Source organism: Petromyzon marinus, chromosome 49 (assembly GCF_048934315.1).
Source record: "Petromyzon marinus isolate PM22_M1 ecotype Great Lakes invasive population chromosome 49, UKy_Petmar_22M1.pri1.0, whole genome shotgun sequence".
NCBI lineage: Eukaryota > Metazoa > Chordata > Hyperoartia > Petromyzontiformes > Petromyzontidae > Petromyzon > Petromyzon marinus.
Genome location: NC_133715.1, coordinates 13,433,382 through 13,505,470, shown reverse-complemented (window position 1 = coordinate 13,505,470; position 72,089 = coordinate 13,433,382).

Genomic DNA, 72,089 nt, shown 5'->3' with positions numbered 1-72,089 from the left:
CTGTGGAAGTCTCACTGATTAACACTGAACCCTATGGGAGTCTGACTGATTAACACTGAACCCTAAGGGAGTCTCACTGATTAACACCGAACCCTATGGGAGTCTCACTGATTAACACTGAACCCTATGGGAGTCTCATTGATTAACACCGAACCCTATGGGAGTCTCACTGATTAACACTGGGCCCTGTGGGAGTCTCAATGATTAACACTGAACCCTGTGGGAGTCTCACTGATTAACACTGGACCCTGTTGGAGTCTTACTGATTAACACTGAACCCTGTGGGAGTCTCACTGATTAACACTGAACCCTATGGGAGTCTCACTGATTAACACTGAACCCTATGGGAGTCTCACTGATAAACACTGAACCCTGTGGGAGTCTCACTGATTAACACTGAACCCTATGGGAGTCTCACTGATTAACACATGAACCCTGTGGGAGTCTCACTGATTACCCCTGAACCCTATGGGAGTCTCACTGATTAACACTGAACCCTGTGGGAGTCTCACTGATTAACACTGAACCCTATGGGAGTCTCACTGATTAACACTGCACCCTATGGGAGTCTCACTGATTAACATCGAACCCTATGGGAGTCTCACTGATTAACACTGAACCCTATGGGATTCTCACTGATTAACAACGAACCCTATGGGAGTCCCACTGATTAACACTGAACTCTATGGGAGTCTCACCGATTAATACTGAACCCTGTGGGAGTCTCATTGATTAAAACTGAACCCTGTGGGAGTCTCACTGATTAACACTGAACCCTGTGGGAGTCTCACTGATTAACACTGAACCCTATGGCAGTCTCACTGATTAACACTGAACCCTATGGGAGTCTCATTGATTAACACTGAACCCTGTGGGAGTCTCACTGATTAACATTGAACCCTGTGGGAGTCTCACTGATTAACACTGAACCCTGTGGGAGTCTCACTGATTAACACTGAACCCTGAGGGAGTCTCACTGATTAACACATGAACCCTGTGGGAGTCTCACTGATTAACACTGAACCCTATGGGAGTCTCACTGATTAACACTGAACCCTATGGGAGTCTCACTGATTAACACCGAACCCTATGGGAGTCTCATTGATTAACACTGAACCCTATGGGAGTCTCACTGATTAACACCGAACCCTATGGGAGTCTCACTGATTAACACTGAACCCTATCGGAGTTGTCATTGATTAACTCCGAACCCTATGGGAGTCTCACTGATTAACACTGGGCCCTGTGGGAGTCTCACTGATTAACAGTGAACCCTGTGGGAGTCTCACTGATTAACACTGGACCCTGTGGGAGTCTCACTGTTTAACACTGAACCCTGTGGGATTCTCACTGATTAACACTGAACCCTATGGGAGTCTCACTGATAAACACTGAACCCTGTGGGAGTCTCACTGATTAACACTGAACCCTATGGGAGTCTCACTGATTAACACTGAACCCTGTGGGAGTCTCACTGATTAACACTGAACCCTGTGGGAATTTCACTGATTAACACTGAACCCTGTGGTAGTCTCACTGATTAACACTGAACCCTATGGGAGTCTCACTGATTAACACTGAACCCTATTGGAGTCTCACCGATTAATACTGACCCAATGGGAGTCTCACTGATTAACACTGAACCCTGTGGGAGTCTCACTGATTAACACTGAACCCTATGGGAATCTCGCTGATTAACACTGAACCCTGTGGGAGTTTCACTGATTAACACTGAACCCTATGGGAATCTCACTGATTAACACTGAACCCTGTGAGAGTCTCACTGATTAAACTGGACCCTATGGGAGTCTCACTGATTAACACTGAACCCTGTGGGAGTCTCACTGATTAACAGTGAACCCTATGGGAGTCTCACTGATTAACACAGAACCCTGTGGGTGTCTCACTGATTAACAGTGAACCCTGTGGGAGTCTCACTGATTAACACTGAACCCTATGGGAGTCTCACTGATTAACACTGAACCCTATGGGAGTCTCACTGATTAAAACTGAACCCTATGGGAGTCTCAATGATTAAAACTGAACCCTATGGGAGTCTCACTGATTAACACTGAACCCTATGGGAGTCTCACTGATTAACACCGAACCCTATGGGAGTCTCATTGATTAACACTGAACCCTATGGGAGTCTCACTGATTAACACCGAACCCTATGGGAGTCTCACTGATTAACACTGAACCCTATCGGAGTCGTCATTGATTAACTCCGAACCCTATGGGAGTCTCACTGATTAACACTGGGCCCTGTGGGAGTCTCACTGATTAACACTGTACCCTGTGGGAGTCTCACTGATTAACACTGGACCCTGTGGGAGTCTCACTGATTAACACTGAACCCTGTGGGATTCTCACTGATTAACACTGAACCCTATGGGAGTCTCACTGATAAACACTGAACCCTGTGGGAGTCTCACTGATTAACACTGAACCCTATGGGAGTCTCACTGATTAACACTGAACCCTGTGGGAGTCTCACTGATTAACACTGAACCCTGTGGGAATTTCACTGATTAACACTGAACCCTGTGGTAGTCTCACTGATTAACACTGAACCCTATGGGAGTCTCACTGATTAACACTGAACCCTATTGGAGTCTCACCGATTAATACTGACCCAATGGGAGTCTCACTGATTAACACTGAACCCTGTGGGAGTCTCACTGATTAACACTGAACCCTATGGGAATCTCGCTGATTAACACTGAACCCTGTGGGAGTTTCACTGATTAACACTGAACCCTATGGGAATCTCACTGATTAACACTGAACCCTGTGAAAGTCTCACTGATTAAACTGGACCCTATGGGAGTCTCACTGATAAACACTGAACCCTGTGGGAGTCTCACTGATTAACACTGAACCCTATGGGAGTCTCACTGATTAACACATGAACCCTGTGGGAGTCTCACTGATTACCCCTGAACCCTATGGGAGTCTCACTGATTAACACTGAACCCTGTGGGAGTCTCACTGATTAACACTGAACCCTATGGGAGTCTCACTGATTAACACTGCACCCTATGGGAGTCTCACTGATTAACATCGAACCCTATGGGAGTCTCACTGATTAACACTGAACCCTATGGGATTCTCACTGATTAACAACGAACCCTATGGGAGTCCCACTGATTAACACTGAACTCTATGGGAGTCTCACCGATTAATACTGAACCCTGTGGGAGTCTCATTGATTAAAACTGAACCCTGTGGGAGTCTCACTGATTAACACTGAACCCTGTGGGAGTCTCACTGATTAACACTGAACCCTATGGCAGTCTCACTGATTAACACTGAACCCTATGGGAGTCTCATTGATTAACACTGAACCCTGTGGGAGTCTCACTGATTAACATTGAACCCTGTGGGAGTCTCACTGATTAACACTGAACCCTGTGGGAGTCTCACTGATTAACACTGAACCCTGAGGGAGTCTCACTGATTAACACATGAACCCTGTGGGAGTCTCACTGATTAACACTGAACCCTATGGGAGTCTCACTGATTAACACTGAACCCTATGGGAGTCTCACTGATTAACACCGAACCCTATGGGAGTCTCATTGATTAACACTGAACCCTATGGGAGTCTCACTGATTAACACCGAACCCTATGGGAGTCTCACTGATTAACACTGAACCCTATCGGAGTTGTCATTGATTAACTCCGAACCCTATGGGAGTCTCACTGATTAACACTGGGCCCTGTGGGAGTCTCACTGATTAACAGTGAACCCTGTGGGAGTCTCACTGATTAACACTGGACCCTGTGGGAGTCTCACTGTTTAACACTGAACCCTGTGGGATTCTCACTGATTAACACTGAACCCTATGGGAGTCTCACTGATAAACACTGAACCCTGTGGGAGTCTCACTGATTAACACTGAACCCTATGGGAGTCTCACTGATTAACACTGAACCCTGTGGGAGTCTCACTGATTAACACTGAACCCTGTGGGAATTTCACTGATTAACACTGAACCCTGTGGTAGTCTCACTGATTAACACTGAACCCTATGGGAGTCTCACTGATTAACACTGAACCCTATTGGAGTCTCACCGATTAATACTGACCCAATGGGAGTCTCACTGATTAACACTGAACCCTGTGGGAGTCTCACTGATTAACACTGAACCCTATGGGAATCTCGCTGATTAACACTGAACCCTGTGGGAGTTTCACTGATTAACACTGAACCCTATGGGAATCTCACTGATTAACACTGAACCCTGTGAGAGTCTCACTGATTAAACTGGACCCTATGGGAGTCTCACTGATTAACACTGAACCCTGTGGGAGTCTCACTGATTAACAGTGAACCCTATGGGAGTCTCACTGATTAACACAGAACCCTGTGGGTGTCTCACTGATTAACAGTGAACCCTGTGGGAGTCTCACTGATTAACACTGAACCCTATGGGAGTCTCACTGATTAACACTGAACCCTATGGGAGTCTCACTGATTAAAACTGAACCCTATGGGAGTCTCAATGATTAAAACTGAACCCTATGGGAGTCTCACTGATTAACACTGAACCCTATGGGAGTCTCACTGATTAACACCGAACCCTATGGGAGTCTCATTGATTAACACTGAACCCTATGGGAGTCTCACTGATTAACACCGAACCCTATGGGAGTCTCACTGATTAACACTGAACCCTATCGGAGTCGTCATTGATTAACTCCGAACCCTATGGGAGTCTCACTGATTAACACTGGGCCCTGTGGGAGTCTCACTGATTAACACTGTACCCTGTGGGAGTCTCACTGATTAACACTGGACCCTGTGGGAGTCTCACTGATTAACACTGAACCCTGTGGGATTCTCACTGATTAACACTGAACCCTATGGGAGTCTCACTGATAAACACTGAACCCTGTGGGAGTCTCACTGATTAACACTGAACCCTATGGGAGTCTCACTGATTAACACTGAACCCTGTGGGAGTCTCACTGATTAACACTGAACCCTGTGGGAATTTCACTGATTAACACTGAACCCTGTGGTAGTCTCACTGATTAACACTGAACCCTATGGGAGTCTCACTGATTAACACTGAACCCTATTGGAGTCTCACCGATTAATACTGACCCAATGGGAGTCTCACTGATTAACACTGAACCCTGTGGGAGTCTCACTGATTAACACTGAACCCTATGGGAATCTCGCTGATTAACACTGAACCCTGTGGGAGTTTCACTGATTAACACTGAACCCTATGGGAATCTCACTGATTAACACTGAACCCTGTGAGAGTCTCACTGATTAAACTGGACCCTATGGGAGTCTCACTGATTAATACTGAACCCTATTGGAGTCTCACCGATTAATACTGACCCAATGGGAGTCTCACTGATTAACACTGAACCCTGTGGGAGTCTCACTGATTAACACTGAACCCTATGGGAATCTCGCTGATTAACACTGAACCCTGTGGGAGTTTCACTGATTAACACTGAACCCTATGGGAATCTCACTGATTAACACTGAACCCTGTGAGAGTCTCACTGATTAAACTGGACCCTATGGGAGTCTCACTGATTAACACTGAACCCTGTGGGAGTCTCACTGATTAACAGTGAACCCTATGGGAGTCTCACTGATTAACACAGAACCCTGTGGGTGTCTCACTGATTAACAGTGAACCCTGTGGGAGTCTCACTGATTAACACTGAACCCTATGGGAGTCTCACTGATTAACACTGAACCCTATGGAAGTCTCACTGATTAAAACTGAACCCTATGGGAGTCTCAATGATTAAAACTGAACCCTATGGGAGTCTCACTGATTAACACTGAACCCTATGGGAGTCTCACTGATTAACACCGAACCCTATGGGAGTCTCATTGATTAACACTGAACCCTATGGGAGTCTCACTGATTAACACCGAACCCTATGGGAGTCTCACTGATTAACACTGAACCCTATCGGAGTCGTCATTGATTAACTCCGAACCCTATGGGAGTCTCACTGATTAACACTGGGCCCTGTGGGAGTCTCACTGATTAACACTGTACCCTGTGGGAGTCTCACTGATTAACACTGGACCCTGTGGGAGTCTCACTGATTAACACTGAACCCTGTGGGATTCTCACTGATTAACACTGAACCCTATGGGAGTCTCACTGATAAACACTGAACCCTGTGGGAGTCTCACTGATTAACACTGAACCCTATGGGAGTCTCACTGATTAACACTGAACCCTGTGGGAGTCTCACTGATTAACACTGAACCCTGTGGGAATTTCACTGATTAACACTGAACCCTGTGGTAGTCTCACTGATTAACACTGAACCCTATGGGAGTCTCACTGATTAACACTGAACCCTATTGGAGTCTCACCGATTAATACTGACCCAATGCGAGTCTCACTGATTAACACTGAACCCTGTGGGAGTCTCACTGATTAACACTGAACCCTATGGGAATCTCGCTGATTAACACTGAACCCTGTGGGAGTTTCACTGATTAACACTGAACCCTATGGGAATCTCACTGATTAACACTGTACCCTGTGAGAGTCTCACTGATTAAACTGGACCCTATGGGAGTCTCACTGATTAACACTGAACCCTGTGGGAGTCTCACTGATTAACAGTGAACCCTATGGGAGTCTCACTGATTAACACAGAACTCTGTGGGTGTCTCACTGATTAACAGTGAACCCTGTGGGAGTCTCACTGATTAACACTGAACCCTATGGGAGTCTCACTGATTAACACTGAACCCTATGGGAGTCTCACTGATTAAAACTGAACCCTATGGGAGTCTCAATGATTAAAACTGAACCCTATGGGAGTCTCACTGATTAACACAGAACCCTGTGGGTGTCTCACTGATTAACACTGAACCCTATGGGAGTCTCACTGATTAACACCGAACCCTATGGGAGTCTCACTGATTAACACTGAACCCTATCGGAGTCGTCATTGATTAACTCCGAACCCTATGGGAGTCTCACTGATTAACACTGGGCCCTGTGGGAGTCTCACTGATTAACACTGAACCCTGTGGGAGTCTCACTGATTAACACTGGACCCTGTGGGAGTCTCACTGATTAACACTGAACCCTGTGGGATTCTCACTGATTAACACTGAACCCTATGGGAGTCTCACTGATAAACACTGAACCCTGTGGGAGTCTCACTGATTAACACTGAACCCTATGGGAGTCTCACTGATTAACACTGAACCCTATGGGAGTCTCACCGATTAATACTGAACCCTATGGGAGTCTCACTGATTAACACTGAACCCTGTGGGAATCTCACTGATTAACACTGAACCCTATGGGAATCTCGCTGATTAACACTGAACCCTGTGGGAGCCCCACTGATTAACACTGAACCCTGTGGGAGTCTCACTGATTAACACTGAACCTTATGGGAGCCTCAGTGATTAACACTGAACCCTATGGGAGTCTCACTGATTAACACTGAACCCTATGGAAGTCTCACTGATTACCACTGAACCCTGTGGGAGTCTCACTGATTAACACTGAACCCAGTGGGAGTCTCACTGATTAACAATGAACCCTATGGGAGTCTCACTGATTAACAGTGAACCCTGTGGGAGCCCCACTGATTAACACTGAACCCTATGGGAGTCTCACTGATTAACACTGAACCCTATGGGAGTCTCACTGATTAACACTGAACCCTATGGGAGTCTCACTGATAAACACTGAACCCTGTGGGAGTCTCACTGATTAACACTGAACCCTATGGGAGTCTCACTGATTAACACTGAACCCTATGGGAGTCTCACTGATTAACACTGAACCCTATGGGAGTCTCACCGATTAATACTGACCCAATGGGAGTCTCACTGATTAACACTGAACCCTGTGGGAGTCTCACTGATTAACACTGAACCCTATGGGAATCTCGCTGATTAACACTGAACCCTGTGGGAGTCTCACTGATTAACACTGAACCCTATGGGAGTCTCACTGATTAACACTGAACCCTGTGAGGGTCTCACTGATTAACACTGGACCCTATGGGAGTCTCTCTGATTAACACTGAACCCTGTGGGAGTCTCACTGATTAACACTGAACCCTATGGGTGTCTCACTGATTAACACAGAACCCTGTGGGTGTCTCACTGATTAACACTGAACCCTGTGGGAGCCTCACTGATTAACACTGAACCCTATGGGAGTCTCACTGATTAACACTGAACCCTATGGGAGTCTCACTGATTAACACTGAACCCTATAGGAGTCTCACTGATTAACACTGAACCCTATGGGAGTCTCACTGATTAAAACTGAACCCTATGGGAGTCTCACTGATTAAAACTGAACCCTATGGGAGTCTCACTGATTAACACCGAACCCAATGGGAGTCTCGGTCATTTACACTGAACACTATGGGAGTCTCACTGATTAACACTGAACCCTGTGGGAATCTCACTGATTAACACTGAACGCTGTTGGAGTCTCACTGATTAACACTGAACCCTGTTAGAGTCTCACTGATTAACACTGAACCCTATGGGAGTCTCATTGATTAACACTGAACCCTATGGGAGTCTCACTGATTAACACATGAACCCTGTGGGAGTCTCACTGATTAACACTGAACCCTATGGGAGTCTCACTGATTAACACTGAACCCTATGGGAGTCTCACTGATTAACACCGAACCCTATGGGAGTCTCACTGATTAACACTGAACCCTATGGGAGTCTCACTGAATAACACCGAACCCTATGGGAGTCTCACTGATTAACACTGAACCCTATGGGAGTCTCACCGATTAATACTGAACCCTGTGGGAGTCTCATTGATTAAAACTGAACCCTGTGGGAGTCTCACTGATTAACACTGAACCCTATGGGAGTCTCACTGATTAACAATGAACCCTTTGCGAGTCTCATTGATTAACACTGAACCCTGTGGGAGTCTCACTGATTAACACTGAACCCTATGGGAGTCTCACTGATTAACACTGAACCCTGTGGGAGTCTCACTGATTAACACTGAACCCTGTGGGAATTTCACTGATTAACACTGAACCCTGTGGTAGTCTCACTGATTAACACTGAACCCTATGGGAGTCTCACTGATTAACACTGAACCCTGTGGGAGTCTCACTGATTAACACTGAACCCTATGGGAATCTCGCTGATTAACACTGAACCCTGTGGGAGTTTTACTGATTAACACTGAACCCTATGGGAATCTCACTGATTAACACTGAACCCTGTGAGAGTCTCACTGATTAACACTGGACCCTATGGGAGTCTCACTGATTAACACTGAACCCTGTGGGAGTCTCACTGATTAACAGTGAACCCTATGGGAGTCTCACTGATTAACACAGAACCCTGTGGGTGTCTCACTGATTAACAGTGAACCCTGTGGGAGTCTCACTGATTAACACTGAACCCTATGGGAGTCTCACTGATTAACACTGAACCCTATGGGAGTCTCACTGATTAAAACTGAACCCTATGGGAGTCTCAATGATTAAAACTGAACCCTATGGGAGTCTCACTGATTAACACTGAACCCTATGGGAGTCTCACTGATTAACACCGAACCCTATGGGAGTCTCATTGATTAACACTGAACCCTATGGGAGTCTCACTGATTAACACCGAACCCTATGGGAGTCTCACTGATTAACACTGAACCCTATCGGAGTCGTCATTGATTAACTCCGAACCCTATGGGAGTCTCACTGATTAACACTGGGCCCTGTGGGAGTCTCACTGATTAACACTGAACCCTGTGGGAGTCTCACTGATTAACACTGGACCCTGTGGGAGTCTCACTGATTAACACTGAACCCTGTGGGATTCTCACTGATTAACACTGAACCCTATGGGAGTCTCACTGATAAACACTGAACCCTGTGGGAGTCTCACTGATTAACACTGAACCCTATGGGAGTCTCACTGATTAACACTGAACCCTATGGGAGTCTCACCGATTAATACTGAACCCTATGGGAGTCTCACTGATTAACACTGAACCCTGTGGGAATCTCACTGATTAACACTGAACCCTATGGGAATCTCGCTGATTAACACTGAACCCTGTGGGAGCCCCACTGATTAACACTGAACCCTGTGGGAGTCTCACTGATTAACACTGAACCTTATGGGAGTCTCAGTGATTAACACTGAACCCTATGGGAGTCTCACTGATTAACACTGAACCCTATGGAAGTCTCACTGATTACCACTGAACCCTGTGGGAGTCTCACTGATTAACACTGAACCCTGTGGGAGTCTCACTGATTAACAATGAACCCTATGGGAGTCTCACTGATTAACAGTGAACCCTGTGGGAGCCCCACTGATTAACACTGAACCCTATGGGAGTCTCACTGATTAACACTGAACCCTATGGGAGTCTCACTGATTAACACTGAACCCTATGGGAGTCTCACTGATAAACACTGAACCCTGTGGGAGTCTCACTGATTAACACTGAACCCTATGGGAGTCTCACTGATTAACACTGAACCCTATGGGAGTCTCACTGATTAACACTGAACCCTATGGGAGTCTCACCGATTAATACTGACCCAATGGGAGTCTCACTGATTAACACTGAACCCTGTGGGAGTCTCACTGATTAACACTGAACCCTATGGGAATCTCGCTGATTAACACTGAACCCTGTGGGAGTCTCACTGATTAACACTGAACCCTATGGGAGTCTCACTGATTAACACTGAACCCTGTGAGGGTCTCACTGATTAACACTGGACCCTATGGGAGTCTCACTGATTAACACTGAACCCTGTGGGAGTCTCACTGATTAACACTGAACCCTATGGGTGTCTCACTGATTAACACAGAACCCTGTGGGTGTCTCACTGATTAACACTGAACCCTGTGGGAGTCTCACTGATTAACACTGAACCCTATGGGAGTCTCACTGATTAACACTGAACCCTATGGGAGTCTCACTGATTAACACTGAACCCTATGGGAGTCTCACTGATTAACACTGAACCCTATGGGAGTCTCACTGATTAAAACTGAACCCTATGGGAGTCTCACTGATTAAAACTGAACCCTATGGGAGTCTCACTGATTAACACCGAACCCAATGGGAGTCTCGGTGATTTACACTGAACACTATGGGAGTCTCACTGATAAACACTGAACCCTGTGGGAATCTCACTGATTAACACTGAACGCTGTTGGAGTCTCACTGATTAACACTGAACCCTGTTAGAGTCTCACTGATTAACACTGAACCCTATGGGAGTCTCATTGTTTAACACTGAACCCTATGGGAGTCTCACTGATTAACACTGAACCCTGTGGGAGTCTCACTGATTAACACTGAACCCTATGGGAGTCTCACTGATTAACAATGAACCCTTTGCGAGTCTCATTGATTAACACTGAACCCTGTGGGTGTCTCACTGATTAACACTGAACCCTGTGGGAGTCTCACTGATTAACACTGAACCCTGTGGGAGTCTCACTAATTAACACTGAACCCTGAGGGAGTCTCACTGATTAACACATGAACCCTGTGTGAGTCTCACTGATTAACACTGAACCCTATGGGAGTCTCACTGATTAACACTGAATCCTATGGGAGTCTCACTGATTAACACCGAACCCTATGGGAGTCTCACTGATTAACACTGAACCCTATGGGAGTCTCACTGATTAAAACCGAACCCTATGGGAGTCTCACTGATTAACACTGAACCCTATGGGAGTCTCACCGATTAATACTGAACCCTGTGGGAGTCTCATTGATTAAAACTGAACCCTGTGGGAGTCTCACTGATTAACACTGAACCCTGTGGGAGTCTCACTGATTAACACTGAACCCTATGGGAGTCTCACTGATTAACACTGAACACTATGGGAGTCTCATTGACTAACACTGAACCCTGTGGGAGTCTCACTGATTAACACTGAACCCTGTGGGAGTCTCATTGATTAACACTGAACCCTGTGGGAGTCTCACTGATTAACACTGAACCCTGTGGGAGTCTCACTGATTAACACTGAACCCTGTGGGAGTCTCACTGATTAACACTGAACCCTGTGGGAGTCTCATTGATTAACACTGAAACCCTGTGGGAGTCTCACTGATTAACACTGAACCTTATGGGAGTCTCAGTGATTAACACTGAACCCTATGGGAGTCTCACTGATTAACACTGAACCTTATGGAAGTCTCACTGATTACCACTGAACCCTGTTGGAGTCTCACTGATTAACACTGAACCCTGTGGGAGTCTCACTGATTAACAATGAACCCTATGGGAGTCTCACTGATTAACACTGAACCCTGTGGGAGCCCCACTGATTAACACTGAACCCTATGGGAGTCTCACAGATTAACACTGAACACTGTGGGAGCCCCACTGATTAACACTGAACCCTAAGGGAGTCTCACTGATTAACACTGAACCCGATGGGAGTCTCACTGATTAACACTGAACCCTATGGGAGTCTCACTGATGAACACTGAACCCTGTGGGAGTCTCACTGATTAACACTGAACCCTATGGGAGTCTCACTGATTAACACTGAACCCTATGGGAGTCTCACCGATTAATACTGAACCCTATGGGAGTCTCACTGATTAACACTGAACCCTGTGGGAATCTCACTGATTAACACTGAACCCTATGGGAATCTCGCTGATTAACACTGAACCCTGTGGGAGCCCCACTGATTAACACTGGACCCTGTGGGAGTCTCACTGATTAACACTGAACCTTATGGGAGTCTCAGTGATTAACACTGAACCCTATGGGAGTCTCACTGATTAACACTGAACCCTATGGAAGTCTCACTGATTACCACTGAACCCTGTGGGAGTCTCACTGATTAACACTGAACCCTGTGGGAGTCTCACTGATTAACAATGAACCCTATGGGAGTCTCACTGATTAACAGTGAACCCTGTGGGAGCCCTACTGATTAACACTGAACCCTATGGGAGTCTCACAGATTAACACTGAACACTGTGGGAGCCCCACTGATTAACACCGAACCCTATGGGAGTCTCACTGATTAACACTGAACCCGATGGGAGTCTCACTGATTAACACTGAACCCTATGGGAGTCTCACTGATGAACACTGAACCCTGTGGGAGTCTCACTGATTAACACTGAACCCTATGGGAGTCTCACTGATTAACACTGAACCCTATGGGAGTCTCACCGATTAATACTGAACCCTATGGGAGTCTCACTGATTAACACTGAACCCTGTGGGAATCTCACTGATTAACACTGAACCCTATGGGAATCTCGCTGATTAACACTGAACCCTGTGCGTGTCCCACTGATTAACACTGAACCCTATGCGAGTCTCACTGATTAACACTGAACCCTGTGGGAGTCTCACTGATTAACACTGAACCCTGTGGGAGTCTCACTGATTAACACTGAACCCTATGGGAGTCTCACTGATTAACACAGAACTCTGTGGGTGTCTCACTGATTAACACTGAACCCTGTGGGAGTCTCACTGATTAACACTAAACCCTATGGGAGACTCACTGATTTAGACTGAACCCTATGGGAGTCTCACTGATTAACAATGAACCCTGTGGGAGTGTCACTGATTAACACTGAACCCTGTGGGAGTCTCACTGATTAACACTGAACCCTATGGGAGTCTCACTGATTAACAATGAACCCTGTGGGAGTCCCACTGATTAACGCTGAACCCTGTGGGAGTCTCACTGATTAACACTGAACCCTGTGGGAGTCTCACTGATTAACACTGAACCCTGTGGGAGTCTCACTGATTAACACCGAACCCTGTGGGAGTCTCACTGATTAACACTGAACCCTATGGGAGTCTCACTGATTAACACATGAACCCTGTGGGAGTCTCACTGATTAAGACTGAACCCTATGGGAGTCTGACTGATTAACACTGAACCCTAAGGGAGTCTCACTGATTAACACCGAACCCTATGGGAGTCTCACTGATTAACACTGAACCCTATGGGAGTTGCATTGATTAACACCGAACCCTATGGGAGTCTCACTGATTAACACTGGGCCCTGTGGGAGTCTCACTGTTTAACACTGAACCCTGTGGGAGTCTCACTGATTAACACTGGACCCTGTGGGAGTCTTACTGATTAACACTGAACCCTGTGGGAGTCTCACTGATTAACACTGAACCCTATGGGAGTCTCACTGATTAACACTGAACCCTATGGGAGTCTCACTGATAAACACTGAACCCTGTGGGAGTCTCACTGATTAACACTGAACCCTATGGGAGTCTCACTGATTAACACATGAACCCTGTGGGAGTCTCACTGATTAACACTGAACCCTATGGGAGTCTCACTGATTAACACTGCACCCTATGGGAGTCTCACTGATTAACATCGAACCCTATGGGAGTCTCACTGATTAACACTGAACCCTATGGGAGTCTCACTGATTAACAACGAACCCTATGGGAGTCTCACTGATTAACACTGAACCCTATGGGAGTCTCACCGATTAATACTGAACCCTGTGGGAGTCTCATTGATTAAAACTGAACCCTGTGGGAGTCTCACTGATTAACACTGAACCCTATGGGAGTCTCACTGATGAACACTGAACCCTGTGGGAGTCTCACTGATTAACACTGAACCCTATGGGAGTCTCACTGATTAACACTGAACCCTATGGGAATCTCGCTGATTAACACTGAACCCTGTGCGTGTCCCACTGATTAACACTGAACCCTATGCGAGTCTCACTGATTAACACTGAACCCTGTGGGAGTCTCACTGATTAACACTGAACCCTGTGGGAGTCTCACTGATTAACACTGAACCCTATGGGAGTCTCACTGATTAACACAGAACTCTGTGGGTGTCTCACTGATTAACACTGAACCCTGTGGGAGTCTCACTGATTAACACTAAACCCTATGGGAGACTCACTGATTTAGACTGAACCCTATGGGAGTCTCACTGATTAACAATGAACCCTGTGGGAGTGTCACTGATTAACACTGAACCCTGTGGGAGTCTCACTGATTAACACTGAACCCTATGGGAGTCTCACTGATTAACAATGAACCCTGTGGGAGTCCCACTGATTAACACTGAACCCTGTGGGAGTCTCACTGATTAACACATGAACCCTGTGGGAGTCTCACTGATTAAGACTGAACCCTATGGGAGTCTGACTGATTAACACTGAACCCTAAGGGAGTCTCACTGATTAACACCGAACCCTGTGGGAGTCTCACTGATTAACACTGAACCCTATGGGAGTCTCACTGATTAACACATGAACCCTGTGGGAGTCTCACTGATTAAGACTGAACCCTATGGGAGTCTGACTGATTAACACTGAACCCTAAGGGAGTCTCACTGATTAACACCGAACCCTATGGGAGTCTCACTGATTAACACTGAACCCTATGGGAGTCGCATTGATTAACACCGAACCCTATGGGAGTCTCACTGATTAACACTGGGCCCTGTGGGAGTCTCACTGATTAACACTGAACCCTGTGGGAGTCTCACTGATTAACACTGGACCCTGTGGGAGTCTTACTGATTAACACTGAACCCTGTGGGAGTCTCACTGATTAACACTGAACCCTATGGGAGTCTCACTGATTAACACTGAACCCTATGGGAGTCTCACTGATAAACACTGAACCCTGTGGGAGTCTCACTGATTAACACTGAACCCTATGGGAGTCTCACTGATTAACACATGAACCCTGTGGGAGTCTCACTGATTAACACTGAACCCTATGGGAGTCTCACTGATTAACACTGCACCCTATGGGAGTCTCACTGATTAACATCGAACCCTATGGGAGTCTCACTGATTAACACTGAACCCTATGGGAGTCTCACTGATTAACAACGAACCCTATGGGAGTCTCACTGATTAACACTGAACCCTATGGGAGTCTCACCGATTAATACTGAACCCTGTGGGAGTCTCATTGATTAAAACTGAACCCTGTGGGAGTCTCACTGATTAACACTGAACCCTGTGGGAGTCTCACTGATTAACACTGAACCCTACGGGAGTCTCACTGATTAACACTGAACCCTATGGGAGTCTCATTGATTAACACTGAACCCTGTGGGAGTCTCACTGATTAACACTGAACCCTGAGGGAGTCTCACTGATTAACACATGAACCCTGTGGGAGTCTCACTGATTAACACTGAACCCTATGGGAGTCTCACTGATTAACACTGAACCCTATGGGAGTCTCACTGATTAACACCGAACCCTATGGGAGTCTCATTGATTAACACTGAACCCTATGGAAGTCTCACTGATTACCAATGAACCCTGTGGGAGTCTCACTGATTAACACTGAACCCTGTGGGAGTCTCACTGATTAACAATGAACCCTATGGGAGTCTCACTGATTAACAGTGAACCCTGTGGGAGCCCTACTGATTAACACTGAACCATATGGGAGTCTCACAGATTAACACTGAACACTGTGGGAGCCCCACTGATTAACACCGAACCCTATGGGAGTCTCACTGATTAACACTGAACCCGATGGGAGTCTCACTGATTAACACTGAACCCTATGGGAGTCTCACTGATGAACACTGAACCCTGTGGGAGTCTCACTGATTAACACGGAACCCTATGGGAGTCTCACTGATTAACACTGAACCCTATGGGAGCTCACCGATTAATACTGAACCCTATGGGAGTCTCACTGATTAACACTGAACCCTGTGGGAATCTCACTGATTAACACTGAACCCTATGGGAATCTCGCTGATTAACACTGAACCCTGTGCGTGTCCCACTGATTAACACTGAACCCTATGCGAGTCTCACTGATTAACACTGAACCCTGTGGGAGTCTCACTGATTAACACTGAACCCTGTGGGAGTCTCACTGATTAACACTGAACCCTATGGGAGTCTCACTGATTAACACAGAACTCTGTGGGTGTCTCACTGATTAACACTGAACCCTGTGGGAGTCTCACTGATTAACACTAAACCCTATGGGAGACTCACTGATTTAGACTGAACCCTATGGGAGTCTCACTGATTAACAATGAACCCTGTGGGAGTGTCACTGATTAACACTGAACCCTGTGGGAGTCTCACTGATTAACACTGAACCCTATGGGAGTCTCACTGATTAACAATGAACCCTGTGGGAGTCCCACTGATTAACACTGAACCCTCTGGGAGTCTCACTGATTAACACTGAACCCTGTGGGAGTCTCACTGATTAACACTGAACCCTGTGGGAGTCTCACTGATTAACACCGAACCCTGTGGGAGTCTCACTGATTAACACTGAACCCTATGGGAGTCTCACTGATTAACACATGAACCCTGTGGGAGTCTCACTGATTAAGACTGAACCCTATGGGAGTCTGACTGATTAACACTGAACCCTAAGGGAGTCTCACTGATTATCACCGAACCCTATGGGAGTCTCACTGATTAACACTGAACCCTATGGGAGTCGCATTGATTAACACCGAACCCTATGGGAGTCTCACTGATTAACACTGGGCCCTGTGGGAGTCTCACTGATTAACACTGAACCCTGTGGGAGTCTCACTGATTAACACTGGACCCTGTGGGAGTCTTACTGATTAACACTGAACCCTGTGGGAGTCTCACTGATTAACACTGGACCCTGTGGGAGTCTTACTGATTAACACTGAACCCTGTGGGAGTCTCACTGATTAACACTGAACCCTATGGGAGTCTCACTGATTAACACTGAACCCTATGGGAGTCTCACTGATAAACACTGAACCCTGTGGGAGTCTCACTGATTAACACTGAACCCTATGGGAGTCTCACTGATTAACACATTAACCCTGTGGGAGTCTCACTGATTAACACTGAACCCTATGGGAGTCTCACTGATTAACACTGCACCCTATGGGAGTCTCACTGATTAACATCGAACCCTATGGGAGTCTCACTGATTAACACTGAACCCTATGGGAGTCTCACTGATTAACAACGAACCCTATGGGAGTCTCACTGATTAACACTGAACCCTATGGGAGTCTCACCGATGAATACTGAACCCTGTGGGAGTCTCATTGATTAAAACTGAACCCTGTGGGAGTCTCACTGATTAACACTGAACCCTGTGGGAGTCTCACTGATTAACACTGAACCCTATGGGAGTCTCACTGATTAACACTGAACCCTATGGGAGTCTCATTGATTAACACTGAACCCTGTGGGAGTCTCACTGATTAACACTGAACCCTGTGGGAGTCTCACTGATTAACACTGAACCCTGTGGGAGTCCCACTGATTAACACTGAACCCTGAGGGAGTCTCACTGATTAACACATGAACCCTGTGGGAGTCTCACTGATTAACACTGAACCCTATGGGAGTCTCACTGATTAACACTGAACCCTATGGGAGTCTCACTGATTAACCCCGAACCCTATGGGAGTCTCATTGATTAACACTGAACCCGATGGGAGGCTCACTGATTAACACCGAACCCTATGGGAGTCTCACTGATTAACACTGAACCCTATGGGAGTCGTCATTGATTAACTCCGAACGCTATGGGAGTCTCACTGATTAACACTGGGCCCTGTGGGAGTCTCACTGATTAACACTGAACCCTGTGGGAGTCTCACTGATTAACACTGGACCCTGTGGGAGTCTCACTGATTAACACTGAACCCTGTGGGATTCTCACTCATTAACACTGAACCCTATGGGAGTCTCACTGATAAACACTGAACCCTGTGGGAGTCTCACCGATTAACACTGAACCCTATGGGAGTCTCACTGATTAACACTGAACCCTGTGGGAGTCTCACTGATTAACACTGAACCCTGTGGGAATTTCACTGATTAACACTGAACCCTGTGGTAGTCTCACTGATTAACACTGAACCCTATGGGAGTCTCACTGATTAACACTGAACCCTATGGGAGTCTCACCGATTAATACTGACCCAATGGGAGTCTCACTGATTAACACTGAACCCTGTGGGAGTCTCACTGATTAACACTGAACCCTATGGGAATCTCGCTGATTAACACTGAACCCTGTGGGAGTTTCACTGATTAACACTGAACCCTATGGGAATCTCACTGATTAACACTGAACCCTGTGAGAGTCTCACTGATTAACACTGGACCCTATGGGAGTCTCACTGATTAACACTGAACCCTGTGGGAGTCTCACTGATTAACACTGAACCCTATGGGAGTCTCACTGATTAACACAGAACCCTGTGGGTGTCTCACTGATTAACACTGACCCCTGTGGGAGTCTCACTGATTAACACTGAACCCTATGGGAGTCTCACTGATTAACACTGAACCCTATGGGAGTCTCACTGATTAACACTGAACCCTATGGGAGTCTCACTGATTAACACTGAACCCTATGGGAGTCTCACTGATTAAAACTGAACCCTATGGGAGTCTCAATGATTAAAACTGAACCCTATGGGAGTCTCACTGATTAACACCAAACCCAATGGGAGTCTCAGTTATTTACACTGAACACTATGGGAGTCTCACTGATTAACACTGAACCCTGTCGGAGTCTCACTGATTAACACTGAACCCTATGGGAGTCTCATTGATTAACACTGAACCCTATGGGAGTCTCACTGATTAACACATGAACCCTGTGGGTGTCTCACTGATTAACACTGAACCCTACGGGAGTCTCACTGATTAATACTGAACCCTATGGGAGTCTCACTGATTAACACCGAACCCTATGGGAGTCTCACTGATTAACACTGAACCCTATGGGAGTCTCACTGATTAACACCGAACCCTATGGGAGTCTCACTGATTAACACTGAACCCTATGGGAGTCTCACCGATTAATACTGAACCCTGTGGGAGTCTCATTGATTAAAACTGAACCATGTGGGAGTCTCACTGATTAACACTGAACCCTGTGGGAGTCTCACTGATTAACACTGAACCCTGTGGGTATCTCATTGATTAACACTGAACCCTATGGGAATCTCGCTGATTAACACTGAACCCTGTGCGTGTCTCACTGATTAACACTGAACCCTATGCGAGTCTCACTGATTAACACTGAACCCTGTGGGAGTCTCACTGATTAACACTGAACCCTATGGGAGTCTCACTGATTAACACTGAACCCTGTGGGAGTCTCACTGATTAACACTGAACCCTGTGGGAGTCTCACTGATTAACACTGAACCCTATGGGAGTCTCACTGATTAACACAGAACTCTGTGGATGTCTCACTGATTAACACTGAACCCTGTGGGAGTCTCACTGATTAACACTAAACCCTATGGGAGACTCACTGATTTAGACTGAACCCTATGGGAGTCTCACTGATTAACAATGAACCCTGTGGGAGTGTCACTGATTAACACTGAACCCTGTGGGAGTCTCACTGATTAACACTGAACCCTATGGGAGTCTCACTGATTAACAATGAACCCTGTGGGAGTCCCACTGATTAACACTGAACCCTGTGGGAGTCTCACTGATTAACACTGAACCCTGTGGGAGTCCCACTGATTAACACTGAACCCTGTGGGAGTCTCACTGATTAACACTGAACCCTATGGGAGTCTGACTGATTAACACTGAACCCTAAGGGAGTCTCACTGATTAACACCGAACCCTATGGGAGTCTCGCTGATTAACACTGAACCCTATGGGAGTCTCATTGATTAACACCGAACCCTATGGGAGTCTCACTGATTAACACTGGGCCCTGTGGGAGTCTCACTGATTAACACTGAACCCTGTGGGAGTCTCACTGATTAACACTGGACCCTGTGGGAGTCTTACTGATTAACACTGAACCCTGTGGGAGTCTCACTGATTAACACTGAACCCTATGGGAGTCTCACTGATTAACACTGAACCCTATGGGAGTCTCACTGATAAACACTGAACCCTGTGGGAGTCTCACTGATTAACACTGAACCCTATGGGAGTCTCACTGATTAACACTGCACCCTATGGGAGTCTCACTGATTAACAACGAACCCTATGGGAGTCTCACTGATTAACACTGAACCTTATGGGAGTCTCACTGATTAACAACGAACCCTATGGGAGTCTCACTGATTAACACTGAACCCTATGGGAGTCTCACCGATTAATACTGAACCTTGTGGGAGTCTCATTGATTAAAACTGAACCCTGTGGGAGTCTCATTGATTAACACTGAACCCTGTGGGAGTCTCACTGATTAACACTGAACCCTATGGCAGTCTCACTGATTAACACTGAACCCTATGGGAGTCTCATTGATTAACACTGAAACCTGTGGGAGTCTCACTGATTAACACTGAACCCTGTGGGAGTGTCACTGATTAACACTGAACCCTGTGGGAGTCTCACTGATTAACACTGAACCCTGTGGGAGTGTCACTGATTAACACTGAACCCTGTGGGAGTCTGACTGATTAACACTGAACCCTAAGGGAGTCTCACTGATTAACACCGAACCCTATGGGAGTCTCGCTGATTAACACTGAACCCTATGGGAGTCTCATTGATTAACACCGAACCCTATGGGAGTCTCACTGATTAACACTGGGCCCTGTGGGAGTCTCACTGATTAACACTGAATCCTGTGGGAGTCTCACTGATTAACACTGGACCCTGTGGGAGTCTTACTGATTAACACTGAACCCTGTGGGAGTCTCACTGATTAACACTGAACCCTATGGGAGTCTCACTGATTAACACTGAACCCTATGGGAGTCTCACTGATAAACACTGAACCCTGTGGGAGTCTCACTGATTAACACTGAACCCTATGGGAGTCTCACTGATTAACACTGCACCCTATGGGAGTCTCACTGATTAACAACGAACCCTATGGGAGTCTCACTGATTAACACTGAACCTTATGGGAGTCTCACTGATTAACAACGAACCCTATGGGAGTCTCACTGATTAACACTGAACCCTATGGGAGTCTCACCGATTAATACTAAACCTTGTGGGAGTCTCATTGATTAAAACTGAACCCTGTGGGAGTCTCATTGATTAACACTGAACCCTGTGGGAGTCTCACTAATTAACACTGAACCCTATGGCAGTCTCACTGATTAACACTGAACCCTATGGGAGTCTCATTGATTAACACTGAAACCTGTGGGAGTCTCACTGATTAACACTGAACCCTGTGGGAGTGTCACTGATTAACACTGAACCCTGTGGGAGTCTCACTGATTAACACTGAACCCTATGGGAGTCTCACTGATTAACAATGAACCCTGTGGGAGTCCCACTGATTAACACTGAACCCTGTGGGAGTCTCACTGATAAACACTGAACCCTGTGGGAGTCTCACTGATTAACACTGAACCCTGTGGGAGTCTCACTGATTAACACCGAACCATGTGGGAGTCTCACTGATTAACACTGAACCCTATGGGAGTCTCACTGATTAACACATGAACCCTGTGGGAGTCTCACTGATTAACACTGAACCCTATGGGAGTCTGACTGATTAACACTGAACCCTAAGGGAGTCTCACTGATTAACACCGAACCCTATGCGAGTCTCACTGATTAACACTGAACCCTATGGGAGTCTCATTGATTAACACCGAACCCTATGGGAGTCTCACTGATTAACACTGGGCCCTGTGGGAGTCTCACTGATTAACACTGAACCCTGTGGGAGTCTCACTGATTAACACTGGACCCTGTGGGAGTCTTACTGATTAACACTGAACCCTGTGGGAGTCTCACTGATTAACACTGAACCCTATGGGAGTCTCACTGATTAACACTGAACCCTATGGGAGTCTCACTGATAAACACTGAACCCTGTGGGAGTCTCACTGATTAACACTGAACCCTATGGGAGTCTCACTGATTAACACTGCACCCTATGGGAGTCTCACTGATTAACATCGAACCCTATGGGAGTCTCACTGATTAACACTGAACCTTATGGGAGTCTCACTGATTAACAACGAACCCTATGGGAGTCTCACTGATTAACACTGAACCCTATGGGAGTCTCACCGATTAATACTGAACCTTGTGGGAGTCTCATTGATTAAAACTGAACCCTGTGGGAGTCTCACTGATTAACACTGAACCCTATGGCAGTCTCACTGATTAACACTGAACCCTATGGGAGTCTCATTGATTAACACTGAAACCTGTGGGAGTCTCACTGATTAACACTTAACCCTGTGGGAGTCTCACTGATTAACACTGAACCCTGTGGGAGTCTCACTGATTAACACTGAACCCTGAGGGAGTCTCATTGATTAACACATGAACCCTGTGGGAGTCTCACTGATTAACACTGAACCCTATGGGAGTCTCACTGATTAACACTGATCCCTATGGGAGTCTCACTGATTAACACCGAACCCTATGGGAGTCTCATTGATTAACACTGAACCCTATGGGAGTCTCATTGATTAACACCGAACCCTATGGGAGTCTCACTGATTAACACTGAACCCTATCGGAGTCGTCATTGATTAACTCCGAACCGTATGGGAGTCTCACTGATTAACACTGTACCCTGTGGGAGTCTCACTGATTAACACTGAACCCTGTGGGAGTCTCAATGATTAACACTGGACCCTGTGGGAGTCTCACTGATTAACACTGAACCCTGTGGGATTCTCACTGATTAAAACTGAACCCTATGGGAGTCTCACTGATAAACACTGAACCCTGTGGGAGTCTCACTGATTAACACTGAACCCTATGGGAGTCTCACTGATTAACACTGAACCCTGTGGGAGTCTCACTGATTAACACTGAACCCTGTGGGAATTTCACTGATTAACACTGAACCCTGTGGTAGTCTCACTGATTAACACTGAACCCTATGGGAGTCTCACTGATTAACACTGAACCCTATGGAAGTCTCACCGATTAATACTGACCCAATGGGAGTCTCACTGATTAACACTGAACCCTGTGGGAGTCTCACTGATTAACACTGAACCCTATGGGAATCTCGCTGATTAACACTGAACCCTGTGGGAGTTTCACTGATTAACACTGAACCCTATGGGAATCTCACTGATTAACACTGAACCCTGTGAGAGTCTCACTGATTAACACTGGACCCTATGGGAGTCTCACTGATTAACACTGAACCCTGTGGGAGTCTCACTGATTAACAGTGAACCCTATGGGAGTCTCACTGATTAACACAGAACCCTGTGGGTGACTCACTGATTAACAGTGAACCCTGTGGGAGTCTCACTGATTAACACTGAACCCTATGGGAGTCTCACTGATTAACACTGAACCCTATGGGAGTCTCACTGATTAACACTGAACCCTATGGGAGTCTCACTGATTAACACTGAACCCTATGGGAGTCTCACTGATTAACACTGAACCCTATGGGAGTCTCACTGATTAAAACTGAACCCTATGGGAGTCTCAATGATTAAAACTGAACCCTATGGGAGTCTCACTGATTAACACTGAACCCTATGGGAGTCTCACTGATTAACACCAAACCCTATGGGAGTCTAATTGATTAACACTGAACCCTATGGGAGTCTCACTGATTAACACCGAACCCTATGGGAGTCTCACTGATTAACACTGAACCCTATCGGAGTCGTCATTGATTAACTCCGAACCCTATGGGAGTCTCACTGATTAACACTGGGCCCTGTGGGAGTCTCACTGATTAACACTGAACCCTGTGGGAGTCTCACTGATTAACACTGGACCCTGTGGGAGTCTCACTGATTAACACTGAAACCTGTGGGATTCTCACTGATTAACACTGAACCCTATGGGAGTCTCACTGATAAACACTGAACCCTGTGGGAGTCTCACTGATTAACACTGAGCCCTATGGGAGTCTCACTGATTAACACTGAACCCTGTGGGAGTCTCACTGATTAACACTGAACCCTGTGGGAATTTCACTGATTAACACTGAACCCTGTGGTAGTCTCACTGATTAACACTGAACCCTATGGGAGTCTCACTGATTAACACTGAACCCTATGGGAGTCTCACCGATTAATACTGACCCAATGGGAGTCTCACTGATTAACACTGAACCCTGTGGGAGTCTCACTGATTAACACTGGACCCTGTGGGAGTCTTACTGATTAACACTGAACCCTGTGGGAGTCTCACTGATTAACACTGAACCCTATGGGAATCTCACTGATTAACACTGAACCCTGTGAGAGTCTCACTGATTAACACTGGACCCTATGGGAGTCTCACTGATTAACACTGAACCCTGTGGGAGTCTCACTGATTAACAGTGAACCCTATGGGAGTCTCACTGATTAACACAGAACCCTGTGGGTGACTCACTGATTAACAGTGAACCCTGTGGGAGTCTCACTGATTAACACTGAACCCTATGGGAGTCTCACTGATTAACACTGAACCCTATGGGAGTCTCACTGATTAACACTGAACCCTATGGGAGTCTCACTGATTAACACTGAACCCTATGGGAGTCTCACTGATTAACACTGAACCCTATGGGAGTCTCACTGATTAAAACTGAACCCTATGGGAGTCTCAATGATTAAAACTGAACCCTATGGGAGTCTCACTGATTAACACTGAACCCTATGGGAGTCTCACTGATTAACACCAAACCCTATGGGAGTCTAATTGATTAACACTGAACCCTATGGGAGTCTCACTGATTAACACCGAACCCTATGGGAGTCTCACTGATTAACACTGAACCCTATCGGAGTCGTCATTGATTAACTCCGAACCCTATGGGAGTCTCACTGATTAACACTGGGCCCTGTGGGAGTCTCACTGATTAACACTGAACCCTGTGGGAGTCTCACTGATTAACACTGGACCCTGTGGGAGTCTCACTGATTAACACTGAAACCTGTGGGATTCTCACTGATTAACACTGAACCCTATGGGAGTCTCACTGATAAACACTGAACCCTGTGGGAGTCTCACTGATTAACACTGAGCCCTATGGGAGTCTCACTGATTAACACTGAACCCTGTGGGAGTCTCACTGATTAACACTGAACCCTGTGGGAATTTCACTGATTAACACTGAACCCTGTGGTAGTCTCACTGATTAACACTGAACCCTATGGGAGTCTCACTGATTAACACTGAACCCTATGGGAGTCTCACCGATTAATACTGACCCAATGGGAGTCTCACTGATTAACACTGAACCCTGTGGGAGTCTCACTGATTAACACTGGACCCTGTGGGAGTCTTACTGATTAACACTGAACCCTGTGGGAGTCTCACTGATTAACACTGAACCCTATGGGAGTCTCACTGATTAACACTGAACCCTATGGGAGTCTCACTGATAAACACTGAACCCTGTGGGAGTCTCACTGATTAACACTGAACCCTATGGGAGTCTCACTGATTAACACTGCACCCTATGGGAGTCTCACTGATTATCAACGAACCCTATGGGAGTCTCACTGATTAACACTGAACCTTATGGGAGTCTCACTGATTAACAACGAACCCTATGGGAGTCTCACTGATTAACACTGAACCCTATGGGAGTCTCACCGATTAATACTGAACCTTGTGGGAGTCTCATTGATTAAAACTGAACCCTGTGGGAGTCTCACTGATTAACACTGAACCCTGTGGGAGTCTCACTGATTAACACTGGACCCTGTGGGAGTCTTACTGATTAACACTGAACCCTGTGGGAGTCTCACTGATTAACACTGAACCCTATGGGAGTCTCACTGATTAACACTGAACCCTATGGGAGTCTCACTGATAAACACTGAACCCTGTGGGAGTCTCACTGATTAACACTGAACCCTATGGGAGTCTCACTGATTAACACTGCACCCTATGGGAGTCTCACTGATTAACAACGAACCCTATGGGAGTCTCACTGATTAACACTGAACCTTATGGGAGTCTCACTGATTAACAACGAACCCTATGGGAGTCTCACTGATTAACACTGAACCCTATGGGAGTCTCACCGATTAATACTGAACCTTGTGGGAGTCTCATTGATTAAAACTGAACCCTGTGGGAGTCTCATTGATTAACACTGAACCCTGTGGGAGTCTCACTGATTAACACTGAACCCTATGGCAGTCTCACTGATTAACACTGAACCCTATGGGAGTCTCATTGATTAACACTGAAACCTGTGGGAGTCTCACTGATTAACACTGAACCCTGTGGGAGTGTCACTGATTAACACTGAACCCTGTGGGAGTCTCACTGATTAACACTGAACCCTATGGGAGTCTCACTGATTAACAATGAACCCTGTGGGAGTCCCACTGATTAACACTGAACCCTGTGGGAGTCTCACTGATTAACACTGAACCCTGTGGGAGTCTCACTGATTAACACTGAACCCTGTGGGAGTCTCACTGATTAACACCGAACCCTGTGGGAGTCTCACTGATTAACACTGAACCCTATGGGAGTCTCACTGATTAACACATGAACCCTGTGGGAGTCTCACTGATTAACACTGAACCCTATGGGAGTCTGACTGATTAACACTGAACCCTAAGGGAGTCTCACTGATTAACACCGAACCCTATGGGAGTCTCACTGATTAACACCGAACCCTATGGGAGTCTCATTGATTAACACCGAACCCTATGGGAGTCTCACTGATTAACACTGGGCCCTGTGGGAGTCTCACTGATTAACACTGAACCCTGTGGGAGTCTCACTGATTAACACTGGACCCTGTGGGAGTCTTACTGATTAACACTGAACCCTGTGGGAGTCTCACTGATTAACACTGAACCCTATGGGAGTCTCACTGATTAACACTGAACCCTATGGGAGTCTCACTGATAAACACTGAACCCTGTGGGAGTCTCACTGATTAACACTGAACCCTATGGGAGTCTCACTGATTAACACTGCACCCTATGGGAGTCTCACTGATTAACATCGAACCCTATGGGAGTCTCACTGATTAACACTGAACCTTATGGGAGTCTCACTGATTAACAACGAACCCTATGGGAGTCTCACTGATTAACACTGAACCCTATGGGAGTCTCACCGATTAATACTGAACCTTGTGGGAGTCTCATTGATTAAAACTGAACCCTGTGGGAGTCTCACTGATTAACACTGAACCCTGTGGGAGTCTTACTGATTAACACTGAACCCTATGGCAGTCTCACTGATTAACACTGAACCCTATGGGAGTCTCATTGATTAACACTGAAACCTGTGGGAGTCTCACTGATTAACACTGAACCCTGTGGGAGTCTCACTGATTAACACTGAACCCTGTGGGAGTCTCACTGATTAACACTGAACCCTGAGGGAGTCTCACTGATTAACACATGAACCCTGTGGGAGTCTCACTGATTAACACTGAACCCTATGGGAGTCTCACTGATTAACACTGAACCCTATGGGAGTCTCACTGATTAACACCGAACCCTATGGGAGTCTCATTGATTAACACTGAACCCTATGGGAGTCTCATTGATTAACACCGAACCCTATGGGAGTCTCACTGATTAACACTGAACCCTATCGGAGTCGTCATTGATTAACTCCGAACAGTATGGGAGTCTCACTGATTAACACTGGACCCTGTGGGAGTCTCACTGATTAACACTGAACCCTGTGGGAGTCTCAATGATTAACACTGGACCCTGTGGGAGTCTCACTGATTAACACTGAACCCTGTGGGAGTCTCACTGATAAACACTGAACCCTGTGGGAGTCTCACTGATTAACACTGAACCCTATGGGAGTCTCACTGATTAACACTGAACCCTGTGGGAGTCTCACTGATTAACACTGAACCCTGTGGGAATTTCACTGATTAACACTGAACCCTGTGGTAGTCTCACTGATTAACACTGAACCCTATGGGAGTCTCACTGATTAACACTGAACCCTATGGAAGTCTCACCGATTAATACTGACCCAATGGGAGTCTCACTGATTAACACTGAACCCTGTGGGAGTCTCACTGATTAACACTGAACCCTATGGGAGTCTCACTGATTAACACTGAACCCTGTGGGAGTCTCACTGATTAACACTGAACCCTGTGGGAATTTCACTGATTAACACTGAACCCTGTGGTAGTCTCACTGATTAACACTGAACCCTATGGGAGTCTCACTGATTAACACTGAACCCTATGGAAGTCTCACCGATTAATACTGACCCAATGGGAGTCTCACTGATTAACACTGAACCCTGTGGGAGTCTCACTGATTAACACAGAACCCTGTGGGTGACTCACTGATTAACAGTGAACCCTGTGGGAGTCTCACTGATTAACACTGAACCCTATGGGAGTCTCACTGATTAACACTGAACCCTATGGGAGTCTCACTGATTAACACTGAACCCTATGGGAGTCTCACTGATTAACACTGAACCCTATGGGAGTCTCACTGATTAAAACTGAACCCTATGGGAGTCTCAATGATTAAAACTGAACCCTATGGGAGTCTCACTGATTAACACTGAACCCTATGGGAGTCTCACTGATTAACACCGAACCCTATGGGAGTCTAATTGATTAACACTGAACCCTATGGGAGTCTCACTGATTAACACCGAACCCTATGGGAGTCTCACTGATTAACACTGAACCCTATCGGAGTCGTCATTGATTAACTCCGAACCCTATGGGAGTCTCACTGATTAACACTGGGCCCTGTGGGAGTCTCACTGATTAACACTGAACCCTGTGGGAGTCTCACTGATTAACACTGGACCCTGTGGGAGTCTCACTGATTAACACTGAAACCTGTGGGATTCTCACTGATTAACACTGAACCCTATGGGAGTCTCACTGATTAACAATGAACCCTGTGGGAGTCCCACTGATTAACACTGAACCCTGTGGGAGTCTCACTGATTAACACTGAACCCTGTGGGAGTCTCACTGATTAACACTGAACCCTGTGGGAGTCTCACTGATTAACACCGAACCCTGTGGGAGTCTCACTGATTAACACTGAACCCTATGGGAGTCTCACTGATTAACACATGAACCCTGTGGGAGTCTCACTGATTAACACTGAACCCTATGGGAGTCTGACTGATTAACACTGAACCCTAAGGGAGTCTCACTGATTAACACCGAACCCTATGGGAGTCTCACTGATTAACACCGAACCCTATGGGAGTCTCATTGATTAACACCGAACCCTATGGGAGTCTCACTGATTAACACTGGGCCCTGTGGGAGTCTCACTGATTAACACTGAACCCTGTGGGAGTCTCACTGATTAACACTGGACCCTGTGGGAGTCTTACTGATTAACACTGAACCCTGTGGGAGTCTCACTGATTAACACTGAACCCTATGGGAGTCTCACTGATTAACACTGAACCCTATGGGAGTCTCACTGATAAACACTGAACCCTGTGGGAGTCTCACTGATTAACACTGAACCCTATGGGAGTCTCACTGATTAACACTGCACCCTATGGGAGTCTCACTGATTAACATCGAACCCTATGGGAGTCTCACTGATTAACACTGAACCTTATGGGAGTCTCACTGATTAACAACGAACCCTATGGGAGTCTCACTGATTAACACTGAACCCTATGGGAGTCTCACCGATTAATACTGAACCTTGTGGGAGTCTCATTGATTAAAACTGAACCCTGTGGGAGTCTCACTGATTAACACTGAACCCTGTGGGAGTCTTACTGATTAACACTGAACCCTATGGCAGTCTCACTGATTAACACTGAACCCTATGGGAGTCTCATTGATTAACACTGAAACCTGTGGGAGTCTCACTGATTAACACTGAACCCTGTGGGAGTCTCACTGATTAACACTGAACCCTGTGGGAGTCTCACTGATTAACACTGAACCCTGAGGGAGTCTCACTGATTAACACATGAACCCTGTGGGAGTCTCACTGATTAACACTGAACCCTATGGGAGTCTCACTGATTAACACTGAACCCTATGGGAGTCTCACTGATTAACACCGAACCCTATGGGAGTCTCATTGATTAACACTGAACCCTATGGGAGTCTCATTGATTAACACCGAACCCTATGGGAGTCTCACTGATTAACACTGAACCCTATCGGAGTCGTCATTGATTAACTCCGAACAGTATGGGAGTCTCACTGATTAACACTGGACCCTGTGGGAGTCTCACTGATTAACACTGAACCCTGTGGGAGTCTCAATGATTAACACTGGACCCTGTGGGAGTCTCACTGATTAACACTGAACCCTGTGGGATTCTCACTGATTAAAACTGAACCCTATGGGAGTCTCACTGATAAACACTGAACCCTGTGGGAGTCTCACTGATTAACACTGAACCCTATGGGAGTCTCACTGATTAACACTGAACCCTGTGGGAGTCTCACTGATTAACACTGAACCCTGTGGGAATTTCACTGATTAACACTGAACCCTGTGGTAGTCTCACTGATTAACACTGAACCCTATGGGAGTCTCACTGATTAACACTGAACCCTATGGAAGTCTCACCGATTAATACTGACCCAATGGGAGTCTCACTGATTAACACTGAACCCTGTGGGAGTCTCACTGATTAACACTGAACCCTATGGGAGTCTCACTGATTAACACTGAACCCTGTGGGAGTCTCACTGATTAACACTGAACCCTGTGGGAATTTCACTGATTAACACTGAACCCTGTGGTAGTCTCACTGATTAACACTGAACCCTATGGGAGTCTCACTGATTAACACTGAACCCTATGGAAGTCTCACCGATTAATACTGACCCAATGGGAGTCTCACTGATTAACACTGAACCCTGTGGGAGTCTCACTGATTAACACAGAACCCTGTGGGTGACTCACTGATTAACAGTGAACCCTGTGGGAGTCTCACTGATTAACACTGAACCCTATGGGAGTCTCACTGATTAACACTGAACCCTATGGGAGTCTCACTGATTAACACTGAACCCTATGGGAGTCTCACTGATTAACACTGAACCCTATGGGAGTCTCACTGATTAAAACTGAACCCTATGGGAGTCTCAATGATTAAAACTGAACCCTATGGGAGTCTCACTGATTAACACTGAACCCTATGGGAGTCTCACTGATTAACACCGAACCCTATGGGAGTCTAATTGATTAACACTGAACCCTATGGGAGTCTCACTGATTAACACCGAACCCTATGGGAGTCTCACTGATTAACACTGAACCCTATCGGAGTCGTCATTGATTAACTCCGAACCCTATGGGAGTCTCACTGATTAACACTGGGCCATGTGGGAGTCTCACTGATTAACACTGAACCCTGTGGGAGTCTCACTGATTAACACTGGACCCTGTGGGAGTCTCACTGATTAACACTGAAACCTGTGGGATTCTCACTGATTAACACTGAACCCTATGGGAGTCTCACTGATAAACACTGAACCCTGTGGGAGTCTCACTGATTAACACTGAGCCCTATGGGAGTCTCACTGATTAACACTGAACCCTGTGGGAGTCTCACTGATTAACACTGAACCCTGTGGGAATTTCACTGATTAACACTGAACCCTGTGGTAGTCTCACTGATTAACACTGAACCCTATGGGAGTCTCACTGATTAACACTGAACCCTATGGGAGTCTCACCGATTAATACTGACCCAATGGGAGTCTCACTGATTAACACTGAACCCTGTGGGAGTCTCACTGATTAACACTGAACCCTATGGGAATCTCGCTGATTAACACTGAACCCTGTGGGAGTTTCACTGATTAACACTGAACCCTATGGGAATCTCACTGATTAACACTGAACCCTGTGAGAGTCTCACTGATTAACACTGGACCCTATGGGAGTCTCACTGATTAACACTGAACCCTGTGGGAGTCTCACTGATTAACAGTGAACCCTATGGGAGTCTCACTGATTAACACAGAACCCTGTGGGTGTCTCACTGATTAACAGTGAACCATGTGGGAGTCTCACTGATTAACACTGAACCCTATGGGAGTCTCACTGATTAACACTGAACCCTATGGGAGTCTCACTGATTAACACTGAACCCTATGGGAGTCTCACTGATAAACACTGAACCCTATGGGAGTCTCACTGATTAAAACTGAACCCTATGGGAGTCTCAATGATTAAAACTGAACCCTATGGGTGTCTCACTGATTAACACCAAACCCAATGGGAGTCTCAGTGATTTACACTGAACACTATGGGAGTCTCACTGATTAACACTGAACCCTGTTGGAGTCTCACTGATTAACACTGAACCCTATGGGAGTCTCATTGATTAACACTGAACCCTATGGGAGTCTCACTGATTAACACATGAACCCTGTGGGAGTCTCACTGATTAACACTGAACCCTACGGGAGTCTCTCTGATTAATACTGAACCCTATGGGAGTCTCACTGATTAACACCGAACCCTATGGGAGTCTCACTGATTAACACTGAACCCTATGGGAGTCTCACCGATTAATACTGAACACTGTGGGAGTCTCATTGATTAAAACTGAACCCTGTGGGAGTCTCACTGATTAACACTGAACCCTGTGGGAGTCTCACTGATTAACACTGAACCCTATGTGAGTCTCACTGATTAACACTGAACCCTATGGGAGTCTCACTGATTAACACCGAACCCTATGGGAGTCTCACTGATTAACACTGAACCCTATGGGAGTCTCACTGATTAACACTGAACCCTATGGGAGTCTCATTGATTGACACCGAACCCTATGGGAGTCTCACTGATTAACACTGGGCCCTGTGGGAGTCTCACTGATTAACACTGAACCCTGTGGGAGTCTCACTGATTAACACTGGACCCTGTGGGAGTCTCACTGATTAACACTGAACCCTGTGGAAGTCTCACTGATTAACACTGAACCCTCTGGGAGTCTCACTGATTAACACTGAACCCTGTGGGAATTTCACTGATTAACACTGAACCCTGTGGTAGTCTCACTGATTAACACTGAACCCTATGGGAGTCTCACTGATTAACACTGAACCCTATGGGAGTCTCACTGATTAACACTGAACCCTGTGGGAGTCTCACTGATTAACACTGAACCCTATGCGAGTCTCACTGATTAACACTGAACCCTGTGGGAGTCTCACTGATTAACACTGAACCCTGTGGGAGTCTCACTGATTAACACTGAACCCTGTGGGAGTCTCACTGATTAACACTGAACCCTATGGGAGTCTCACTGATTAACACTGAACCCTGTGGGAGTCTCACTGATTAACACTGAACCCTGTGGGAGTCTCACTGATTAACACTGAACCCTATGGGAGTCTCACTGATTAACACAGAACCCGGTGGGTGTCTCATTGATTAACACTGAACCCTGTGGGAGTCTCACTGATTAACACTGAACCCTATGGGAGACTCACTGATTTAGACTGAACCCTATGGGAGTCTCACTGATTAACAATGAACCCTGTGGGAGTGTCACTGATTAACACTGAACCCTGTCGGAGTCTCACTGATTAACACTGAACCCTATGGGAGTCTCACTGATTAACAATGAACCCTGTGGGAGTCCCACTGATTAACACTGAACCCTGTGGGAGTCTCACTGATTAACACTGAACCCTGTGGGAGTCTCACTGATTAACACTGAACCCTGTGGGAGTCTCACTGATTAACACCGAACCCTGTGGGAGTCTCACTGATTAACACTGAACCCTATGGGAGTCTCACTGATTAACACATGAACCCTGTGGGAGTCTCACTGATTAACACTGAACTCTATGGGAGTCTGACTGATTAACACTGAACCCTAAGGGAGTCTCACTGATTAACACCGAACCCTATGGGAGTCTCACTGATTAACACTGAACCCTATGGGAGTCTAATTGATTAACACCGAACACTATGGGAGTCTCACTGATTAACACTGGGCCCTGTGGGAGTCTCACTGATTAACACTGAACCCTGTGGGAGTCTCACTGATTAACACTGGACCCTGTGGGAGTCTTACTGATTAACACTGAACCCTGTGGGAGTCTCACTGATTAACACTGAACCCTATGGGAGTCTCACTGATTAACACTGAACCCTATGGGAGTCTCACTGATAAACACTGAACCCTGTGGGAGTCTCACTGATTAACACTGAACCCTATGGGAGTCTCACTGATTAACACATGAACCCTGTGGGAGTCTCACTGATTAACACTGAACCCTATGGGAGTCTCACTGATTAACACTGCACCCTATGGGAGTCTCACTGATTAACATCGAACCCTATTGGAGTCTCACTGATTAACACTGAACCCTATGGGAGTCTCACTGATTAACACTGAACCCTATGGGAGTCTCACCGATTAATACTGAACCCTGTGGGAGTCTCATTGGTTAAAACTGAACCCTGTGGGAGTCTCACTGATTAACACTGAACCCTGTGGGAGTCTCACTGATTAACACTGAACCCTGTGGGAGTCTCACTGATTAACACTGAACCCTATGGGAGTCTCACTGATTAACACTGAACCCTATGGGAGTCTCATTGATTAACACTGAACCCTGTGGGAGCCTCACTGATTAACACTGAACCCTGTGGGAGTCTCACTGATTAACAATGAACCCTGTGAGAGTCTCACTGATTAACACTGGACCCTGAGGGAGTCTCACTGATTAACACATGAACCCTGTGGGAGTCTCACTGATTAACACTGAACCCTATGGGAGTCTCACTGATTAACACGAACCCTATGGGAGTCTCACTGATTAACACCGAACCCTATGGGAGTCTCATTGATTAACACTGAACCCTATGGGAGTCTCACTGATTAACACCGAACCCTATGGAAGTCTCACTGATTAACACTGAACCCTATGGGAGTCTCATTGATTAACTCCGAACCCTATGGGAGTCTCACTGATTAACACTGGGCCCTGTGGGAGTCTCACTGATTAACACTGAACCCTGTGGGAGTCTCACTGATTAACACTGGACCCTGTGGGAGTCTCACTGATTAACACTGAACCCTATGGGAGTCTCACTGATTAACACTGCACCCTATGGGAGTCTCACTGATTAACATCGAACCCTATTGGAGTCTCACTGATTAACACTGAACCCTATGGGAGTCTCACTGATTAACACTGAACCCTATGGGAGTCTCACCGATTAATACTGAACCCTGTGGGAGTCTCATTGGTTAAAACTGAACCCTGTGGGAGTCTCACTGATTAACACTGAACCCTGTGGGAGTCTCACTGATTAACACTGAACCCTATGGGAGTCTCACTGATTAACATTGAACCCTATGGGAGTCTCATTGATTAACACTGAACCCTGTGGGAGTCTCACTGATTAACACTGAACCCTGTGGGAGTCTCACTGATTAACAATGAACCCTGTGAGAGTCTCACTGATTAACACTGGACCCTGAGGGAGTCTCACTGATTAACACATGAACCCTGTGGGAGTCTCACTGATTAACACTGAACCCTATGGGAGTCTCACTGATTAACACAAACCCTATGGGAGTCTCACTGATTAACACCGAACGCTATGGGAGTCTCATTGATTAACACTGAACCCTATGGGAGTCTCACTGATTAACACCGAACCCTATGGAAGTCTCACTGATTAACACTGAACCCTATGGGAGTCTCATTGATTAACTCCGAACCCTATGGGAGTCTCACTGATTAACACTGGGCCCTGTGGGAGTCTCACTTATTAACACTGAACCGTGTGGGAGTCTCACTGATTAACACTGGACCCTGTGGGAGTCTCACTGATTAACACTGAACCCTGTGGGATTCTCACTGATTAACACTGAACCCTATGGGAGTCTCACTGATAAACAATGAACCCCGTGGGAGTCTCACTGATTAACATTGAACCCTATGGGAGTCTCACTGATTAACACTGAACCCTGTGGGAGTCTCACTGATTAACACTGAACCCTGTGGGAATTACACTGATTAACACTGAACCCTGTGGTAGTCTCACTGATTAACACTGAACCCTATGGGAGTCTCACTGATTAACACTGAACCCTATGGGAGTCTCACCGATTAATATTGACCCAATGGGAGTCTCACTGATTAACACTGAACCCTGTGGGAGTCTCACTGATTAACACTGAACCCTATGGGAATCTCGCTGATTAACACTGAACCCTGTGGGAGTTTCACTGATTAACACTGAACCCTATGGGAATCTCACTGATTAACACTGAACCCTAAGGGAGTCTCACTGATTAACACCGAACCCTATGGGAGTCTCACTGATTAACACTGAACCCTATGGGAGTCTCATTGATTAACACCGAACACTATGGGAGTCTCACTGATTAACTCTGGGCCCTGTGGGAGTCTCACTGATTAACACTGAACCCTGTGGGAGTCTCACTGATTAACACTGGACCCTGTGGGAGTCTTACTGATTAACACTGAACCCTGTGGGAGTCTCACTGATTAACAATTAACCCTATGGGAGTCTCACTGATTAACACTGAACCCTATGGGAGTCTCACTGATAAACACTGAACCCTGTGGGAGTCTCACTGATTAATACTGAACCCTATGGGAGTCTCACTGATTAACACATGAACCCTGTGGGAGTCTCACTGATTAACACTGAACCCTATGGGAGTCTCACTGATTAACACTGCACCCTATGGGAGTCTCACTGATTAACATCGAACCCTATGGGAGTCTCACTGATTAACACTGAACCCTATGGGAGTCTCACTGATTAACACTGAACCCTATGGGAGTCTCACCGATTAATACTGAACCCTGTGGGAGTCTCATTGGTTAAAACTGAACCCTGTGGGAGTCTCACTGATTAACACTGAACCCTGTGGGAGTCTCACTGATTAACACTGAACCCTATGGGAGTCTCACTGATTAACACTGAACCCTATGGGAGTCTCATTGATTAACACTGAACCCTGTGGGAGTCTCACTGATTAACACTGAACCCTGTGGGAGTCTCACTGATTAACAATGAACCCTGTGAGAGTCTCACTGATTAACACTGGACCCTGAGGGAGTCTCACTGATTAACACATGAACCCTGTGGGAGTCTCACTGATTAACACTGAACCCTATGGGAGTCTCACTGATTAACAGGAACCCTATGGGAGTCTCACTGATTAACACCGAACCCTATGGGAGTCTCATTGATTAACACTGAACCCTATGGGAGTCTCACTGATTAACACCGAACCCTATGGAAGTCTCACTGATTAACACTGAACCCTATGGGAGTCTCATTGATTAACTCCGAACCCTATGGGAGTCTCACTGATTAACACTGGGCCCTGTGGGAGTCTCACTGATTAACACTGAACCCTGTGGGAGTCTCACTGATTAACACTGGACCCTGTGGGAGTCTCACTGATTAACACTGAACCCTGTGGGATTCTCACTGATTAACACTGAACCCTATGGGAGTCTCACTGATAAACAATGAACCCTGTGGGAGTCTCACTGATTAACATTGAACCCTATGGGAGTCTCACTGATTAACACTGAACCCTGTGGGAGTCTCACTGATTAACACTGAACCCTGTGGGAATTACACTGATTAACACTGAACCCTGTGGTAGTCTCACTGATTAACACTGAACCCTATGGGAGTCTCACTGATTAACACTGAACCCTATGGGAGTCTCACCGATTAATACTGACCCAATGGGAGTCTCACTGATTAACACTGAACCCTGTGGGAATTTCACTGATTAACACTGAACCCTGTGGTAGTCTCACTGATTAACACTGAACCCTATGGGAGTCTCACTGATTAACACTGAACCCTATGGGAGTCTCACTGATTAACACTGAACCCTGTGGGAGTCTCACTGATTAACACTGAACCCTATGCGAGTCTCACTGATTAACACTGAACCCTGTGGGAGTCTCACTGATTAACACTGAACCCTGTGGGAGTCTCACTGATTAACACTGAACCCTGTGGGAGTCTCACTGATTAACACTGAACCCTATGGGAGTCTCACTGATTAACACTGAACCCTGTGGGAGTCTCACTGATTAACACTGAACCCTGTGGGAGTCTCACTGATTAACACTGAACCCTATGGGAGTCTCACTGATTAACACAGAACCCGGTGGGTGTCTCACTGATTAACACTGAACCCTGTGGGAGTCTCACTGATTAACACTGAACACTATGGGAGACTCACTGATTTAGACTGAACCCTATGGGAGTCTCACTGATTAACAATGAACCCTGTGGGAGTGTCACTGATTAACACTGAACCCTGTGGGAGTCTCACTGATTAACACTGAACCCTATGGGAGTCTCACTGATTAACAATGAACCCTGTGGGAGTCCCACTGATTAACACTGAACCCTGTGGGAGTCTCACTGATTAACACTGAACCCTGTGGGAGACTCACTGATTAACACTGAACCCTGTGGGAGTCTCACTGATTAACACCGAACCCTGTGGGAGTCTCACTGATTAACACTGAACCCTATGGGAGTCTCACTGATTAACACATGAACCCTGTGGGAGTCTCACTGATTAACACTGAACCCTATGGGAGTCTGACTGATTAACACTGAACCCTAAGGGAGTCTCACTGATTAACACCGAACCCTATGGGAGTCTCACTGATTAACACTGAACCCTATGGGAGTCTCATTGATTAACACCGAACACTATGGGAGTCTCACTGATTAACACTGGGCCCTGTGGGAGTCTCACTGATTAACACTGAACCCTGTGGGAGTCTCACTGATTAACACTGGACCCTGTGGGAGTCTTACTGATTAACACTGAACCCTGTGGGAGTCTCACTGATTAACACTGAACCCTATGGGAGTCTCACTGATTAACACTGAACCCTATGGGAGTCTCACTGATAAACACTGAACCCTGTGGGAGTCTCACTGATTAACACTGAACCCTATGGGAGTCTCACTGATTAACACATGAACCCTGTGGGAGTCTCACTGATTAACACTAAACCCTATGGGAGTCTCACTGATTAACACTGCACCCTATGGGAGTCTCACTGATTAACATCGAACCCTATGGGAGTCTCACTGATTAACACTGAACCCTATGGGAGTCTCACTGATTAACACTGAACCCTATGGGAGTCTCACCGATTAATACTGAACCCTGTGGGAGTCTCATTGGTTAAAACTGAACCCTGTGGGAGTCTCACTGATTAACACTGAACCCTGTGGGAGTCTCACTGATTAACACTGAACCCTATGGGAGTCTCACTGATTAACACTGAACCCTATGGGAGTCTCATTGATTAACACTGAACCCTGTGGGAGTCTCACTGATTAACACTGAACCCTGTGGAAGTCTCACTGATTAACACTGGACCCTGTGGGAGTCTTACTGATTAACACTGAACCCTGTGGGAGTCTCACTGATTAACACTGAACCCTATGGGAGTCTCACTGATTAACACTGAACCCTATGGGAGTCTCACTGATTAACACTGAACCCTATGGGAGTCTCACTGATTAACACCGAACCCTATGGGAGTCTCATTGATTAACACTGAACCCTATGGGAGTCTCACTGATTAACACCGAACCCTATGGAAGTCTCACTGATTAACACTGCACCCTATGGGAGTCTCACTGATTAACATCGAACCCTATGGGAGTCTCACTGATTAACACTGAACCCTATGGGAGTCTCACTGATTAACACTGAACCCTGTGGGAGAACTCACTGATTAACACTGAACCCTATGGGAGTCTCACTGATTAACACCGAACCCTATGGGAGTCTCACTGATTAACACTGAACCCTATGGGAGTCTCACTGATTAACACCGAACCCTATGGGAGTCTCACTGATTAACACTGAACCCTATGGGAGTCTCACCGATTAATACTGAACACTGTGGGAGTCTCATTGATTAAAACTGAACCCTGTGGGAGTCTCACTGATTAACACTGAACCCTGTGGGAGTCTCACTGATTAACACTGAACCCTATGTGAGTCTCACTGATTAACACTGAAACCTATGGGAGTCTCATTGATTAACACTGAACCCTGTGGGTTTCTCACTGATTAACACTGAACCCTGTGGGAGACTCACTGATTAACACTGTACCCTGTGGGAGTCTCACTGATTAACATTGAACCCTGAGGGAGTCTCACTGATTAACACATGAACCCTGTGGGAGTCTCACTGATTAACACTGAACCCTATGGGAGTCTCACTGATTAACACTGAACCCTATGGGAGTCTCACTGATTAACACCGAACCCTATGGGAGTCTCACTGATTAACACTGAACCCTATGGGAGTCTCACTGATTAACACTGAACCCTATGGGAGTCTCATTGATTGACACCGAACCCTATGGGAGTCTCACTGATTAACACTGGGCCCTGTGGGAGTCTCACTGATTAACACTGAACCCTGTGGGAGTCTCACTGATTAACACTGGACCCTGTGGGAGTCTCACTGATTAACACTGAACCCTGTGGAAGTCTCACTGATTAACACTGAACCCTATGGGAGTCTCACTGATTAACACTGAACCCTATGGAAGTCTCACTGATAAACACTGAACCCAGTGGGAGTCTCACTGATTAACACTGAACCCTATGGGAGTCTCACTGATTAACACTGAACCCTGTGGGAGTCTCACTGATTAACACTGAACCCTGTGGGAATTTCACTGATTAACACTGAACCCTGTGGTAGTCTCACTGATTAACACTGAACCCTATGGGAGTCTCACTGATTAACACTGAACCCTATGGGAGTCTCACTGATTAACACTGAACCCTGTGGGAGTCTCACTGATTAACACTGAACCCTATGCGAGTCTCACTGATTAACACTGAACCCTGTGGGAGTCTCACTGATTAACACTGAACCCTGTGGGAGTCTCACTGATTAACACTGAACCCTGTGGGAGTCTCACTGATTAACACTGAACCCTATGGGAGTCTCACTGATTAACACTGAACCCTGTGGGAGTCTCACTGATTAACACTGAACCCTGTGGGAGTCTCACTGATTAACACTGAACCCTATGGGAGTCTCACTGATTAACACAGAACCCGGTGGGTGTCTCACTGATTAACACTGAACCCTGTGGGAGTCTCACTGATTAACACCGAACCCTATGGGAGTCTCACTGATTAACACTGAACCCTATGGGAGTCTCACTGATTAACACCGAACCCTATGGGAGTCTCACTGATTAACACTGAACCCTATGGGAGTCTCACCGATAAATACTGAACACTGTGGGAGTCTCATTGATTAAAACTGAACCCTGTGGGAGTCTCACTGATTAACACTGAACCCTGTGGGAGTCTCACTGATTAACACTGAACCCTATGTGAGTCTCACTGATTAACACTGAAACCTATGGGAGTCTCATTGATTAACACTGAACCCTGTGGGTTTCTCACTGATTAACACTGAACCCTGTGGGAGACTCACTGATTAACACTGTACCCTGTGGGAGTCTCACTGATTAACACTGAACCCTGAGGGAGTCTCACTGATTAACACATGAACCCTGTGGGAGTCTCACTGATTAACACTGAACCCTATGGGAGTCTCACTGATTAACACTGAACCTTATGGGAGTCTCACTGATTAACACCGAACCCTATGGGAGTCTCACTGATTAACACTGAACCCTATGGGAGTCTCACTGATTAACACTGAACCCTATGGGAGTCTCATTGATTGACACCGAACCCTATGGGAGTCTCACTGATTAACACTGGGCCCTGTGGGAGTCTCACTGATTAACACTGAACCCTGTGGGAGTCTCACTGATTAACACTGGACCCTGTGGGAGTCTCACTGATTAACACTGAACCCTGTGGAAGTCTCACTGATTAACACTGAACCCTATGGGAGTCTTACTGATTAACACTGAACCCTATGGAAGTCTCACTGATTAACACTGGACCCTGTGGGAGTCTCACTGATTAACACTGAACCCTGTGGAAGTCTCACTGATTAACACTGAACCCTATGGGAGTCTCACTGATTAACACTGAACCCTATGGAAGTCTCACTGATAAACACTGAACCCTGTGGGAGTCTCACTGATTAACACTGAACCCTGTGGGAGTCTCACTGATTAACAATGAACCCTGTGAGAGTCTCACTGATTAACACTGGACCCTGAGGGAGTCTCACTGATTAACACATGAACCCTGTGGGAGTCTCACTGATTAACACTGAACCCTATGGGAGTCTCACTGATTAACAGGAACCCTATGGGAGTCTCACTGATTAACACCGAACCCTATGGGAGTCTCATTGATTAACACTGAACCCTATGGGAGTCTCACTGATTAACACCGAACCCTATGGAAGTCTCACTGATTAACACTGAACCCTATGGGAGTCTCATTGATTAACTCCGAACCCTATGGGAGTCTCACTGATTAACACTGGGCCCTGTGGGAGTCTCACTGATTAACACTGAACCCTGTGGGAGTCTCACTGATTAACACTGGACCCTGTGGGAGTCTCACTGATTAACACTGAACCCTGTGGGATTCTCACTGATTAACACTGAACCCTATGGGAGTCTCACTGATAAATAATGAACCCTGTGGGAGTCTCACTGATTAACATTGAACCCTATGGGAGTCTCACTGATTAACACTGAACCCTGTGGGAGTCTCACTGATTAACACTGAACCCTGTGGGAATTACACTGATTAACACTGAACCCTGTGGTAGTCTCACTGATTAACACTGAACCCTATGGGAGTCTCACTGATTAACACTGAACCCTATGGGAGTCTCACCGATTAATACTGACCCAATGGGAGTCTCACTGATTAACACTGAACCCTGTGGGAATTTCACTGATTAACACTGAACCCTGTGGTAGTCTCACTGATTAACACTGAACCCTATGGGAGTCTCACTGATTAACACTGAACCCTATGGGAGTCTCACTGATTAACACTGAACCCTGTGGGAGTCTCACTGATTAACACTGAACCCTATGCGAGTCTCACTGATTAACACTGAACCCTGTGGGAGTCTCACTGATTAACACTGAACCCTGTGGGAGTCTCACTGATTAACACTGAACCCTGTGGGAGTCTCACTGATTAACACTGAACCCTATGGGAGTCTCACTGATTAACACTGAACCCTGTGGGAGTCTCACTGATTAACACTGAACCCTGTGGGAGTCTCACTGATTAACACTGAACCCTATGGGAGTCTCACTGATTAACACAGAACCCGGTGGGTGTCTCACTGATTAACACTGAACCCTGTGGGAGTCTCACTGATTAACACTGAACACTATGGGAGACTCACTGATTTAGACTGAACCCTATGGGAGTCTCACTGATTAACAATGAACCCTGTGGGAGTGTCACTGATTAACACTGAACCCTGTGGGAGTCTCACTGATTAACACTGAACCCTATGGGAGTCTCACTGATTAACAATGAACCCTGTGGGAGTCCCACTGATTAACACTGAACCCTGTGGGAGTCTCACTGATTAACACTGAACCCTGTGGGAGACTCACTGATTAACACTGAACCCTGTGGGAGTCTCACTGATTAACACCGAACCCTGTGGGAGTCTCACTGATTAACACTGAACCCTATGGGAGTCTCACTGATTAACACATGAACCCTGTGGGAGTCTCACTGATTAACACTGAACCCTATGGGAGTCTGACTGATTAACACTGAACCCTAAGGGAGTCTCACTGATTAACACCGAACCCTATGGGAGTCTCACTGATTAACACTGAACCCTATGGGAGTCTCATTGATTAACACCGAACACTATGGGAGTCTCACTGATTAACACTGGGCCCTGTGGGAGTCTCACTGATTAACACTGAACCCTGTGGGAGTCTCACTGATTAACACTGGACCCTGTGGGAGTCTTACTGATTAACACTGAACCCTGTGGGAGTCTCACTGATTAACACTGAACCCTATGGGAGTCTCACTGATTAACACTGAACCCTATGGGAGTCTCACTGATAAACACTGAACCCTGTGGGAGTCTCACTGATTAACACTGAACCCTATGGGAGTCTCACTGATTAACACATGAACCCTGTGGGAGTCTCACTGATTAACACTAAACCCTATGGGAGTCTCACTGATTAACACTGCACCCTATGGGAGTCTCACTGATTAACATCGAACCCTATGGGAGTCTCACTGATTAACACTGAACCCTATGGGAGTCTCACTGATTAACACTGAACCCTATGGGAGTCTCACCGATTAATACTGAACCCTGTGGGAGTCTCATTGGTTAAAACTGAACCCTGTGGGAGTCTCACTGATTAACACTGAACCCTGTGGGAGTCTCACTGATTAACACTGAACCCTATGGGAGTCTCACTGATTAACACTGAACCCTATGGGAGTCTCATTGATTAACACTGAACCCTGTGGGAGTCTCACTGATTAACACTGAACCCTGTGGGAGTCTCACTGATTAACACTGGACCCTGTGGGAGTCTTACTGATTAACACTGAACCCTGTGGGAGTCTCACTGATTAACACTGAACCCTATGGGAGTCTCACTGATTAACACTGAACCCTATGGGAGTCTCACTGATTAACACTGAACCCTATGGGAGTCTCACTGATTAACACCGAACCCTATGGGAGTCTCATTGATTAACACTGAACCCTATGGGAGTCTCACTGATTAACACCGAACCCTATGGAAGTCTCACTGATTAACACTGCACCCTATGGGAGTCTCACTGATTAACATCGAACCCTATGGGAGTCTCACTGATTAACACTGAACCCTATGGGAGTCTCACTGATTAACACTGAACCCTGTGGGAGTCTCACTGATTAACACTGAACCCTATGGGAGTCTCACTGATTAACACCGAACCCTATGGGAGTCTCACTGATTAACACTGAACCCTATGGGAGTCTCACTGATTAACACCGAACCCTATGGGAGTCTCACTGATTAACACTGAACCCTATGGGAGTCTCACCGATTAATACTGAACACTGTGGGAGTCTCATTGATTAAAACTGAACCCTGTGGGAGTCTCACTGATTAACACTGAACCCTGTGGGAGTCTCACTGATTAACACTGAACCCTATGTGAGTCTCACTGATTAACACTGAAACCTATGGGAGTCTCATTGATTAACACTGAACCCTGTGGGTTTCTCACTGATTAACACTGAACCCTGTGGGAGACTCACTGATTAACACTGTACCCTGTGGGAGTCTCACTGATTAACACTGAACCCTGAGGGAGTCTCACTGATTAACACATGAACCCTGTGGGAGTCTCACTGATTAACACTGAACCCTATGGGAGTCTCACTGATTAACACTGAACCCTATGGGAGTCTCACTGATTAACACCGAACCCTATGGGAGTCTCACTGATTAACACTGAACCCTATGGGAGTCTCACTGATTAACACTGAACCCTATGGGAGTCTCATTGATTGACACCGAACCCTATGGGAGTCTCACTGATTAACACTGGGCCCTGTGGGAGTCTCACTGATTAACACTGAACCCTGTGGGAGTCTCACTGATTAACACTGGACCCTGTGGGAGTCTCACTGATTAACACTGAACCCTGTGGAAGTCTCACTGATTAACACTGAACCCTATGGGAGTCTCACTGATTAACACTGAACCCTATGGAAGTCTCACTGATAAACACTGAACCCAGTGGGAGTCTCACTGATTAACACTGAACCCTATGGGAGTCTCACTGATTAACACTGAACCCTGTGGGAGTCTCACTGATTAACACTGAACCCTGTGGGAATTTCACTGATTAACACTGAACCCTGTGGTAGTCTCACTGATTAACACTGAACCCTATGGGAGTCTCACTGATTAACACTGAACCCTATGGGAGTCTCACTGATTAACACTGAACCCTGTGGGAGTCTCACTGATTAACACTGAACCCTATGCGAGTCTCACTGATTAACACTGAACCCTGTGGGAGTCTCACTGATTAACACTGAACCCTGTGGGAGTCTCACTGATTAACACTGAACCCTGTGGGAGTCTCACTGATTAACACTGAACCCTATGGGAGTCTCACTGATTAACACTGAACCCTGTGGGAGTCTCACTGATTAACACTGAACCCTGTGGGAGTCTCACTGATTAACACTGAACCCTATGGGAGTCTCACTGATTAACACAGAACCCGGTGGGTGTCTCACTGATTAACACTGAACCCTGTGGGAGTCTCACTGATTAACACCGAACCCTATGGGAGTCTCACTGATTAACACTGAACCCTATGGGAGTCTCACTGATTAACACCGAACCCTATGGGAGTCTCACTGATTAACACTGAACCCTATGGGAGTCTCACCGATTAATACTGAACACTGTGGGAGTCTCATTGATTAAAACTGAACCCTGTGGGAGTCTCACTGATTAACACTGAACCCTGTGGGAGTCTCACTGATTAACACTGAACCCTATGTGAGTCTCACTGATTAACACTGAAACCTATGGGAGTCTCATTGATTAACACTGAACCCTGTGGGTTTCTCACTGATTAACACTGAACCCTGTGGGAGACTCACTGATTAACACTGTACCCTGTGGGAGTCTCACTGATTAACACTGAACCCTGAGGGAGTCTCACTGATTAACACATGAACCCTGTGGGAGTCTCACTGATTAACACTGAACCCTGTGGGAGTCTCACTGATTAACACTGAACCCTATGGGAGTCTCACTGATTAACACTGAACCCTGTGGGAGTCTCACTGATTAACACTGAACCCTGTGGGAGTCTCACTGATTAACACTGAACCCTATGGGAGTCTCACTGATTAACACAGAACCCGGTGGGTGTCTCACTGATTAACACTGAACCCTGTGGGAGTCTCACTGATTAACACCGAACCCTATGGGAGTCTCACTGATTAACACTGAACCCTATGGGAGTCTCACTGATTAACACCGAACCCTATGGGAGTCTCACTGATTAACACTGAACCCTATGGGAGTCTCACCGATTAATACTGAACACTGTGGGAGTCTCATTGATTAAAACTGAACCCTGTGGGAGTCTCACTGATTAACACTGAACCCTGTGGGAGTCTCACTGATTAACACTGAACCCTATGTGAGTCTCACTGATTAACACTGAAACCTATGGGAGTCTCATTGATTAACACTGAACCCTGTGGGTTTCTCACTGATTAACACTGAACCCTGTGGGAGACTCACTGATTAACACTGTACCCTGTGGGAGTCTCACTGATTAACACTGAACCCTGAGGGAGTCTCACTGATTAACACATGAACCCTGTGGGAGTCTCACTGATTAACACTGAACCCTATGGGAGTCTCACTGATTAACACTGAACCTTATGGGAGTCTCACTGATTAACACCGAACCCTATGGGAGTCTCACTGATTAACACTGAACCCTATGGGAGTCTCACTGATTAACACTGAACCCTATGGGAGTCTCATTGATTGACACCGAACCCTATGGGAGTCTCACTGATTAACACTGGGCCCTGTGGGAGTCTCACTGATTAACACTGAACCCTGTGGGAGTCTCACTGATTAACACTGGACCCTGTGGGAGTCTCACTGATTAACACTGAACCCTGTGGAAGTCTCACTGATTAACACTGAACCCTATGGGAGTCTCACTGATTAACACTGAACCCTATGGAAGTCTCACTGATTAACACTGGACCCTGTGGGAGTCTCACTGATTAACACTGAACCCTGTGGAAGTCTCACTGATTAACACTGAACCCTATGGGAGTCTCACTGATTAACACTGAACCCTATGGAAGTCTCACTGATAAACACTGAACCCTGTGGGAGTCTCACTGATTAACACTGAACGCTATGGGAGTCTCACTGATTAACACTGAACCCTGTGGGAGTCTCACTGATTAACACTGAACCCTGTGGGAAGTTCACTGATTAACACTGAACCCTGTGGTAGTCTCACTGATTAACACTGAACCCTATGGGAGTCTCACTGATTAACACTGAACCCTATGGGAGTCTCACTGATTAACACTGAACCCTGTGGGAGTCTCACTGATTAACAGTGAACCCTATGCGAGTCTCACTGATTAACACTGAACCCTGTGGGAGTCTCACTGATTAACACTGAACCCTGTGGGAGTCTCACTGATTAACACTGAACCCTGTGGGAGTCTCACTGATTAACACTGAACCCTATGGGAGTCTCACTGATTAACACTGAACCCTGTGGGAGTCTCACTGATTAACACTGAACCCTGTGGGAGTCTCACTGATTAACACTGAACCCTATGGGAGTCTCACTGATTAACACAGAACCCGGTGGGTGTCTCACTGATTAACACTGAACCCTGTGGGAGTCTCACTGATTAACACTGAACCCTATGGGAGACTCACTGATTTAGACTGAACCCTATGGGAGTCTCACTGATGAACAATGAACCCTGTGGGAGTGTCACTGATTAACACTGAACCCTGTGGGAGTCTCACTGATTAACACTGAACCCTATGGGAGTCTCACTGATTAACAATGAACCCTGTGGGAGTCCCACTGATTAACACTGAACCCTGTGGGAGTCTCACTGATTAACACTGAACCCTGTGGGAGACTCACTGATTAACACTGAACCCTTTGGGAGTCTCACTGATTAACACCGAACCCTGTGGGAGTCTCACTGATTAACACTGAACCCTATGGGAGTCTCACTGATTAACACATGAACCCTGTGGGAGTCTCACTGATTAACACTGAACCCTATGGGAGTCTGACTGATTAACACTGAACCCTAAGGGAGTCTCACTGATTAACACCGAACCCTATGGGAGTCTCACTGATTAACACTGAACCCTATGGGAGTCTCATTGATTAACACCGAACACTATGGGAGTCTCACTGATTAACACTGGGCCCTGTGGGAGTCTCACTGATTAACACTGAACCCTGTGGGAGTCTCACTGATTAACACTGGACCCTGTGGGAGTCTTACTGATTAACACTGAACCCTGTGGGAGTCTCACTGATTAACACTGAACCCTATGGGAGTCTCACTGATTAACACTGGACCCTGAGGGAGTCTCACTGATTAACACATGAACCCTGTGGGAGTCTCACTGATTAACACTGAACCCTATGGGAGTCTCACTGATTAACACTGAACCCTATGGGAGTCTCACTGATTAACACCGAACCCTATGGGAGTCTCATTGATTAACACTGAACCCTATGGGAGTCTCACTGATTAACACCGAACCCTATGGAAGTCTCACTGATTAACACTGAACCCTATGGGAGTCTCACTGATTAACACTGAACCCTATGGGAGTCTCACTGATTAACACCGAACCCTATGGGAGTCTCACTGATTAACACTGAACCCTATGGGAGTCTCACTGATTAACACCGAACCCTATGGGAGTCTCACTGATTAACACTGAACCCTATGGGAGTCTCACCGATTAATACTGAACACTGTGGGAGTCTCATTGATTAAAACTGAACCCTGTGGGAGTCTCACTGATTAACACTGAACCCTGTGGGAGTCTCACTGATTAACACTGAACCCTATGTGAGTCTCACTGATTAACACTGAAACCTATGGGAGTCTCATTGATTAACACTGAACCCTGTGGGTTTCTCACTGATTAACACTGAACCCTGTGGGAGACTCACTGATTAACACTGTACCCTGTGGGAGTCTCACTGATTAACACTGAACCCTGAGGGAGTCTCACTGATTAACACATGAACCCTGTGAGAGTCTCACTGATTAACACTGAACCCTATGGGAGTCTCACTGATTAACACTGAACACTATGGGAGTCTCACTGATTAACACCGAACCCTATGGGAGTCTCACTGATTAACACTGAACCCTATGGGAGTCTCACTGATTAACACTGAACCCTATGGGAGTCTCATTGATTGACACCGAACCCTATGGGAGTCTCACTGATTAACACTGGGCCCTGTGGGAGTCTCACTGATTAACACTGAACCCTGTGGGAGTCTCACTGATTAACACTGGACCCTGTGGGAGTCTCACTGATTAACACTGAACCCTGTGGAAGTCTCACTGATTAACACTGAACCCTATGGGAGTCTCACTGATTAACACTGAACCCTATGGAAGTCTCACTGATAAACACTGAACCCAGTGGGAGTCTCACTGATTAACACTGAACCCTATGGGAGTCTCACTGATTAACACTGAACCCTGTGGGAGTCTCACTGATTAACACTGAACCCTGTGGGAATTTCACTGATTAACACTGAACCCTGTGGTAGTCTCACTGATTAACACTGAACCCTATGGGAGTCTCACTGATTAACACTGAACCCTATGGGAGTCTCACTGATTAACACTGAACCCTGTGGGAGTCTCACTGATTAACACTGAACCCTATGCGAGTCTCACTGATTAACACTGAACCCTGTGGGAGTCTCATTGATTAACACTGAACCCTGTGGGAGTCTCACTGATTAACACTGAACCCTGTGGGAGTCTCACTGATTAACACTGAACCCTATGGGAGTCTCACTGATTAACACTGAACCCTGTGGGAGTCTCACTGATTAACACTGAACCCTGTGGGAGTCTCACTGATTAACACTGAACCCTATGGGAGTCTCACTGATTAACACAGAACCCGGTGGGTGTCTCACTGATTAACACTGAACCCTGTGGGAGTCTCACTGATTAACACCGAACCCTATGGGAGTCTCACTGATTAACACTGAACCCTATGGGAGTCTCACTGATTAACACCGAACCCTATGGGAGTCTCACTGATTAACACTGAACCCTATGGGAGTCTCACCGATTAATACTGAACACTGTGGGAGTCTCATTGATTAAAACTGAACCCTGTGGGAGTCTCACTGATTAACACTGAACCCTGTGGGAGTCTCACTGATTAACACTGAACCCTATGTGAGTCTCACTGATTAACACTGAAACCTATGGGAGTCTCATTGATTAACACTGAACCCTGTGGGTTTCTCACTGATTAACACTGAACCCTGTGGGAGACTCACTGATTAACACTGTACCCTGTGGGAGTCTCACTGATTAACACTGAACCCTGAGGGAGTCTCACTGATTAACACATGAACCCTGTGGGAGTCTCACTGATTAACACTGAACCCTATGGGAGTCTCACTGATTAACACTGAACCTTATGGGAGTCTCACTGATTAACACCGAACCCTATGGGAGTCTCACTGATTAACACTGAACCCTATGGGAGTCTCACTGATTAACACTGAACCCTATGGGAGTCTCATTGATTGACACCGAACCCTATGGGAGTCTCACTGATTAACACTGGGCCCTGTGGGAGTCTCACTGATTAACACTGAACCCTGTGGGAGTCTCACTGATTAACACTGGACCCTGTGGGAGTCTCACTGATTAACACTGAACCCTGTGGAAGTCTCACTGATTAACACTGAACCCTATGGGAGTCTCACTGATTAACACTGAACCCTATGGAAGTCTCACTGATTAACACTGGACCCTGTGGGAGTCTCACTGATTAACACTGAACCCTGTGGAAGTCTCACTGATTAACACTGAACCCTATGGGAGTCTCACTGATTAACACTGAACCCTATGGAAGTCTCACTGATAAACACTGAACCCTGTGGGAGTCTCACTGATTAACACTGAACCCTATGGGAGTCTCACTGATTAACACGGAACCCTGTGGGAGTCTCACTGATTAACACTGAACCCTGTGGGAATTTCACTGATTAACACTGAACCCTGTGGTAGTCTCACTGATTAACACTGAACCCTATGGGAGTCTCACTGATTAACACTGAACCCTATGGGAGTCTCACTGATTAACACTGAACCCTGTGGGAGTCTCACTGATTAACACTGAACCCTATGCGAGTCTCACTGATTAACACTGAACCCTGTGGGAGTCTCACTGATTAACACTGAACCCTGTGGGAGTCTCACTGATTAACACTGAACCCTGTGGGAGTCTCACTGATTAACACTGAACCCTATGGGAGTCTCACTGATTAACACTGAACCCTGTGGGAGTCTCACTGATTAACACTGAACCCTGTGGGAGTCTCACTGATTAACACTGAACCCTATGGGAGTCTCACTGATTAACACAGAACCCGGTGGGTGTCTCACTGATTAACACTGAACCCTGTGGGAGTCTCACTGATTAACACTGAACCCTATGGGAGACTCACTGATTTAGACTGAACCCTATGGGAGTCTCACTGATTAACAATGAACCCTGTGGGAGTGTCACTGATTAACACTGAACCCTGTGGGAGTCTCACTGATTAACACTGAACCCTATGGGAGTCTCACTGATTAACACTGAACCCTGTGGGAGTCTCACTGATTAACACCGAACCCTGTGGGAGTCTCACTGATTAACACTGAACCCTATGGGAGTCTCACTGATTAACACATGAACCCTGTGGGAGTCTCACTGATTAACACTGAACCCTAAGGGAGTCTGACTGATTAACATTGAACCCTAAGGGAGTCTCACTGATTAACACCGAACCCTATGGGAGTCTCACTGATTAACACTGAACCCTATGGGAGTCTCATTGATTAACACCGAACACTATGGGAGTCTCACTGATTAACACTGGGCCCTGTGGGAGTCTCACTGATTAACACTGAACCCTGTGGGAGTCTCACTGATTAACACTGGACCCTGTGGGAGTCTTACTGATTAACACTGAACCCTGTGGGAGTCTCACTGATTAACACTGAACCCTATGGGAGTCTCACTGATTAACACTGAACCCTATGGGAGTCTCACTGATAAACACTGAACCCTGTGGGAGTCTCACTGATTAACACTGAACCCTATGGGAGTCTCACTGATTAACACATGAACCCTGTGGGAGTCTCACTGATTAACACTAAACCCTATGGGAGTCTCACTGATTAACACTGCACCCTATGGGAGTCTCACTGATTAACATCGAACCCTATGGGAGTCTCACTGATTAACACTGAACCCTATGGGAGTCTCACTGATTAACACTGAACCCTGTGGGAGTCTCACCGATTAATACTGAACCCTGTGGGAGTCTCATTGGTTAAAACTGAACCCTGTGGGAGTCTCACTGATTAACACTGAACCCTGTGGGAGTCTCACTGATTAACACTGAACCCTATGGGAGTCTCACTGATTAACACTGAACCCTATGGGAGTCTCATTGATTAACACTGAACCCTGTGGGAGTCTCACTGATTAACACTGAACCCTGTGGGAGTCTCACTGATTAACAATCAACCCTGTGAGAGTCTCACTGATTAACACTGGACCCTGAGGGAGTCTCACTGATTAACACATGAACCCTGTGGGAGTCTCACTGATTAACACTGAACCCTATGGGAGTCTCACTGATTAACACTGAACCCTATGGGAGTCTCACTGATTAACACCGAACCCTATGGGAGTCTCACTGATTAACACTGAACCCTATGGGAGTCTCACTGATTAACACCGAACCCTATGGAAGTCTCACTGATTAACACTGAACCCTATGGGAGTCTCACTGATTAACACTGAACCCTATGGGAGTCTCACTGATTAACACCGAACCCTATGGGAGTCTCACTGATTAACACTGAACCCTATGGGAGTCTCACTGATTAACACTGAACCCTATGGGAGTCTCATTGATTGACACCGAACCCTATGGGAGTCTCACTGATTAACACTGGGCCCTGTGGGAGTCTCACTGATTAACACTGAACCCTGTGGGAGTCTCACTGATTAACACTGGACCCTGTGGGAGTCTCACTGATTAACACTGAACCCTGTGGAAGTCTCACTGATTAACACTGAACCCTATGGGAGTCTCACTGATTAACACTGAACCCTATGGAAGTCTCACTGATAAACACTGAACCCAGTGGGAGTCTCACTGATTAACACTGAACCCTATGGGAGTCTCACTGATTAACACTGAACCCTGTGGGAGTCTCACTGATTAACACTGAACCCTGTGGGAATTTCACTGATTAACACTGAACCCTGTGGTAGTCTCACTGATTAACACTGAACCCTATGGGAGTCTCACTGATTAACACTGAACCCTATGGGAGTCTCACTGATTAACACTGAACCCTGTGGGAGTCTCACTGATTAACACTGAACCCTATGCGAGTCTCACTGATTAACACTGAACCCTGTGGGAGTCTCACTGATTAACACTGAACCCTGTGGGAGTCTCACTGATTAACACTGAACCCTGTGGGAGTCTCACTGATTAACACTGAACCCTATGGGAGTCTCACTGATTAACAATGAACCCTGTGGGAGTCTCACTGATTAACACTGAACCCTGTGGGAGTCTCACTGATTAACACTGAACCCTATGGGAGTCTCACTGATTAACACAGAACCCGGTGGGTGTCTCACTGATTAACACTGAACCCTGTGGGAGTCTCACTGATTAACACCGAACCCTATGGGAGTCTCACTGATTAACACTGAACCCTATGGGAGTCTCACTGATTAACACCGAACCCTATGGGAGTCTCACTGATTAACACTGAACCCTATGGGAGTCTCACCGATTAATACTGAACACTGTGGGAGTCTCATTGATTAAAACTGAACCCTGTGGGAGTCTCACTGATTAACACTGAACCCTATGTGAGTCTCACTGATTAACACTGAAACCTATGGGAGTCTCATTGATTAACACTGAACCCTGTGGGTTTCTCACTGATTAACACTGAACCCTGTGGGAGACTCACTGATTAACACTGTACCCTGTGGGAGTCTCACTGATTAACACTGAACCCTGAGGGAGTCTCACTGATTAACACATGCACCCTGTGGGAGTCTCACTGATTAACACTGAACCCTATGGGAGTCTCACTGATTAACACTGAACCTTATGGGAGTCTCACTGATTAACACCGAACCCTATGGGAGTCTCACTGATTAACACTGAACCCTATGGGAGTCTCACTGATTAACACTGAACCCTATGGGAGTCTCATTGATTGACACCGAACCCTATGGGAGTCTCACTGATTAACACTGGGCCCTGTGGGAGTCTCACTGATTAACACTGAACCCTGTGGGAGTCTCACTGATTAACACTGGACCCTGTGGGAGTCTCACTGATTAACACTGAACCCTGTGGAAGTCTCACTGATTAACACTGAACCCTATGGGAGTCTCACTGATTAACACTGAACCCTATGGAAGTCTCACTGATTAACACTGGACCCTGTGGGAGTCTCACTGATTAACACTGAACCCTGTGGAAGTCTCACTGATTAACAATGAACCCTATGGGAGTCTCACTGATTAACACTGAACCCTATGGAAGTCTCACTGATAAACACTGAACCCTGTGGGAGTCTCACTGATTAACACTGAACCCTATGGGAGTCTCACTGATTAACACTGAACCCTGTGGGAGTCTCACTGATTAACACTGAACCCTGTGGGAAGTTCACTGATTAACACTGAACCCTGTGGTAGTCTCACTGATTAACACTGAACCCTATGGGAGTCTCACTGATTAACACTGAACCCTATGGGAGTCTCACTGATTAACACTGAACCCTGTGGGAGTCTCACTGATTAACACTGAACCCTATGCGAGTCTCACTGATTAACACTGAACCCTGTGGGAGTCTCACTGATTAACACTGAACCCTGTGGGAGTCTCACTGATTAACACTGAACCCTGTGGGAGTCACACTGATTAACACTGAACCCTATGGGAGTCTCACTGATTAACACTGAACCCTGTGGGAGTCTCACTGATTAACACTGAACCCTGTGGGAGTCTCACTGATTAACACTGAACCCTATGGGAGTCTCACTGATTAACACAGAACCCGGTGGGTGTCTCACTGATTAACACTGAACCCTGTGGGAGTCTCACTGATTAACACTGAACCCTATGGGAGACTCACTGATTTAGACTGAACCCTATGGGAGTCTCACTGATGAACAATGAACCCTGTGGGAGTGTCACTGATTAACACTGAACCCTGTGGGAGTCTCACTGATTAACACTGAACCCTATGGGAGTCTCACTGATTAACAATGAACCCTGTGGGAGTCCCACTGATTAACACTGAACCCTGTGGGAGTCTCACTGATTAACACTGAACCCTGTGGGAGACTCACTGATTAACACTGAACCCTTTGGGAGTCTCACTGATTAACACCGAACCCTGTGGGAGTCTCACTGATGAACAATGAACCCTGTGGGAGTGTCACTGATTAACACTGAACCCTGTGGGAGTCTCACTGATTAACACTGAACCCTATGGGAGTCTCACTGATTAACAATGAACCCTGTGGGAGTCCCACTGATTAACACTGAACCCTGTGGGAGTCTCACTGATTAACACTGAACCCTGTGGGAGACTCACTGATTAACACTGAACCCTTTGGGAGTCTCACTGATTAACACCGAACCCTGTGGGAGTCTCACTGATTAACACTGAACCCTATGGGAGTCTCACTGATTAACACATGAACCCTGTGGGAGTCTCACTGATTAACACTGAACCCTATGGGAGTCTGACTGATTAACACTGAACCCTAAGGGAGTCTCACTGATTAACACCGAACCCTATGGGAGTCTCACTGATTAACACTGAACCCTATGGGAGTCTCATTGATTAACACCGAACACTATGGGAGTCTCACTGATTAACACTGGGCCCTGTGGGAGTCTCACTGATTAACACTGAACCCTGTGGGAGTCTCACTGATTAACACTGGACCCTGTGGGAGTCTTACTGATTAACACTGAACCCTGTGGGAGTCTCACTGATTAACACTGAACCCTATGGGAGTCTCACTGATTAACACTGGACCCTGAGGGAGTCTCACTGATTAACACATGCACCCTGTGGGAGTCTCACTGATTAACACTGAACCCTATGGGAGTCTCACTGATTAACACTGAACCCTATGGGAGTCTCACTGATTAACACCGAACCCTATGGGAGTCTCATTGATTAACACTGAACCCTATGGGAGTCTCACTGATTAACACCGAACCCTATGGAAGTCTCACTGATTAACACTGAACCCTATGGGAGTCTCATTGATTAACACTGAACCCTATGGGAGTCTCACTGATTAACACTGGGCCCTGTGGGAGTCTCACTGATTAACACTGAACCCTGTGGGAGTCTCACTGATTAACACTGAACCCTATGGGAGTCTCACTGATTAACACCGAACCCTATAGGAGTCTCACTGATTAACACTGAACCCTATGGGAGTCTCACTGATTAACACCGAACCCTATGGGAGTCTCACTGATTAACACTGAACCCTATGGGAGTCTCACCGATTAATACTGAACACTGTGGGAGTCTCATTGATTAAAACTGAACCCTGTGGGAGTCTCACTGATTAACACTGAACCCTGTGGGAGTCTCACTGATTAACACTGAACCCTATGTGAGTCTCACTGATTAACACTGAAACCTATGGGAGTCTCATTGATTAACACTGAACCCTGTGGGTTTCTCACTGATTAACACTGAACCCTGTGGGAGACTCACTGATTAACACTGTACCCTGTGGGAGTCTCACTGATTAACACTGAACCCTGAGGGAGTCTCACTGATTAACACATGAACCCTGTGGGAGTCTCACTGATTAACACTGAACCCTATGGGAGTCTCACTGATTAACACTGAACCCTATGGGAGTCTCACTGATTAACACCGAACCCTATGGGAGTCTCACTGATTAACACTGAACCCTATGGGAGTCTCACTGATTAACACTGAACCCTATGGGAGTCTCATTGATTGACACCGAACCCTATGGGAGTCTCACTGATTAACACTGGGCCCTGTGGGAGTCTCACTGATTAACACTGAACCCTGTGGGAGTCTCACTGATTAACACTGGACCCTGTGGGAGTCTCACTGATTAACACTGAACCCTGTGGAAGTCTCACTGATTAACACTGAACCCTATGGGAGTCTCACTGATTAACACTGAACCCTATGGAAGTCTCACTGATAAACACTGAACCCAGTGGGAGTCTCACTGATTAACACTGAACCCTATGGGAGTCTCACTGATTAACACTGAACCCTGTGGGAGTCTCACTGATTAACACTGAACCCTGTGGGAATTTCACTGATTAACACTGAACCCTGTGGTAGTCTCACTGATTAACACTGAACCCTATGGGAGTCTCACTGATTAACACTGAACCCTATGGGAGTCTCACTGATTAACACTGAATCCTGTGGGAGTCTCACTGATTAACACTGAACCCTATGCGAGTCTCACTGATTAACACTGAACCCTGTGGGAGTCTCATTGATTAACACTGAACCCTGTGGGAGTCTCACTGATTAACACTGAACCCTGTGGGAGTCTCTCTGATTAACACTGAACCCTATGGGAGTCTCACTGATTAACACTGAACCCTGTGGGAGTCTCACTGATTAACACTGAACCCTGTGGGAGTCTCACTGATTAACACTGAACCCTATGGGAGTCTCACTGATTAACACAGAACCCGGTGGGTGTCTCACTGATTAACACTGAACCCTGTGGGAGTCTCACTGATTAACACCGAACCCTATGGGAGTCTCACTGATTAACACTGAACCCTATGGGAGTCTCACTGATTAACACCGAACCCTATGGGAGTCTCACTGATTAACACTGAACCCTATGGGAGTCTCACCGATTAATACTGAACACTGTGGGAGTCTCATTGATTAAAACTGAACCCTGTGGGAGTCTCACTGATTAACACTGAACCCTGTGGGAGTCTCACTGATTAACACTGAACCCTATGTGAGTCTCACTGATTAACACTGAAACCTATGGGAGTCTCATTGATTAACACTGAACCCTGTGGGTTTCTCACTGATTAACACTGAACCCTGTGGGAGACTCACTGATTAACACTGTACCCTGTGGGAGTCTCACTGATTAACACTGAACCCTGAGGGAGTCTCACTGATTAACACATGAACCCTGTGGGAGTCTCACTGATTAACACTGAACCCTATGGGAGTCTCACTGATTAACACTGAACCTTATGGGAGTCTCACTGATTAACACCGAACCCTATGGGAGTCTCACTGATTAACACTGGGCCCTGTGGGAGTCTCACTGATTAACACTGAACCCTGTGGGAGTCTCACTGATTAACACTGGACCCTGTGGGAGTCTCACTGATTAACACTGAACCCTGTGGGAGTCTCACTGATTAACACTGAACCCTATGGGAGTCTCACTGATTAACACTGAACCCTATGGGAGTCTCATTGATTGACACCGAACCCTATGGGAGTCTCACTGATTAACACTGGGCCCTGTGGGAGTCTCACTGATTAACACTGAACCCTGTGGGAGTCTCACTGATTAACACTGGACCCTGTGGGAGTCTCACTGATTAACACTGAACCCTGTGGAAGTCTCACTGATTAACACTGAACCCTATGGGAGTCTCACTGATTAACACTGAACCCTATGGAAGTCTCACTGATTAACACTGGACCCTGTGGGAGTCTCACTGATTAACACTGAACCCTGTGGAAGTCTCACTGATTAACACTGAACCCTATGGGAGTCTCACTGATTAACACTGAACCCTATGGAAGTCTCACTGATAAACACTGAACCCTGTGGGAGTCTCACTGATTAACACTGAACCCTATGGGAGTCTCACTGATTAACACTGAACCCTGTGGGAGTCTCACTGATTAACACTGAACCCTGTGGGAATTTCACTGATTAACACTGAACCCTGTGGTAGTCTCACTGATTAACACTGAACCCTATGGGAGTCTCACTGATTAACACTGAACCCTATGGGAGTCTCACTGATTAACACTGAACCCTGTGGGAGTCTCACTGATTAACACTGAACCCTATGCGAGTCTCACTGATTAACACTGAACCCTGTGGGAGTCTCACTGATTAACACTGAACCCTGTGGGAGTCTCACTGATTAACACTGAACCCTGTGGGAGTCTCACTGATTAACACTGAACCCTATGGGAGTCTCACTGATTAACACTGAACCCTGTGGGAGTCTCACTGATTAACACTGAACCCTGTGGGAGTCTCACTGATTAACACTGAACCCTATGGGAGTCTCACTGATTAACACAGAACCCGGTGGGTGTCTCACTGATTAACACTGAACCCTGTGGGAGTCTCACTGATTAACACTGAACCCTATGGGAGACTCACTGATTTAGACTGAACCCTATGGGAGTCTCACTGATTAACAATGAACCCTGTGGGAGTGTCACTGATTAACACTGAACCCTGTGGGAGTCTCACTGATTAACACTGAACCCTATGGGAGTCTCACTGATTAACAATGAACCCTGTGGGAGTCCCACTGATTAACACTGAACCCTGTGGGAGTCTCACTGATTAACACTGAACCCTGTGGGAGACTCACTGATTAACACTGAACCCTGTGGGAGTCTCACTGATTAACACCGAACCCTGTGGGAGTCTCACTGATTAACACTGAACCCTATGGGAGTCTCACTGATTAACACATGAACCCTGTGGGAGTCTCACTGATTAACACTGAACCCTATGGGAGTCTGACTGATTAACATTGAACCCTAAGGGAGTCTCACTGATTAACACCGAACCCTATGGGAGTCTCACTGATTAACACTGAACCCTATGGGAGTCTCATTGATTAACACCGAACACTATGGGAGTCTCACTGATTAACACTGGGCCCTGTGGGAGTCTCACTGATTAACACTGAACCCTGTGGGAGTCTCACTGATTAACACTGGACCCTGTGGGAGTCTTACTGATTAACACTGAACCCTGTGGGAGTCTCACTGATTAACACTGAACCCTATGGGAGTCTCACTGATTAACACTGAACCCTATGGGAGTCTCACTGATAAACACTGAACCCTGTGGGAGTCTCACTGATTAACACTGAACCCTATGGGAGTCTCACTGATTAACACATGAACCCTGTGGGAGTCTCACTGATTAACACTAAACCCTATGGGAGTCTCACTGATTAACACTGCACCCTATGGGAGTCTCACTGATTAACATCGAACCCTATGGGAGTCTCACTGATTAACACTGAACCCTATGGGAGTCTCACTGATTAACACTGAACCCTATGGGAGTCTCACCGATTAATACTGAACCCTGTGGGAGTCTCATTGGTTAAAACTGAACCCTGTGGGAGTCTCACTGATTAACACTGAACCCTGTGGGAGTCTCACTGATTAACACTGAACCCTATGGGAGTCTCACTGATTAACACTGAACCCTATGGGAGTCTCATTGATTAACACTGAACCCTGTGGGAGTCTCACTGATTAACACTGAACCCTGTGGGAGTCTCACTGATTAACAATCAACCCTGTGAGAGTCTCACTGATTAACACTGGACCCTGAGGGAGTCTCACTGATTAACACATGAACCCTGTGGGAGTTTCACTGATTAACACTGAACCCTATGGGAGTCTCACTGATTAACACTGAACCCTATGGGAGTCTCACTGATTAACACCGAACCCTATGGGAGTCTCATTGATTAACACTGAACCCTATGGGAGTCTCACTGATTAACACCGAACCCTATGGAAGTCTCACTGATTAACACTGAACCCTATGGGAGTCTCATTGATTAACACTGAACCCTATGGGAGTCTCACTGATTAACACTGGGCCCTGTGGGAGTCTCACTGATTAACACTGAACCCTGTGGGAGTCTCACTGATTAACACTGAACCCTATGGGAGTCTCACTGATTAACACCGAACCCTATGGGAGTCTCACTGATTAACACTGAACCCTATGGGAGTCTCACTGATTAACACCGAACCCTATGGGAGTCTCACTGATTAACACTGAACCCTATGGGAGTCTCACCGATTAATACTGAACACTGTGGGAGTCTCATTGATTAAAACTGAACCCTGTGGGAGTCTCACTGATTAACACTGAACCCTGTGGGAGTCTCACTGATTAACACTGAACCCTATGTGTGTCTCACTGATTAACACTGAAACCTATGGGAGTCTCATTGATTAACACTGAACCCTGTGGGTTTCTCACTGATTAACACTGAACCCTGTGGGAGACTCACTGATTAACACTGTACCCTGTGGGAGTCTCACTGATTAACACTGAACCCTGAGGGAGTCTCACTGATTAACACATGAACCCTGTGGGAGTCTCACTGATTAACACTGAACCCTATGGGAGTCTCACTGATTAACACTGAACCCTATGGGAGTCTCACTGATTAACACCGAACCCTATGGGAGTCTCACTGATTAACACTGAACCCTATGGGAGTCTCACTGATTAACACTGAACCCTATGGGAGTCTCATTGATTGACACCGAACCCTATGGGAGTCTCACTGATTAACACTGGGCCCTGTGGGAGTCTCACTGATTAACACTGAACCCTGTGGGAGTCTCACTGATTAACACTGGACCCTGTGGGAGTCTCACTGATTAACACTGAACCCTGTGGAAGTCTCACTGATTAACACTGAACCCTATGGGAGTCTCACTGATTAACACTGAACCCTATGGAAGTCTCACTGATAAACACTGAACCCAGTGGGAGTCTCACTGATTAACACTGAACCCTATGGGAGTCTCACTGATTAACACTGAACCCTGTGGGAGTCTCACTGATTAACACTGAACCCTGTGGGAATTTCACTGATTAACACTGAACCCTGTGGTAGTCTCACTGATTAACACTGAACCCTATGGGAGTCTCACTGATTAACACTGAACCCTATGGGAGTCTCACTGATTAACACTGAACCCTGTGGGAGTCTCACTGATTAACACTGAACCCTATGCGAGTCTCACTGATTAACACTGAACCCTGTGGGAGTCTCACTGATTAACACTGAACCCTGTGGGAGTCTCACTGATTAACACTGAACCCTGTGGGAGTCTCACTGATTAACACTGAACCCTATGGGAGTCTCACTGATTAACACTGAACCCTGTGGGAGTCTCACTGATTAACACTGAACCCTGTGGGAGTCTCACTGATTAACACTGAACCCTATGGGAGTCTCACTGATTAACACAGAACCCGGTGGGTGTCTCACTGATTAACACTGAACCCTGTGGGAGTCTCACTGATTAACACTGAACCCTATGGGAGACTCACTGATTTAGACTGAACCCTATGGGAGTCTCACTGATTAACAATGAACCCTGTGGGAGTGTCACTGATTAACACTGAACCCTGTGGGAGTCTCACTGATTAACACTGAACCCTATGGGAGTCTCACTGATTAACAATGAACCCTGTGGGAGTCCTACTGATTAACACTGAACCCTGTGGGAGTCTCACTGATTAACAATGAACCCTGTGGGAGTCTCACTGATTAACACTGAACCCTGTGGGAGTCTCACTGATTAACACCGAACCCTGTGGGAGTCTCACTGATTAACACTGAACCCTATGGGAGTCTCACTGATTAACACATGAACCCTGTGGGAGTCTCACTGATTAACACTGAACCCTATGGGAGTCTGACTGATTAACACTGAACCCTAAGGGAGTCTCACTGATTAACACCGAACCCTATGGGAGTCTCACTGATTAACACTGAACCCTATGGGAGTCTCATTGATTAACACCGAACACTATGGCAGTCTCACTGATTAACACTGGGCCCTGTGCGAGTCTCACTGATTAACACTGAACCCTGTGGGAGTCTCACTGATTAACACTGGACCCTGTTGGAGTCTTACTGATTAACACTGAACCCTGTGGGAGTCTCACTGATTAACACTGAACCCTATGGGAGTCTCACTGATTAACACTGAACCCTATGGGAGTCTCACTGATTAACACTGAACCCTGTGGGAGTCTCACTGATTAACACTGAACCCTATGGGAGTCTCACTGATTAACACTGCACCCTATGGGAGTCTCACTGATTAACATCGAACCCTATGGGAGTCTCACTGATTAACACTGAACCCTATGGGAGTCTCACTGATTAACACTGAACCCTATGGGAGTCTCACCGATTAATACTGAACCCTGTGGGAGTCTCATTGGTTAAAACTGAACCCTGTGGGAGTCTCACTGATTAACACTGAACCCTGTGGGAGTCTCACTGATTAACACTGAACCCTATAGGAGTCTCACTGATTAACACTGAACCCTATGGGAGTCTCATTGATTAACACTGAACCCTGTGGGAGTCTCACTGATTAACACTGAACCCTGTGGGAGTCTCACTGATTAACAATCAACCCTGTGAGAGTCTCACTGATTAACACTGAACCCTGTGGGAGTCTCAATGATTAACACTGAACCCTATGGGAGTCTCACCGATTAATACTGACCCAATGGGAGTCTCACTGATTAACACATGAACCCTGTGGGAGTCTCACTGATTAACACTGAACCCTATGGGAGTCTGACTGATTAACACTGAACCCTAAGGGAGTCTCACTGATTAACACCGAACCCTATGGGAGTCTCACTGATTAACACTGAACCCTATGGGAGTCTCATTGATTAACACCGAACACTATGGCAGTCTCACTGATTAACACTGGGCCCTGTGCGAGTCTCACTGATTAACACTGAACCCTGTGGGAGTCTCACTGATTAACACTGGACCCTGTGGGAGTCTTACTGATTAACACTGAACCCTGTGGGAGTCTCACTGATTAACACTGAACCCTATGGGAGTCTCACTGATTAACACTGAACCCTATGGGAGTCTCACTGATAAACACTGAACCCTGTGGGAGTCTCACTGATTAACACTGAACCCTATGGGAGTCTCACTGATTAACACATGAACCCTGTGGGAGTCTCACTGATTAACACTGAACCCTATGGGAGTCTCACTGATTAACACTGCACCCTATGGGAGTCTCACTGATTAACATCGAACCCTATGGGAGTCTCACTGATTAACACTGAACCCTATGGGAGTCTCACTGATTAACACTGAACCCTATGGGAGTCTCACCGATTAATACTGAACCCTGTGGGAGTCTCATTGGTTAAAACTGAACCCTGTGGGAGTCTCACTGATTAACACTGAACCCTGTGGGAGTCTCACTGATTAACACTGAACCCTATAGGAGTCTCACTGATTAACACTGAACCCTATGGGAGTCTCATTGATTAACACTGAACCCTGTGGGAGTCTCACTGATTAACACTGAACCCTGTGGGAGTCTCACTGATTAACAATCAACCCTGTGAGAGTCTCACTGATTAACACTGAACCCTGTGGGAGTCTCAATGATTAACACTGAACCCTATGGGAGTCTCACCGATTAATACTGACCCAATGGGAGTCTCACTGATTAACACTGAACCCTGTGGGAGTCTCAATGATTAACACTGAACCCTATGGGAATCTCGCTGATTAACACTGAACCCTGTGGGAGTTTCACTGATTAACACTGAACCCTATGGGAATCTCACTGATTAACACTGAACCCTGTGAGAGTCTCACTGATTAACACTGGACCCTATGGGAGTCTCACTGATTAACACTGAACCCTGTGGGAGTTTCACTGATTAACACTGAACCCTATGGGAGTCTCACTGATTAACACAGATCCCTGTGGGTGTCTCACTGATTAACACTGAACCCTGTGGGAGTCTCACTGATTAACACTGAACCCTATGGGAGTCTCACTGATTAACACTGAACCCTATGGGAGTCTCACTAATTAACACTGAACCCTATGGGAGTCTCACTGATTAAAACTGAACCCTATGGGAGTCTCAATGATTAAAACTGAACCCTATGGGAGTCTCACTGATTAACACCAAACCCAATGGGAGTCTCAGTGATTTACACTGAACACTATGGGAGTCTCACTGATTAACACTGAACCCTGTTGGAGTCTCACTGATTAACACTGAACCCTATGGGAGTCTCATTGATTAACACTGAACCCTATGGGAGTCTCACTGATTAACACATGAACCCTGTGGGAGTCTCACTGATTAACACTGAACCCTGTGGGAGTCTCACTGATTAACACTGAACCCTATGGGAGTCTCACTGATTAACACCGAACCCTATGGGAGTCTCACTGATTAACACTGAACCCTATGGGAGTCTCACTGATTAACACCGAACCCTATGGGAGTCTCACTGATTAACACTGAACCCTATGGGAGTCTCACCGATTAATACTGAACACTGTGGGAGTCTCATTGATTAAAACTGAACCCTGTGGGAGTCTCACTGATTAACACTGAACCCTGTGGGAGTCTCACTGATTAACACTGAACCCTATGTGAGTATCACTGATTAACACTGAAACCTATGGGAGTCTCATTGATTAACACTGAACCCTGTGGGTTTCTCACTGATTAACACTGAACCCTGTGGGAGACTCACTGATTAACACTGTACCCTGTGGGAGTCTCACTGATTAACACTGAACCCTGAGGGAGTCTCAATGATTAAACCATGAACCCTGTGGGAGTCTCACTGATTAACACTGAACCCTATGGGAGTCTCACTGATTAACACTGAACCTTATGGGAGTCTCACTGATTAACACTGAACCCTATGGGAGTCTCACTGATTAACACTGAACCCTATGGGAGTCTCATTGATTGACACCGAACCCTATGGGAGTCTCACTGATTAACACTGGGCCCTGTGGGAGTCTCACTGATTAACACTGAACCCTGTGGGAGTCTCACTGATTAACACTGGACCCTGTGGGAGTCTCACTGATTAACACTGAACCCTGTGGAAGTCTCACTGATTAACACTGAACCCTATGGGAGTCTCACTGATTAACACTGAACCCTATGGAAGTCTCACTGATTAACACTGGACCCTGTGGGAGTCTCACTGATTAACACTGAACCCTGTGGAAGTCTCACTGATTAACACTGAACCCTATGGGAGTCTCACTGATTAACACTGAACCCTATGGAAGTCTCACTGATAAACACTGAACCCTGTGGGAGTCTCAATGATTAACACTGAACCCTATGGGAGTCTCACTGATTAACACTGAACCCTGTGGGAGTCTCACTGATTAACACTGAACCCTGTGGTAGTCTCACTGATTAACACTGAACCCTATGGGAGTCTCACTGATTAACACTGAACCCTATGGGAGTCTCACTGATTAACACTGAACCCTGTGGGAGTCTCACTGATTAACACTGAACCCTATGCGAGTCTCACTGATTAACACTGAACCCTGTGGGAGTCTCACTGATTAACACTGAACCCTGTGGGAGTCTCACTGATTAACACTGAACCCTGTGGGAGTCTCACTGATTAACACTGAACCCTATGGGAGTCTCACTGATTAACACTGAACCCTGTGGGAGTCTCACTGATTAACACTGAACCCTGTGGGAGTCTCACTGATTAACACTGAACCCTATGGGAGTCTCACTGATTAACACAGAACCCGGTGGGTGTCTCACTGATTAACACTGAACCCTGTGGGAGTCTCACTGATTAACACTGAACCCTATGGGAGACTCACTGATTTAGACTGAACCCTATGGGAGTCTCACTGATTAACAATGAACCCTGTGGGAGTGTCACTGATTAACACTGAACCCTGTGGGAGTCTCACTGATTAACACTGAACCCTATGGGAGTCTCACTGATTAACAATGAACCCTGTGGGAGTCCCACTGATTAACACTGAACCCTGTGGGAGTCTCACTGATTAACACTGAACCCTGTGGGAGACTCACTGATTAACACTGAACCCTGTGGGAGTCTCACTGATTAACACCGAACCCTGTGGGAGTCTCACTGATTAACACTGAACCCTATGGGAGTCTCACTGATTAACACATGAACCCTGTGGGAGTCTCACTGATTAACACTGAACCCTATGGGAGTCTGACTGATTAACACTGAACCCTAAGGGAGTCTCACTGATTAACACCGAACCCTATGGGAGTCTCACTGATTAACACTGAACCCTATGGGAGTCTCATTGATTAACACCGAACACTATGGGAGTCTCACTGATTAACACTGGGCCCTGTGGGAGTCTCACTGATTAACACTGAACCCTGTGGGAGTCTCACTGATTAACACTGGACCCTGTGGGAGTCTTACTGATTAACACTGAACCCTGTGGGAGTCTCACTGATTAACACTGAACCCTATGGGAGTCTCACTGATTAACACTGAACCCTATGGGAGTCTCACTGATAAACACTGAACCCTGTGGGAGTCTCACTGATTAACACTGAACCCTATGGGAGTCGCACTGATTAACTCATGAACCCTGTGGGAGTCTCACTGATTAACACTAAACCCTATGGGAGTCTCACTGATTAACACTGCACCCTATGGGAGTCTCACTGATTAACATCGAACCCTATGGGAGTCTCACTGATTAACACTGAACCCTATGGGAGTCTCACTGATTAACACTGAACCCTATGGGAGTCTCACCGATTAATACTGAACCCTGTGGGAGTCTCATTGGTTAAAACTGAACCCTGTGGGAGTCTCACTGATTAACACTGAACCCTGTGGGAGTCTCACTGATTAACACTGAACCCTATGGGAGTCTCACTGATTAACACTGAACCCTATGGGAGTCTCATTGATTAACACTGAACCCTGTGGGAGTCTCACTGATTAACACTGAACCCTGTGGGAGTCTCACTGATTAACAATCAACCTTGTGAGAGTCTCACTGATTAACACTGGACCCTGAGGGAGTCTCACTGATTAACACATGAACCCTGTGGGAGTCTCACTGATTAACACTGAACCCTATGGGAGTCTCACTGATTAACACTGAACCCTGTGGGAGTCTCACTGATTAACACTGAACCCTATGGGAGTCTCACTGATTAACACTGAACCCTATGGGAGTCTCACTAATTAACACTGAACCCTATGGGAGTCTCACTGATTAAAACTGAACCCTATGGGAGTCTCAATGATTAAAACTGAACCCTATGGGAGTCTCACTGATTAACACCAAACCCAATGGGAGTCTCAGTGATTTACACTGAACACTATGGGAGTCTCACTGATTAACACTGAACCCTGTTGGAGTCTCACTGATTAACACTGAACCCTATGGGAGTCTCATTGATTAACACTGAACCCTATGGGAGTCTCACTGATTAACACATGAACCCTGTGGGAGTCTCACTGATTAACACTGAACCCTGTGGGAGTCTCACTGATTAACACTGAACCCTATGGGAGTCTCACTGATTAACACCGAACCCTATGGGAGTCTCACTGATTAACACTGAACCCTATGGGAGTCTCACTGATTAACACCGAACCCTATGGGAGTCTCACTGATTAACACTGAACCCTATGGGAGTCTCACCGATTAATACTGAACACTGTGGGAGTCTCATTGATTAAAACTGAACCCTGTGGGAGTCTCACTGATTAACACTGAACCCTGTGGGAGTCTCACTGATTAACACTGAACCCTATGTGAGTATCACTGATTAACACTGAAACCTATGGGAGTCTCATTGATTAACACTGAACCCTGTGGGTTTCTCACTGATTAACACTGAACCCTGTGGGAGACTCACTGATTAACACTGTACCCTGTGGGAGTCTCACTGATTAACACTGAACCCTGAGGGAGTCTCACTGATTAACACATGAACCCTGTGGGAGTCTCACTGATTAACACTGAATCCTATGGAAGTCTCACTGATTAACACTGAACCTTATGGGAGTCTCACTGATTAACACCGAACCCTATGGGAGTCTCACTGATTAACACTGAACCCTATGGGAGTCTCACTGATTAACACTGAACCCTATGGGAGTCTCATTGATTGACACCGAACCCTATGGGAGTCTCACTGATTAACACTGGGCCCTGTGGGAGTCTCACTGATTAACACTGAACCCTGTGGGAGTCTCACTGATTAACACTGGACCCTGTGGGAGTCTCACTGATTAACACTGAACCCTGTGGAAGTCTCACTGATTAACACTGAACCCTATGGGAGTCTCACTGATTAACACTGAACCCTGTGGGAGTCTCACTGATTAACACTGAACCCTATGGGAGTCTCACTGATTAACACCGAACCCTATGGGAGTCTCACTGATTAACACTGAACCCTATGGGAGTCTCACTGATTAACACCGAACCCTATGGGAGTCTCACTGATTAACACTGAACCCTATGGGAGTCTCACCGATTAATACTGAACACTGTGGGAGTCTCATTGATTAAAACTGAACCCTGTGGGAGTCTCACTGATTAACACTGAACCCTGTGGGAGTCTCACTGATTAACACTGAACCCTATGTGAGTATCACTGATTAACACTGAAACCTATGGGAGTCTCATTGATTAACACTGAACCCTGTGGGTTTCTCACTGATTAACACTGAACCCTGTGGGAGACTCACTGATTAACACTGTACCCTGTGGGAGTCTCACTGATTAACACTGAACCCTGAGGGAGTCTCACTGATTAACACATGAACCCTGTGGGAGTCTCACTGATTAACACTGAACCCTATGGAAGTCTCACTGATTAACACTGAACCTTATGGGAGTCTCACTGATTAACACCGAACCCTATGGGAGTCTCACTGATTAACACTGAACCCTATGGGAGTCTCACTGATTAACACTGAACCCTATGGGAGTCTCATTGATTGACACCGAACCCTATGGGAGTCTCACTGATTAACACTGGGCCCTGTGGGAGTCTCACTGATTAACACTGAACCCTGTGGGAGTCTCACTGATTAACACTGGACCCTGTGGGAGTCTCACTGATTAACACTGAACCCTGTGGAAGTCTCACTGATTAACACTGAACCCTATGGGAGTCTCACTGATTAACACTGAACCCTATGGAAGTCTCACTGATTAACACTGGACCCTGTGGGAGTCTCACTGATTAACACTGAACCCTGTGGAAGTCTCACTGATTAACACTGAACCCTATGGGAGTCTCACTGATTAACACTGAACCCTATGGAAGTCTCACTGATAAACACTGAACCCTGTGAGAGTCTCACTGATTAACACTGAACCCTATGGGAGTCTCACTGATTAACACTGAACCCTGTGGGAGTCTCACTGATTAACACTGAACCCTGTGGGAATTTCACTGATTAACACTGAACCCTGTGGTAGTCTCACTGATTAACACTGAACCCTATGGGAGTCTCACTGATTAACACT